Here is a 71,872-nt window from a genome sequence, read left to right as displayed (position 1 = left end):
TTTAAAGACCTGCAAGCGTGTTTACACTTGCCTCCTGTGTCTGCATGACAGACGTGGGGTTTACACGCGGTGCTACACGGGACATTTGCCTTTGCTCTCCCATCCTTTAGATGATCCATATGTGCTTGAGGACTCAAACCAAAGAGAACCTCGATGCTTTGTTTTTTTTCCCCAACTGTGCCTCCTTCAATGGCTTCGTTCTAATTTGCAATAATAGGGATGCAGATGATTTGGCACAGAAAAAAAGGACATTTACTACGGCCTCAAAGGAGACAGCAATCAACACTATAGTCTAAAAGCTAATGATGGTACCATTTGGGTCCACTGATGACCATAAAGACAAAGGGAAAGCTGACAGACAGATGTATTGAAGTGGCCTAATAAGATTAGCCATTTTTAATTTACATCAATCAAGACTTTTTTTTGCCACAAAGACTCGTACAAAAGCGCCGTGAGAATATCAAAAGGATGAGAGGGTGACATGCTGTTTGCCAGTGGCGCCTTATTTCGTCCAACAGCTGGGGTAAATGCTTAGAGCTGGTGCGGCCCCCTCTCAGGAAGACAAATGGCATCTGATCACACATGCTTTGGGGGGGGTTACATGAAAACAGACAAACCCGTTAATCAATCCTATGATTTAAGATACAAGTCTTGGCATTTGACACGAGGTGAAGAGGTGACACAAAACCCAAAAGTAGAACCAGGGTGGTTTTCTCAGGAAGGCGAAGGCCATTGAATTTTCTGTTGGCCTAAGCAAAATCAAAACTCTGCTCGTCAGTCTGTTCCAGTCGTGTACAATTCATCACACTTTGAAATGGCAGGACTTATTTGAACAGACTTTGCCCTCTCAGCAGAAGACATGCAAACTTAAATGCCAGGTCTGGCAAAGGAAATGCCTCTATGAATAATCAAGTTGTGAAATTAAGATTCAAGTTCAAAAATACAAGCAGCCATATATTGTTCTAAACTGTCACGAGAAGTCACTTAACTATTCATTCTAATGCCGTGAACATCAGTCACCACCGACTCCAATATTTTACCGTCGCAGATGCGCGAGTTGCTGAATCACAAGGGCAGAATACGGAAATCCCAGGGTGATAATCAATCTAACATGACCTCAGGCTGTGTCATAACATTGTCACAGTATCCATCCAACATAGAGGCCACTGTCTATGAGTAATAAAGCTGACACCATCTAAGTTTCTTCGATTACGTACGCACAGACACGCGGCACCTCTGGGCAGCGCGGTGGCAACATTAATACTACATTACAACTGCATTTGAAAGACATTATGAATAAGCAGTGATTCACAGCAGCTGCATTCATTACACAAACGTGATTAAAGTGGTAGACCCCTCAGGCGTCCGGGGGCCTAATGATCCCACTCTGCCTTTTGTTACCCCGCGTCAGCCGAGGGCATGCAACTAAGCAGAAGCCCTGGGTGTCTGCTTGTGTTGAACGAGGTCTCATTAATAACAGGCCATTCACAAACCTCACTTTCATATCCAGTGCCATGGTAAATAAAGGCGACGGGGGCCCCCCCCGGATGCGTGTGTCTACCCCTGGCGCAGATGGATCTACCTCCTGTCCTGCATGATGATGTTGATGTCCATTTGTCTGTGACAAGGCAACATGTGTCGCGGGGCATTCATCTCGAGCTGTTAAATTGCCCTCTTTGGTTGCTCTATTCAGCCCCACCAGTGCACTCTCCCTCCAGAGACTGACAATGTACATATTTGCATAATTTTCTAATGCAATACCGCAGATGAATACAGCACCTGTCTTTGTGCTGGGATAGAGGGCAAGGTCTGAGATAATAAACTCTGTAGCTGCATCTTAAAAAATAATGACATAAAGCATTGAAACTTTGACGATATTAAACAACAAACGAGTGTGCTTATTCAGTATTTATTCGTTTATACAATTTCATCATTCTGATGTAAGCCTCGTGCAATACGATAATCGATATTTTAATTAACAAATGAACTAAACTTAAACTAAATGTCTCCTCACGGTGGCGCTGCTCAAAAGAATGAGGGGAAACTTGGGGCGGAAGTTATCTGGACTGAAGAAGAGGGAGGAGGTTACAGCGGGATAATGGCGGAGAAAGCTACGTTCAGAGATGCCCCATCCATGTTCAATATATAGACTTAATGCACTTTGTTCTCTATGTTGTGAATAAACAGAGAAATCTTTTCATGGACATTTTGTTTTCTTCAGTTAGATAGATGCCGTATCGCATCGTGAGGTACCCTGTGATTCTCACCCCTAATCCTAAATCCCTGCTTGTGCCTTTAAACAGCTGAATCCTGTCAGACAAGACCATGAGGTTAACTGAATGTAGGTTTAAGTAGACTTAATCTACTGTACACATAATTCAACAATATACATTTTAATATCCATTCAAATCTCCTGAACTGGATATACCCCGTGTTCTCTGCACTCATCAGATGGATTCCGAGTCAACCCCTGCTGCTGACCATGCACTAAATTATTCAGCCGAAAATAAGTCCACATTAAAAATGCATCAACTTGCAAGAGTAAGACACTGTAGGACAAACTGCAGTGCTTGACATGTAGGGAGGGGATCAGTGCATTAGGAGTTTTTTTTTGTCATCTGCATTTCTAGTCCTCAGAACACAGGTTACGGTAACATTTTGAGAAATGTGCTCCTCTAGTATAGCCTCAGCAGTATAGCATTACACGGAACATATTTCAACCTTCTCTCTCGCCGCTTCCTGGCGTTCAAAGAGGTACTAAAGCTACACTGAAATACAAACTTTCCTGTCGGAAGATTGTATTTGATATAAATTCTGGTGGCTGGTTCACATAATCTGGTCCGTAAAGCTGTAGCTTGTGAAATGCTGCTAATCTGGCTGCAGCCCTTCAAAAACAAAAAGTAAGAGAATTTAGAAAAAAAAAAAGTAGACACCACAACCCACACACCTTCCACTCACCCCTTAACAAACATTAATGCAATAATGATACTGAACTCCGCTTTTAGTGATATACACAGTGTGATATCACTGCGTTTTATGGCCCTAAAAACTGAAAAGTGTACAAACACTGCCCACTCTCATTTTTGATTGAAAACTAAGAGGCTGAATTCTTTTATGGAGACCTTTTCATTTCCTGATTGGTTCTTATCCGTCACAACATCCATCCATCAATCCATTGTCTACCGATTTGTCCTCCACATGAGGGTGGGGGGGGGAGGCGCTTTGCCAATCTCAGCTGACATAGGGCAATCGGACAGGTCGCCAAGGATAGAGACAACCAACCATCCACTCTCACACCTATGGTCATTTTAGATTGTCCAATTTTACCTAATCCCCAAATCTGCATGTTTTTGGACTGTGGGAGGCCCCTGTCACAATGTCACTTTTGCTAATTCCTGGAAGAAACAACACGGCCCAAATCACCATGAGTCTGAGGATGTCGGTGTACTTGGACCGGCAGGACTTTGTGTCATGTTGAGGAACAGCTCAAACTTTGTTGTCAGTACAAACATGCAATTCTCCTCAGTTACGGCCATGTCACTACATGTGGACTAGGCTTAAAGGCCTAAAATAATCCCCAATGCAAAATATGCGACCAGCAGTGAGAACCAATGTGTCTTCAGAGAACCTAAAACTAAATAACACTTGCATGCTTGTGTTAGTGGTCCTTCTACAGAAAAATACATTTTTCTTACATAATACAACATTAAGGAGTCAGTGTGATTCATGCAGCACTTCCCTCAACTTCAGTGTAAAGTATCAACAGCTACAAAATAAAAAAGCCTGTGCATTATACAAAGGAAAAAAAAAAAAAATGTGCAAACTCTCGTCTCCAGCATACGTCCACGCCTTAATGAGGAGCAGCATGCGTCAGAAATGATAGTTCTTAACGAAGACGCAGACAATAAGAGACACGCTCGCACTTCAAACCATCTGTGAAGGCTGCTGACAGGACCAGACTCTGACTTTGCTGACACCGAACATTCAGACCTGAGGTGCAGCGTGAGCCTCAGCACAGCTTATTACGCCAAGTTTAATGACCCTGACCCTGGCCCTGAAGGAGAGTCGAGGAGGAAGGGAGGTCAAAGTTCATTTATCATTACAGTGCAAGAAGAACTCAGAGAAGCATAGCGTTTGGGAGGGTGCCTTTGTTCTGTCCAATATATACAAAACCCCCTGGAAGTTTGGAAAGCAAAACCTCAACATTCTCCCCTTAAAAATGAGCATTGAAAGAAAGCCACGTTCGAAAGCGCCGTCTCCTGTGACCTTAACCCAGAACAAAAGGCATTTGCAATTCTATGTTCTTTTTAAGGTTTGCAGTACAGCAACGGGGACAAAGGATTCAAAGCCACGACATGAGAATATGTAGAATATTATATGCATTCTTGACACCCAGGTGTTTAGTTGTAATTTAGTTAAGTACTCAATTTAGCACTGTGTTATATTTCAGCATTTGATATTCCAGAGGTGTGGGAGCCTTTTACATTTTAGTGACAGTAAATTGCTGGATATTATTCTGCATGGCATGCTGCTTTTGTCACTGGAAAATCTTAAGCAATTAATTTATGCTGGAAATCACGCCTACACGTAGCATCAAGTAGGTTCCTGGAGCAGAATTTAGTCTACACGACACCACAAAAACATTAGGATTCATACAGAGACAAAAACAAATAAACTGTCCTCCCCGGATTTTATCGTTTCCTTTACCGCCCCAACACTATCCTCTACTTTCTTTCATGCACAAGCCTCACCATGTCACCCCCTCTTCTCCAGTAAGTGTTATGGACGGCTGGAAGGCAGGCTACAGGAAAAGCAGTAAGGCCTGTTGTGAAATGTGCATGGGATCAATGGGGGTTTTAGGAAGGCAGAACACGTAGTCGCAGCTGGTCAATTAGAGAAAGGACAGCACAAGAACACACACACACACACACACACACACACAGAGAAAATGGCTGGCCTTTAAAAACAGAGTTTACTTTTTGCCTCTCGTCAGCTCCTTCTCTCCAGCTTTAAATGGATCAGCATCAAGGAAGCGTGGTTGAGATAATACCATTGGCCTGACTATAAGGACAAATGGCTTGGGAGATTGACTGTAAACTGTATTGTAACTTGTTATTCTTGTGTTAATTACGTGCGACTGGCGATCGGGTAAGATATAACAACCTATAGCTTCACTTTACATAGGAAAATAAGACAGTGTTTTAAATCAGTTTCCATTAATTAAGTAAAAAAAGATATGTGTGTGTGAGAACCTAATGAAGCTTATTACAGTTAAATTAAAAATATTTAAGAATTAAGAATGACACTGTAAGTCAGTGGTATCAAAACACTTCTTTCAAGCCTTTTAAGTGGTAATTGGAGACAAAAGGTAGATGAATCGAGATTTCTATTAAGATTCCTTTATGTGTTAGGACAGAGTTTGCAACTAGAAGCATTTCAAACATAGCGGTTAATGTGTAAAGGAAACTGAAGCCAAACCTTCCAGAAAGCTGCTATTTAAAGATTTTATTTAAGAAACTTAAGATTCTCTAACAAATACAAACTTTTTTGTTCATCCTCAGCCCAATAAAAATAACAAAGTGGAAGTATGATAATAATAACAATCCTTGTCATCATATCATAATAAGCAAACAGCACACGTAGATAATGAGCCGTCACCTCATGTTGCATACACTCTCCTTGCATTTTAAATGTTCATTTATTGTTCAATAATCATGTCTGCTTTGCTCACGCTGGTCGGTCTTGCAATAAAAAAAATCCTGAGCTTGCAAGACACTCGATAGCCTGGCTTTAAAATGGCAATATGTCCTTGTTTGGCAGGCATTTAAACAAGCATTCATGGCGTAACACAAGCCAACAGGGGCCCAATTACCTTGGTCACAACAATCAGCATGTGTGAACAAATATCAAAGTACAAATTCAGCATCACGTTTTATATCAAAGTATGCAAATTCATGGCCACAGTGTTTTCCCTTCTAAGAATCTCACTTGCCCTTCATGGATCCTTCCCCCTTTTTCCTTGTCCTGGACATCTGCACAACAATACCTTTTTTACGAAGGCTGAGTTTTGTAATAATAAATCTATAAACAGGTTCATTACCTACACTACATTTCCAATTAGGCAGGGGCACACATCATGAAGGAGGACAGAGAGATACTTCAGTGACACAGCTCACTGGCAGTTGCTGTTGTAATGATTTCCCTTTATTTTTTTTCTCCCTTGCTTTTCTCTTGGTCCTGTTTTTCTTGTCCTTTGTTATCACCTTCTCCACGCTGCCGTTTCTATTGACAACAGGCTGTGCTTGAAGAACAGCAAAGCCTTGACTTGATTATCTATAATGAATACACCACACTCCCTCCTCTCTTCTCAACTTATATATAGTAACAAGCTTGTTCCAACTCTGAATCTTGGATTTGGACTTTCCTGCTTTGAATAAACTATTATTTGTTCCAAAAAATGGGAAGAAAAAAAAAATAGACAGTGGACAGAGGGAGAACAGATGGCTAGCGTGAGACTGAAACATGAAGAAACATGTGTCTCGTAGAAGGTAAACAGAAAACTGGAGGCCAAATATGGAATCGATACAAAGTGACGTAAGCATGTGAGATTCTCCAAAATACTTTTTTACTGCGCCTTTTCACGTTCTCTTCCATCTAAATGGTAAGAGAAATAGCAGGTGCACTTTCAATTAAGTATCCTGTTTGGTTACAAAGAGCATTCATCACTGACAACATCCATCACCAAATCCCCCAGGGCCTCGGATCTACAGGGAGGAAAAGTGGAGCAGCCATCTCTAAACCAGCCAGTGACAAGAGAGCTGCAAAGGTTTGTGTGTGTGTGTGTGTGTGTGTGTGAGATCACCGGGAAACCTTCTATCATCTAGCATTTACATCTTGTCATCTTGTTACATGGAGTTCTTCTGTTCTTTACGTGTCCTTTTATTGATCGGAAGATGTTAGACAAGGAGAAGCGCTGCAATCTTAAAGCTGCAGTACGTAACCTTTGGTGATTTTTGTTGTTGCTGTTAGTCTGCCTATGTTTAGTCTCTTGTGATGAGAAATGACATGCAGATCTCTGAAAACTGGCTCTGTCAAGCAATACTATCAGACCTGACTGAGGGAGGCTGGGTTTACGAGGAGAAGAAGTCACTATTGAGACTTATGAAGGGCTCTTGTGTGTGTTTTCAGTCATAACACAATTCGTTTGCAGTTGTCTAGCTTTACTAGCGCAGCGTTTCTGTTGCCTCCACTGTGGGAATTTTGCTGCTCGACCCAAAAATCTAAGCACTGCTATTCTGAGAAACACAGAGAGTCATGTGGGCTTAATTCATGTGACAAATGAATCTGAATCTATCAGACATTTGTTTATATTTAAAAGTTTCGCACAACAGTTTTGGTGGTAGTGACAGTGATTTCTATTGACTACTTAAGGTATTATTGTTTCATCACCAAACAGTTCATGCAACCGCATAAGAAAACTGGTAAGGTACCTTTCACAGATAAACAACTCAAAATTCAACATTAATTGTGGTCTGTACTCCAACACACATTTTTTACAGATATTCTTATTTCTTTTTCATGTTGTTGTTAGCTCTAAAAAACAGAATCAGTCAAGCAGTAAAAATATTTGGAAGCATCACAAAAAAGAATCTTAAAACTGTGCTCAACAAGTAACCAAACACTGGACATAGTGAAAACTGTGCACCAAAAAACATGTTTACACAGTATAATGTACATAACAATAGTTTGTTCTTTCAAGGTTACACTACAAGATATATAGTTTATTGATTTGTTTTATTATTATTATTCCTCTGCTCTAAAATATGTATTTTTGTAACAGTAACAAGTAAATTCAGCTGCAAAATATATACTTAAATCCAATATAATTCTTGGAAAGATAACAGTTTAGATTATGGATTAATTTTGCTGCAAGGTACTAGATGGACATAATCTCTAAATGTTCTCATATTGAAATATGAATGGATGTGTCATATCATTCAGTGGGCATGACTCTGCAGAGCAGTCAAAAAAAAAAAGTTTCTACAGCAGTTGAGTTTTGGGTTAATGCATGGTGATGCAGTGCCCCCTGCTGACCATTGAGAGGACTCCACTTTTAACAAACTAACCATGTTCACAAACTAACCTGCTAACTGCAGTCTTTAGACCTCAGTCTCAGTTCTTAAAGAGCTGACATTAATTGGGCAAACTGTGAATAACTTGTACATTCAAATACACTCCCTGGCCACTTTATTAGGTATACCTGTTCAAATGTTCAGTAATGCTTCATCTAATCTGCCACAAATCCCATGGCAACACCTCAAAGCATTTAGGCATGTAGACATGGTCTGCAGTCAATGAGCGTCAGTTCTCGCATAGTTCCCAACCCCAGTTTGGGAAACCTGACATGTTGATGCCATAGGTCAGAGGAGAATGTCCAGACTAGTTTGAAACGTTAAAAAGGCAAAGGCATCTCAGAATAAACAACCAGTTGAACCTTGGAGTTACAGCACCAGGTGAAACTTTAATACTTTGTCACTTTATAAGGTGTTATGTGTGCACCTAATAAAGTGGCTGAACTAAGTCTATAAAACAAGCATATAATTTAATTACACACTACCAACTGCCTCAGTGTATTTATTTATTAAAGGTATCAAATATTTTTGCAGGTTTTTACAAGTGTGGGTGTTTTCTTCCTTGGTGACCATGAAGTTTGTAAACTTAAATAAGTATATTTAAAATAAGTATAAAAAGTTGTACTTTTGGCTCAATCTTGTGTTTTGCACATTTTAAACACAACAGCTAACACCGTGGAAGAGTTACCTACATGCTGTATATAAGACGACAGCACATAGAGCAAGCATTATTGTCTTCCCCATCCTCTCCACATCTACCTCTCTCCGGTGTCTTGACCCTGTCTCCAGTCCTCGCAAGGGTCCACACAATTACCTTCAATTATCCTCACTTCCACCTCACCAATTACATCCATTATTGATTCCAGACCCCCAAGGCTATAAGCCTTATCTATACCCAAGCACAACCCACACACGAGAAAGTATAAGAGGTGCTCGGTTCATTAATAGTCTCCAGCCTTTCTATCAATCCTCTCAACATTACCTATCCATAAACTGCTCCTAACTGCAGTGCCCATAAGAAATGAATTTAACCCAAGCTCAATCTCAGTCCTGAGTGTATCCCTAAGACAAGCAAGGTAAACTAACCTACAAGGAAGCTCTGAAGTGTGACTAATACCATCAACAGGTTCTAAGTGTGTAAAGTACACCCATTTGTTCTTGTCCACATTACACTGATAGTAATGCATCCTGTCTGCAGATATTGAAAACAAAGACAAGAGGCATGACAGCGAGACAGAGTAGAGGTATGAAGGTCAGCTACACAGTACAATGAAGGGCTGTAAAATGTGGAGCCGCACACTGCAGCTCCGGCAGATTTTTGAAAATGATACTTGCTGACATTTAGTGAAACACAAACATAAGTCGCTGTCACCACACACTAATGTAAAACATCCATCATCTTGAATACACGCCAGGGCAGCTGCGGACAGTCGCGTCACCGATGCCTCACTGCCATCTCCAGTTACAACACAGTGCCAAGACATTATTCATAATACAATGCTGCCCCCCTGAGGTAAATCATGGGATGTGTTACTGGAGCGTTGCAATTTGGCCTAAATTAATACTATTTTCCACTTTAAAAATCATCAGAATCTTACCTTATTACTCTTTCACATGGAAGCTGTCATCTAATCAGATCACCAGCAGGTGTGCACCACAGCCTGTGTCCTTTACACCTGTGTGAAATACAATCTGTGAGGTCTGTTCTCTTTAAATTTACAGTAATGTCAGTAACAAAGTATAAATACTTTGTTACTGTTCTTGAGCACAAAATTCACGTATATGTACTTTGTTATTTGTATTCCTAACAACTTTTACTACACACTACACAACTTTTACACACTACTCCACTAAATAGATTGTGTACTTTTACTCCACAACATTTCAATCTTTGTTACTCGTTACTACCAAATAATATCAGAAGAAGAAGAGTTGGTAATGGTCTGTATTTATATCGAGCTTTTTTAGTCTTGATGAGCTGCTATACTAAACACTATAGTTTTGCCATTCACCCCATTCACACGCTGCAACATTAAGGGTTAAGTGTCTTGCTCAAGGACACATATAAATGAGCAGAGCCAGGAATTGAACCCACAACCTTACCAAAAAATTACTTTTGATACTTAAGTACAGTAAATGTCATATACTTTAAGACCTTTACTTTATACATTATAAAATGTGACTTTGACTTGTTTTCTGGTCAAATAGAAACACTAAAGTATTAGTGAGTGGCAGATAAGAAAAGGACTCCTCTCCGAAATGCATCAGGGAACTACGGTGGCCTGCGCATAGAAAGAAAATGATGTAAAGATCTTTCCATTTTGCATAGTAAGGTAAACTAATCACAAACTGCACACTCTGGCCATTTGCGGTGCAAGATGGTGTATAAAGCAAGGCCCTTGCCTAAAGTACATATAATCTAAGGTTGTAAAAACCAAAACATTTTAAAGTAATTATACATTTATACAGTTATACAAAAAACACTTTTGGGAGTGCCAATAAACTCTGTTAATTATAATAAACACTGGACACCATTAACTTTGTATGTTGTTGTAAAGGATAAAAAAGTAAATTGACAGTATTCAAAGCCCTTATGGGTGTGAAGGTCTCACAATTAGCTGCAGGTGAAAGAAACTAGGGACAATTAAATACAGTACAAATAAACAATATACTTAAACAGCACAACCACAAGTTGTGCCTCCACAACTGTGACTTAACTCTACTAAATGTTCGCATAATATTTTAGACTAAAACTAAACAAATTTACAAAGATTTATTTGCAAAATAGTCTACTAACCTCAGTACAATTAACGTTGTGCCCGAGTTACACAGGTGCAGCTAATTGAAGAAACTTGAGACGCTTGTTTTGGTCTTCGTTTTTCTTCGTAGCCACGTTCTATAAAATGAAGACATTACTTAAAACTTCTTGTTACGTATCTACACATACACATTGTTTGTTTGTATTTGTTTGTTATTAACTTTGTGTTTGTTTACCGCATCACACGCTGCAGAATCTTCGGGTATCAAACAGCAGCAGCTGGAGCAGCAGCGGAGTGTCACCATAAAGGGGCGTGGCTACTCGAATCTGGTGTTGCGTTCAATGACTGTCGAAAATATTAGCACGAATGTACAGTGAATGAATGAACCGAATGAACCCGTCTTGTCTCGATTCAGTATAATTACACAGTCGCTGACCAACTTACCTTAGTGTGAAATGTGGAAAATTACAGAAAACATGGACACATTCTCAGCAAGTGTTTATGTATTTAAGTAATAAACAAATAATATGTCATCCTTATGATTATGTATTTATATTTCAATCAGCCTTAGAAAGTCAGGATTGTTTGTACTGTCTCTACTGTTGTGTGTACTGTTTGTACTTTGCTCTTTTTATTTATTTATTTCCAATGTATGCAATGTAAGTTATTTGTAATTAACTGCTACCTAGTCCCTTTTGAGTAAGGTTATTTTATGTCAAGGTAGGGTCAGGAGCAAATTATTTGTGAGTATGTTATTTGTGACTGTGTTTTGTGTAACCTAAAACATGAAAAATTAAATATATATGTCGTGTATGCATGTTGGGGCCACATTGTTGTTGTAGGGGTTAGCACTCTTGCCCTTGCAGCAAGAAGACCCAGGTTTGAGCCCCGGTTGGAACAAGGGCCTATCTGCATGGAGTTTGCATGTACTCACTATGTGTGCGTGGGTTTTCTCCGGGTGCTCCAGCTTCCTCCCACAGTCCAAAAACATGCAATATGGGGATTAGGTCAATTGGTCACTCTAAATTGACCATCGGTGTGAGAGTGAATGGTTGTCTGTCCGTATGTGTGGCCCTGTGATGGACTTGCGAACTGTCCAGGGTGTGACCCCGTCTATCACTCTATGTCAGCTGAGATTGGCACAGCACCCTCCGCGACCCCCCGGTGGAGGATAAAGCGGTAGATGATGGATGTATGCATATAGATTTTACATCAGGAATACTATAATGCAATTTGCAACATTTAAATTACTTTGTGGGGACAGTTTGACCTTATGGGGACATTTTCTATAGGCCCCACAACTTTAAAGCACTGTTTCTGGGTTAAGACCTTATTTAAGGGTTAGGGCTAAAATCAGATTTAGGTTAGGGTTATAGTAACGGTTAAGGTTCAGCATTTAGTTGTGATGGTTAAGGTTAAGGGAAGGGGTTAGGGAATGCATTATGTCATTAATATGTCCTCACTAAGATATAAAAACAGGTTTGTGTATGTGTGTGTGTGCTTGTATTTCTCTTTAGGACCCTTTCAAGCATAAACACTGATCTTATCAAGTGCAGTAGTCCATATGGAGACAAGGACCTGGTCCCAATGAGGTAAAACCTAATTCCTGAGCAACTGGTTATGATTAGGGCTAAGATTTGAATTGTTTAGGTTATGGTCAGGGTTAGGCATTAACATGTTATGCTTAAGGTTAGGGATAATGCTTTGCAGTCAGGGTTTTTTCTTTTAATTTAGATGTTGTATCGTATAGCAAACATATATCATTCAAATCCCCAGTGTATGCATCAAGGATGTTTTAATTGCTGCTCCAAGAGTGAAGAAATAATGAACCAGTTTCAAAAATATAGCTAAGATATTTATCAAATATAGAAAATACATCAGTAAAAATGTGTTGCTGTAGATTCATACTGATTCTTTGATTTAAACTAACACTCATTAAAGTATTCTGTGCCAGTCTGTGACTGTAGACTGGCCTACGAGCACGGGTTAGACTCAAATGGTGAGTGAGTGTGACACTGGGGAGGAGTCCGTGAAGGCATCACCGCTGCACATCACTGTTGTGTTGGTTGCTGCTGGCTCCCCTCTGTCTGTCCTCCATTACACTTCGGTTCCATCCCCGCTGTACGGCGCAGGCCCGAAGTAGCGCAGCCGCTCTGAGGTTAGTGCCCTACCGCGCAATCTCCATCTATTTCAGCCCCGGCGCAGCCGCATCATCGAACCCGGCAGCGTTGCAGTGAAAGATGCAGATTGTTTAGGTGTTGACTGGAGAAGGATGGTGGAACATACGTGGCCTTTTTGTTGTGTGTGATTAATCGAGAACAACCTCAGATAGAGTAGATTAGCCGTAGAAGAAACAGGCCGTTGGGCCCGGCGTAGCGCTGTGTTTTGTCTTATATTGCGCGGTTTTCGTGTGGATTGCTATGTTTAGAGCCCTTTGCTGTTCACTGCACACCGAATCAGCACCGGCTCGCTCGCCGGTTAGCTACAAGAACACGACTATTCCCTTTCACCACAACCATTTTTCATTCAAATAATCGGTTTATACTGCAGCGCCAAAATCTTAGCTAGTTCGTTAGCCAGGACATTGCTAGCCTAGCACACTGTGGTAGCCGTTGTCAGCGAACCGGCAAGTGTGCTAACATCACACAGCACTGTAACGCTTGAGTAATAGCCTTGTGTATTTAATATAGATAGCATTGGCTTTATTTCAGATCATATATAACAGTCGTACATATGCAGATTTGTCAATTGACCCCATTCGCAGCTATAGTTCTTGGCATTTGTGCAGCGGTTATAATGCAAATATACACCTAGTTATTGTTTTTTTTAATGGCAGAATTTTGTTTACTGCACTCAAACGTCCAAAGTCTCTTTATGTCGCCATGGAAGACACTTGCTCATACACACATTCTTTATCTGCTCACTGTGAAATAAATAAAAGTACATTTACCTCAGTGGTTCATTTTATTTTCATACTTTGTTTCCAGGAATCACATGTCACACTTGAGTCGTGCACAGTGTGTGTTTTTCACTAACAAATTATGCTATCATTTTCTTTAACAACAATATAGTATAAGTTACACACAAACTTTGACACTCAAGCACTTTGTTTTTGCCTCAAATATGTGAAATTGGATAAGCGTCAACTTTTATTGTTAGCAACTGGTATATACTGATAACATAATTGTGTGTGTTGTGTAAGTGATTTGCACAGATACACTATCATTTACCAGTAAGAATGCTACTCTCACACTGACAGCATTTACATTTGACATTTAGTACTGGATTTCCCCTCTTTCACTCACATAAAGCTATGGTTTGTATCTCAGGAGTGTTAGTCAGACATTACTGGTGTGTTGATTATAGGTCTTGAAAGACCTATCATGATTCAAAGGGTCAGGAAAACCTTTTCATATTAACTTCTCACTTTGGTCACAATAATATATCTGCTAGGAAAATAAACAATGAAGCCATCTTGTGGCAGAGCAGTAGTAATGCACTTGGTTCCTACATATAAGAGGCATGGCACAACCTTAAATAACATTATACTAATGCACCAGACCTTAGTGTGGAAATACAGGAAAAGAAGTTGGTAACATCTGTATGTGATGTCACACAGACTGCAGGTATTACCTTGTTAGTATTACGATTTTGTGTTGGGCGATTTGTGACACAAAACGCCTGCCTGTGTTGATAATAAGCCTTCACACATAGTCACTGTCATGATTTTTAAGGTCATAAATTGTAGACTTTGTGTGTGCAATATGTATCCTCTGAACTATATGTCAATACAGCACAGCCGAAATGAATCTCAGTCAGTTTTGTTTTATTATAATAAATAGAAGCCATCTAGTATTTATCAGTATGCTTATGTTTAATATGTCTTTTCCCTTTTCTCTCCTTAGTTATTTTACCATTGATCCCACGGTGCACACCTGGTGGCTGAAAATGGAGGACCACGCTGTTGACCAGTCTCAACACATGACCACCATTGAAGCCAGCGCGGTAAGCCAACAAATATAGCAGGTGTTAGCTCTTCATGGGATGTTTGAACTATTGTAACAGTTTAAATATAGTTGATCATTAACCTGAATCATAAACCATAACACTGCAGTCAGGGATGATATAAATCCTGTGTTATTTACTACAGAAATGTAAACCACATGTACACACTTAATCACTGTTCATAGGTTCACGTGACTACCTTCACTGAAACATCCATGATGAGCGGTGAAGAAGACTCAACGTCCTCGCCAGACGACGATCCTTACGACGACACAGATATCCTCAATTCGGCTGGCACCGACGAGGTCACCGCCCACCTGGCTGCTGCAGGTAAGTCTAGATTCTACCCAGTAGGGAAAAACTGAGTGGATGATTGTGTCACAAGAGTGAGAGTGGTGTGCGTTTGCTGAGTGTCGTCGCATGACCAGATACAGTCATGATGGTCTGATTTAGGTGTGATGTTTTAAACTCAACAACAGGTGGTGCCAGTGTACTTTTTTGTGGACACCGTGCCACTCTACAAAGGTGCAGCCTGATAAGCCCCACTGATGAGAGACAAAAATTAGTTTTAGGTGAAAGATCATAGTTGAAGTTAGAGTAGCCTTTTCACAATATTAACCACAGGTAAAGAATTTTCAGCCAAACTTCAAACTACACAAAACGTGTCACAATTGCTGCTCAATTGCAATCAAACAGAATCTATGGTATAGTACTCACTCTGATAAACTCCATCTGTACACAAGCTGTCTTTTTCTTCTTTTCTCAGGGCCAGTAGGCATGGCAGCCGCTGCTGCTGTGGCGACTGGAAAGAAAAGAAAGAGGCCTCACATCTTTGAATCAAATCCCTCCATCCGCAAGAGGCAGCAGACCCGTCTGCTTAGGTGAGTTTTAAACATCAAGAATGCAACACGTTTAAATTAATTTTAGTGGTTACAATGCCAAAAATGTCACTCTCGTGCATAGTTTGCATGAAGTAATGTGATTTTACGTTTACAGGAAATTGAGAGCCACACTAGATGAGTACACGACTAGAGTGGGCCAACAGGCCATAGTACTGTGTGTTTCTCCCTCCAAACCCAACCCAGTGTTCAAGGTGTTTGGTGCTGCTCCTCTTGAGAATGTGGTGAGTGTTACACTGAGCATGTAAAGCAGTTTGCTTCACATTACAAGACGATTGTATAGTTCCAGGACCAAATGCAAACACTTTGTCTCAATTACCTGTCTACCCTCCAGGTGAGGAAGTATAAGACCATGATGTTGGAGGATTTGGAGAACGCTCTGGCTGAACATGCTCCTCCAGGTGGAGACCTGGCCTCAGAACTACCTCCTCTCACTATTGATGGCATCCCCGTCTCTGTGGACAAGATGACCCAGGTCAGGCTCAGTACGCTCTCTGCTCAGTTATTAATGCTCAACCCTCTCAAGTGCAACAACCTCATATTGTTTATCAGCATTGTATAGCTCCTCATGGCAGAAAAAGCCTCACGTAAAGCTGTTTTCACTTATGGACTCGAGTAATTCGAGGAGATATGGTTCTGACATTGTCCATTTTTTTCACATTCACATATGAAGACATTGTCTGACAGCAGCAGTACAAGCGTTAGAGGATCCAGGCTGAGTTTCTGCATTCTGACATGAGCTCACTGGGACATTAAATAGAGATTACACCAGGGCTTAAGAATCTCTGTAGCAACTTAAAAGTATACAGCAACTGGATACTTTTGTGTTCACACATACAGCACATCGGTACAATCTCTAGAGAATCGTTTATCGCATGTCTGAAACCCACAGCAGAGGGCAGTACTTGGCAACAAGTCTTGTGTTTGTTTTCTTCACCAAGTTCAATCACTCATTTGAATTGTGTGTCCAGTATCACCAATTAGATTAATCCATGCATTGTATTTCAGCAGTATGCATGATCCCCCTAGGTAGTGATTGCAGCCATGCCAAGCCTCCTCTCTTTGTAGACAGGATGTGGTAGCAGCATTCAGTGAGCAGAGCTGCAGGGTACATTGCTCTTTGTAGACTTTTTACTGCAACATTAGCACCATTGGTAGCTCGAGTCCTCTCTTCACCCGAGGGATCCCAGCTTGTTTACTCTGCCGTCCCAGTGCTGCTGACGCATCCTCTGGATCATCATCAGAGTAGCCGGCATGAAACTGGCCCAGGGAGACTCTCCTCAACCCTGGGAGCACGGCAGCCAATCCCAGGGCCAGATGAGTCCTTGGAGTGCATGTGCTAGTTGATGCTTGTTTTTCTGGAGGTTGTAGGATGAGATTATCATGAGTAACCTGTTGCCTCACTTCAGCTTGACCAAGCCAGGTGGACTGGTGTGAGTGGATGTTTTCAGAGGTGCCACGTGTTGGAGACAGGATAGTGTTTCATCCCTCTGGAAAAGGTTGACAGACTTTGGAAACATGAAACTGAGAGCACTGCAATGAAAAGGGGTTGATTTAAACATAGTTCTCCTGATTCACAATGGGCAGGCTCTGTCTTCCATCTCAACATTTGCAGTAGGTTTTGTGCAGCTGAAGAAATCCCAAGGGAGGTTTAGTGACACAAGCAGATAGGGCTGCAACGATTACTTAATTAATCGACTACTTAATTAAAACTATTTTGAAAATCGGTTTGAGTGATTTTTTTCAATAATTAAAATGTAAATGTGAATATTGTCTGCTTAATCTTCCCATATAACAAAGAAATCATTAAAACGGAATCATTTTGGTTGGAGGACAAAACACATTAAAGAACATCATCATTTCCATCATCATCATCATTTCCAGGTTTGGTAGACATTTTAAGGACCATTCAAGTACTCGATTAATCAAGAAATATGAAAACAATTGTTAGTTGTAGTCCTACAAGTGGAGGCCCTGGCCAGTCCAGTATATGGAGCATCTGTAGCAGGTGATCCTGGGTCTAGCCTGAGCCCATAATTACCCCCTAGCCTTGTTAGGGCCAGGGACCTGGCAACATAACCATTTTCCTCAATACTGATTGGACCATTCTTGGAGGATTAGGACTTGGGGGGGATGGGGTGGTGGATGCCAGGACAACATGCCACTTAACAAACTAGCTACTGTAATTTGGCCATCTGGCCTTGCATCTTACACACACGCACCTACATACATCCACATTAGCAACAGGTGGAAATGCAAGCATCCGTTGCCTACAGAATAGTTTTCCCCTGTTGTCAGCCCAGGGTTGGCTGAAGAAAAGCCTCTTAATTGTAGCCACTGAAATCAGTCTTTGTTTTTCTGAAGGCCTCTCCAATCCCTTATCTATTGATTTCCATTTTTGATATCTCTTTGTGTATTGCATGGAGGAACTGTGTGCTAATGGTTTGCAGTTGTGAGTTAGAAAGGGGGTTCTAAGGGGGGTGGAGAGAGGGATTTATTTCCTCCTGAACCATATTTAGCCCGTAATGTCGAGGCAGGCAGACACTGCAGTGCCTCATTGTGCAATATAATCCCTTGGTGATGCTTGCATATTACCAGGACACTGAGGACATTGGCACTAAACCCCACCCCAGGCTGTCGGTGTGTGTGTGTGTGTGTGTGTGTGTGTGTGTGTGTGTGTGTATGCCTCATCTGTAAGTGTCGAGGTGATGGTGAGTGAGTATGTCTGCTACTCACTAGTGACTAGTGCATCTAAAGGGTGTACACATGCTGTGGTCGATCAGTTGAAAACAAAGATTGGATCAAAACCACGTGTGACACACATGGATGATTCAAAAGTGATGCAAAATAAATCAATACATGTTATACACTTGCCTTGCTTTAACTCATATGCCTAGTTGTAGTAGCTATTAAGTGAGTATGTTTATTCTGGTTTTATGTAATGATTTCAAATGTGATAAGTTAAAGTAAAAAATAGGAATTTTACTCAATTCTATTGTACAACTGTTTTCACCAGTTTTTAATAATGGAAATAGCCACTGATGGAGCCAAATACATTATTTGGTCTGTTTTAGCTTATATCCACTACAATCCATCGGTTTATTTATCAGGGTTATGAGTAACAATGAGCAACACTTGAAATATGATGTATAATATATAATACATTTCTTTTTAGTTTGTATAACCTGTAAAGATAGTTCATTTTTGCGATTGATACACTCAAATGTAGTGGACAAGCACTCACTGTTATAGTCAGATACAACCAGTAATGAAGTCCATAAGAGTCCGTGAAATAGTACGCATCGCGAGTAATCAAAGTTAATCCAATGTTTTTGTTAGGATATTGACCTTTATTAATACCTACACTGAGTGTAGTGAAGCATTTGCTGGTTCAAAATGGCTGCTGAACTGATGTTCTCGTGGTGTCTGTCTGACACATTAGGCCGGAGCCACATCCATAGATTGGTCTGTCATATAAACATGAGCACATTGTTCTGCTTTTAGAAAGGCTGTTTCTATTTGCAGGCCCCGACGACCTCAGCACCCGGCAGCAAGTACCCAATCAATACATGCCTCCTGCTGCCTGCCTAAGGGCATGTGTGTGTGTGTGGGAGAGAGACACCGTAGCCCTTCACTGTTGAGTCTCGGTGTCTGTATCATCTCTTTCCGTCATCCATCTGTCCTTCTCCACTTCAGGCCCAGCTGCGAGCATTCATCCCAGAGATGCTGAAGTACTCAACAGGCCGAGGGAAGCCTGGCTGGGGTAAGGAGAGCTGCAAGCCAGTGTGGTGGCCAGAGGACATTCCTTGGGCCAACGTCCGCAGCGATGTCCGCACAGAAGAACAGAAACAGAGGGTGAGGGAAAAAACTGATGTGAAGATGTGATACTTGACTGATGGGGTTTATGACTCTTTCATCCTCTTCTGTCGCCGCCTAACCTGTATTTTTAATTCTCCAGGTGTCTTGGACGCAGGCATTGCGGACCATTGTGAAGAACTGCTACAAGCAGCATGGCCGTGAGGATCTGTTGTATGCTTTTGAAGACCAGCAGATTACCACGGTATCCACGACCCAGCACCATCTGACCGCGGCGCAGAGCATCGCACACCTCGTGCCCTCACAAACTGTGGTACAGACCGTCAACAACCCAGATGGAACAGTCTCACTCATTCAGGTACATTTTCCGTTACAGTTTTCGTCATTGTAGTCACTCTTATAATCTTATTTATCTTAATGCACGTTCTGTGTTTGTTTCAGGTTGGCACAGGACACACAGTTGCCACTCTGGCAGATGCCTCAGAGCTGCCTGGTGTGACGGTGGCACAGGTTAACTACTCCACTGTGACTGATGGAGAGGTACATATCCACTCATACGCACCTCTTAATCACTTCTTTATGCTCTCTGCAACTACAGCACAAAGCATACCCACCTGGTTGCAATGATTAATTCTAAATCAACTCCTTCTGAGTTTCCTAAAAGCAATTAACTGAGGAAAGACTGCTGCAGCAAATTAGAGGGTTTTTTTTGTGTGCACTCTACGGGAATAGTCTGTTCAGGACCATTAAAATGTAAACACAAACATGAAGACCCAACAATGCAAGAACAACCGTTTTTACACAGTCTTCATGGCCCTCGTGCTGGTGCTTAGATGTTTCTTGCATGAAACTGTTTCATTTCTCCGCTTAGGTGGAGCAGAATTGGGCCACCCTCCAGAGCGGGGAGATGACCATCCAAACCACTCAAGCATCTGAGGCAACACAGGCTGTAGCATCCCTGGCAGAAGCCGCTGTCGCTGCCAGTCAAGAGATGCAGCATGGCACCACTGTCACGATGGCGCTCAACAGGTGACAAATGCACAGCATTTTTGATGCAAACACAATGCAGCACTTTACGGCTTTTGGCGCCAGTTACACAGAGGAAGGCAACAACAGAAATAAGGGGAAGAAACAAGGATGTAGGAGATGTGCTATAGAGGGGATTTGTTTAAATTTTGGGTAGCGTAACTACAATTACTGGTGTAATTCATAATTTGTTTATATTCAGGAACACTGTTGCGTCCCGTCATAGACCGTTTCATCAATGCGATCATGTCACTTTGGTTGTGTTTAGCTTTCACTGATGTAACCATCATAGTGTTCAATCAGTGGAGCTAGTGAACACTGCAGAGGATGAGAATAATCCATAATTGCACTAGCAGCTTTAACAAGTGGACGAGGAAGAGACAACCGTCAGATCAGGTCACTGTTTTCCCTGGAGACGAGAGTCAACTACCTCCTGAACCTGGTTCTGCATCTAATTAATTAGCCTGTCGCTTTCCTAGGGGCAGCAGTTAAGATGCACAGGCATTAAATTGGTTGTTAGCCACACATTTCCATGTGCTAATGACTCGTTATAATTTTGTTTATTGAGTAACACTCGTGCAGGTGATAAATGTTTATTTGCTTAGTTTGACAAAGTCACTTAAGGTTTTTAAAATAAAACAACCTGTGTGTTCCACATAGATTTTTCGCGTTTACTGTAGCAGCTGTTAAACTAGTGCATGCACAGTGGTTGTTGCTGGACTGTTGTCATGTTGGAAAATTAAGCACACACTAGTATTCAGATGGGGCCAACAACAGGATCTTAAACTATGTCCCATTAGTGTCTGCAGGATCCGATTACAGCACAATAATATAGCAGGTTGAAAATCTTTTCACAGTGTTAGTCATCAGCGGTTGTAAAGGATGTGTTGAAATCATCAGCTAATATAGCAAAACAATAAAGATAGGGGTTGTTTTTTTAGTCAAAATTGATTATCACAATAATGATAAGTAAATAATTTATTCCTGAACATTATCAACCTTATATTTTATTGCTGAACCCGATCAGCCAGACTCAACAAGTAACTGAGATGTTAGCTGATTTTTTTTTTTCTTTTTTCTTTAACCACAGCACTGTCAAGGCAATAATTTCACATGTATGTTGGTATGTCCCACTGGGGCTTGTTACATTCACCCACCTGAGTCCTCCTCCCTCTTCCCTCCCCTCCTGCTGTTTACCTGTGCTGAGGTACTTTGGGCTCTGTGCCCCACAGGCTCTGGAACATTATGTCTCTGTTTTCTAGCTGCAGGTGGGAAATATATCCTCTCTAACCCGCTGTGTTGACACTGGGACCAAAAAGAAATGACAACATATCAGACATGGCCAGCTTCAATAATTAAACTCGTGTCTCCTCTTGCAAGTTACAGTATGTTACTGGGGCCACGGTGTGAACGGACCATCTCTGTCTGCAAACTATCATCTCCTTATCTGTCCATCTGTATTTCTCGCTCTCAGATGTGATTATGAACCAAGCTGTGAACAGTTCCATTAGTTCATAACGAAGCTGGTGTGGTAATAGGCTCATGGTAAATCCACCAGAGAGATCTGGTTAATAAAACTGCTTTGTTAGACCTGCAGCACCTGGCGTTTAGGGAGATGTGACAGATTCTCCATAAGTCCAGACAAGAAAAGCCTCTTACATCTCATACACTCCTACCTCTTCACCCCACATCTCTCTAATAACCACAGCCTGTGTGTGTGTGTGTGTGTGTGTGTAAGGGAGCCTGTGTGTGCCTTTTTCCCCTGTTTTTACATATTTGTACACACACTATATCTGAGCTGCTGTATTTGTCTGTGTGTTGCAGTGAGGCAGCAGCTCACGCTGTGGCGACATTGGCAGAAGCCACACTACAAGGTGGAGGGCAGATCGTGCTGGCAGAGACAGCAGCTGCTGTCGGGGCTCTAGCAGGGGTCCAGGAGGCCACAGGTACATATTGACTCACAATATTGTCATTGCTCAAACAAGCACTGTGAAAACATGAAAAACAAACACCTCAACTAGCAGCGTTTCAACGCTGGAACACATGTACAGTACAATTAGGTTTATAAAAGTTTGAAGTTCATTTATTGCTCAATCAACTGAATTCATGGTTATATTTTAGCAGATTGAGGCTTTTTGAGTCTCAGGTATTTTTAACCATTTTAATGGTTCCATAAATGATATTAGTCAAAGGTACAACTACACACACACGTCAAGCTGTCAGTCTTGTGCTTAACCATGATTTCGTCTAATCAGTGCCGTCCTACAATGGGATAAACACACTCACACACACTCACACACACGCTTTACACTAGTGCAGGAGCATCAGCAGGCCCCCGAGGGCCCCTCCTAAAGAGCTTTGATCCACTCCATTATCAGTCCACAGTCTAATCACTTGGCCAGCTGTCGGCACCCAAGTTCCTGTCTATACACGATCGCATACATATTATATATCACTAAATACACAAATACTGGCCTCCTCTAAATTTAGACACAGAAAATAAGCTTTTTTTTGTTTTGTTTTGTTTTAATTGTTTACATGATGCCACATATCTGTATAGCAGTTTACAATTGAACTGCCTAAATTAGCATCCCGGTTATTAATATTCTATTTATATGTACTGTATATAGGCTGGCGTTCTGTGAAGCTGTACAAACAGGAGGGAAACGAAGGCTTTGTTCAAACTACAGGCAAGTTAGATTTGTTTCTCAAATCAGTGTCATTCATATTCGGTCCAGACAGCACCAACCTGTCTGCATGGGTTGCTGTAGTTACTATTTAACCCCAGGTTTGATATCGTCGTTTTAAGTCAATCTATAGTCAAAGTCAATGCTATAGCAGTATTGAGTAATTAAAAGGAGCGAAAACAGGAATATAAATGACCGGACATTGTTATTCCTACAGTGAGACCACGTTTCCTTTCAGAAAGCATCACAAAAAGCTTAATGAAGTAAATAAAATAACGTTAAACATTGTAAAAGTCTGCAAAATGTGCATTATGCCTGTCCACATTTTTCTTCAAATGTAAATCCCGGTTATTCAAATGTGACCTTTTGTCACCTTTTGTCGTTTGACATCTCGCTCTCTAAAAGTGATTTGGCTGCAACAGCTCACTTAAACATTTAATGGAGCTGCCAAAGTCAGTCCTCCTCACAACAACTGACCTTAGCTAATCAGGCGTAGTGCTACACAGGAGTGGAGAGCACTGTTTGAAGTGTACTAACCCAGACACTGCTGATTGGCTTGTGTAACAACCCTTCATTCACTCACACACACACACACACACACACACAAACTAATACGTACACATGCCCTCAGCGTCTTAGTGACCACGTTGGAGTGGCCAGCGGAGCCACTTGACTCACTAACTGTGCTGCGTCTGTACGTTTCTGTGCCAGGGCAAATACCCGGTTCCCTAAATCCTCCTCTGTAATTACTGCCAGCACAATTAACTACATCAGCACAACTTCACCCTGTCACAAATCACTAATGAGTGGGTTTATTAAGCGATGTGCCCACATTTGTTTGACAATCACCAACTAAAAGGCTAAAAAGGGGGACCATATTTTGTTTTTGAGACAAATTGACTAAATATTAAATGCTTATGTGATGGAAGAATAAAGTTATTATATAAGGGTCTGAATGAACACTGGAACAAGGACTATTATAAAGCACAGTTTTTTGTTTGTTTGTAGCATAATAACCATGTAAGAGTGAAATAATCATTTTCATTATCCATGTATTTATATAAATGTACCATATCAGGGTAGGGTGCTGGAAACGTGCTCGACTTTGACCTTGGAAAAGACGAGTGAACGCTGAATATATTTGTAATTTGTGTTTGGTGCCTTTTTTTTTTTTTTTTTTTATTATTATTCTTTTTGGTTTTATCTTTTTTTTTACGTCCGGCCTCTTAGTTGACACTCACAGGAGTGGGCACAAGCTACCGCCATCCCATACACTGACCTTCTTGCCTGTCCGTGACACCGTGACAGCTGGTAGGGAGGGGCAGAGGCCCATGTGACTACAGCTATAATCCCTACAGGCAAAGACACACACACACACACACATACACACAGCTGGGCATGGGGGAAGCAAGCTATGGATGTTCAGTGAGACCATTGTTCAGAAACATGGCTGCCTACCTCTGGCCAAAGACTGAAGGAGCAGTATTGTGATAGTCGTAGGTCTACAATTAATGCTAATTTTCATGATTGATTGACTATCTTTTAACACATATGAATTAATAAACTTCCTTTATCGATTCAGCACCATCAAATAGCCGAGGAGCCGCGACTATTTCCCAGAATCTAAAGTATTGTCTAAAGTGCTTCTTTGTCCACCATCCAACACAAAGCCTGGCATTTTTCCTCGACTTCTAGACTAAATAATTAACACATCATCAGACCTGCTGGGAAATGTGTGTTTTTATTAATGGAATCTGTTTTGCATTGTAATGATTGTGTAAACGATTTCAAGTTCAGCTAATAATCTGCTTTGAAAATGCCAGTCTTTCCGTCAGGCCTGGTCCAGATCCCGGTCAGCATGTATCAGACTGTGGTCACCAGTCTCGCACAGGGCAACCGGCCCGTCCAGGTCGCCATGGCACCGGTCACGACGCGCATCGATAACACCGTCACTCTGGACGGCCAGGCAGTGGAGGTCGTGACCCTGGAGCAGTGACACTTTGGACCTCGGGAGGAATAGACGGCGCTGACATCGGCCACTTCTGAGATTTGTTTGCCCTACTGTTTTCCACGACATCATGCTGTGTATAATGTCAAATATATTTTTTAAATTTACTTCCACAGGGGAGGTAAAAAAAAAAAAAGAAAAAAAGAAAAAGATCTATCAGTGCATTGTGTTAAATATGTAAAGGTTTTTTTGTTTTTGGGGGGGGTGTAAGTTTTTTTTCCTTCATTTCCTTCACGTTTTTTAGAGCCTGTGATGTTGAGTATTTAGTATTTATTTCCTTCCAAGTAAACCTTTTACTTTAAAGCAAAGACGAACCAAAAAGCCTGGGATGAAAGCCACCAGTCCTTCAATGTGTCACCCATCACTGTTCAGGATTATGTACATGATCCATGTGCGCGTACGTTCTGTTTTCATGACACATTCACAAGTCAGCGCTAAAGTTAAGTCACCCACACTTGTTTTCTCCTCACGGTCGATGATAAAGTATTATATTGAAGTACCATCCCATCTTGTCGTGTGCTTTTTTCCTTGTGCTGTGTCACATACGATTTTTGAAGACTCAGGATTTATGTCGATGTTTTTTTTTTCACTGCTGGATTTCTGAGCATTGATAGGAGCAGGTCCTTGGAATTGTTTTGGGTTGTTTTTTTTTTGTTGTTTTTTTTTTACATGAACTGGTTTATGGATTTGTGATCGTTATCACTTTGTACTTTATATCACAGGAAGTGGATCATGCTTGGTCAAGAACTGCAGTATTTATTATAAAACAAACACATCACAAAACAATGTTTTTAATCCTATGACGGAAATAATTGCTTGCAACAAATCAACTTAGTTTGAAACAGCTGTAAAAAAAAAGAAAAAAAAAGTGTGTTCCTCACTCACCAAACTTCTGTTTTTGAGAAAATAAAGTCTATCTATAGACGGGCTGCTGTTCACCACTCACACTGCTTCTGTCCTGGTTATTATCTACAAGCTCAAGCGTCACATGTGCGACAATTCTCAGTGTTTTAAGAAAATTGTTTCGTAAAATAAACATCACAGGTAAACGTGATTGTGTCGTCAGATTGTATTAGGTCACAGTTATAATTTCAGTAGGGCTTTGAATAAATATCTAATTATTAGCAATTATTGTGACAGGAAATGCGATTGCGATATGATTGGCTATATCACATGGAATTGTAATTTTTACATCATTATTCTCATTTTCATTCAAAAAAACATTAATTAATGTGTGATATTTGTGAAGATGTTCTCTTCAGTCTCTAGAATAAGATGTGTAATAATAATTAATCTAAAATAATACTTTGACACATTTTGGCTTGAACGAATATTGCGTCTCCTGCAATTTGAAAATTGCAGTAAGCTGTATTGTGATTTCGATGAATTGTTCAGTCCTAATTTTCATGAATGACTTCCTAAATAAACTGCAACAACAGTAACTGACTACATTGCAAAGTGATCCACACAGAATTAAGTATGTGATAATGTTTCTAAAGTTAGTGTTTGTACGTTTAACGTATGACTCCTAATTCTTTTTGACCCCTAAAGATAACAAAAATGGGAGAAAGGTGACAGATTAGTGTCACGAATGGTAGATGATGATAGAATGATGGACGATGGACAAAAACAAGGCGAAACGAGAAACACTTGCACCTGCACTTAAGCAATTTTGAAATGACTATATGTACTTTTAAATGTGAGCTATTGCTGGAAAGCGTTAAAACAATCCCATGTCTCCATTCCACCACGGCATAATCTGCAATTGCGTTGTAACTTTTAAGCGTACGATTATACCTGCATTTTAAAAAAAAACAATAAAGTCACCACGAAAGCCAATAAAGCCACGGTTCTCCTGTGCGGCTCCCACACGCTCCCCCCCGCTGTGACCAACAAGGCCACGATTACATCATAAGCTGCCCGAACCTCCTCTACTTTAAAGCCTGGGATTTGCCAGCAGGGCCCTTCTGTTGCAGAGTGGGACAGAGAGAGAAAAGCGTTGGAGCCTTAATCTATCAGGCGTCAGTGTATATCCCGCTCTTCCTCCTCCAGATTAAAGCTAAACCAGGTTGCATTTACCACAGATGGAGAATATTACATTTTATTTTCTTTCTCCCGGTTTGTGAGCAGCATGTGCACGAAAACAGTAGAACGTAAACAACTGTCACTGCAGTTTAAGGCCTTACTAACATGCTTTTCTTGGATGAAGACCTGCACGTCATGCTACTTAAGCCTCTCCTCTCCTCTCCTCTCCTCTCCTCTCCTGTCCTCTCCTCTCCTCTCCTCTCCTGTCCTCCAGACTCCCGAGAATCTTAAAAACGCTTCATTCCTTCAGTTGTCTTTCAAATTGAATTTGATGCCAAACATTCTTCTGCCACATTAGGTTTTGTTTGCAGTGAAATACAAAACTCTCTGGGGGAGGTCTGCGTCACAAAAGGAGCTTCAAATCAGCGAGTCATGTTTGACGTGGAAGCAATTTTCCAAAGCTACGATATTCTGTAGCAACATTTCAGCTGAATATCCTTCAGCACACTCTTCACCTTCAAGCGTGTTGGAGAACCGACAGCCAGGCTATTCAAATGGCGGCCCGTGGGCCACATGCGGCCCATAACCAACTTCCTAGTGGCCCAGCCTGTGAGTCCACCAGAGAAATAACTAGAGAAACACTTTTCACACGATTCCTACATAAATTCCTACAGTAGTGGGTCGTATAGGACATAATGTTTATCCAAACACATACATTTTTTCATTTAAAATATGATGCACTTTGAGGTGTGCGAAGGACATGTATGACCAAAATAATTGTAATTGCCAGTTCTTTTATGTTTTGAATGCACTTTTTAAATGTGTCCTCAACCACTGCAAAAAAATGCTTGATTTCTTGGTTTGAAAATGCAAACATGGTTAGTTTAGTTTGCCCATTGTGGACTATTGTAAATTTAAAAGGCTCATTCTGAAGGAATGAACAATTGTGACTGCACACAAACACACATAGTGTCCAGTTCACCTCTGCATGTTTTGGACTGGGTCTTTTTCTGCATGGAGTCTGCATGTTCTCCCCGTGTGTGTGTGTGGGTTTTCCCGGGTTGTCCAGTTTCCTCCCACAGTCCGAAAAACATGCAGATTTGGGGATTAGGCAAACTGGACACCGTGGGTGACCATAGCCGAGATTGGCACCAGCGCCACTCATGTGGAGGATGAAGCGGTAGAAGAAGAATGAATGGATGGATATTTTAGAGAAAACCCACACGCATAGAAAGGCCCCTGATCGAACAGGGGTCTTTTCACTGTGAGGCGGCAGTGCTAGCCACTTACTCCACCATGTGGCCGTCGTCGATGCCTGCCAAACGTCATCTAAAAGTAAGCCTTACTGAAAATTCACAACGTTCTTGTACAAATCCACAACCAACACCGCAATCGCTTCAACTTCCTCCCAAACCGTGAGTGATGGTGACACACTGGCTGCCATCTCACTGCAGGGAACTCCTCCAATCATCAGCTGACTTTGAACCTGACTGCACTCCATTAAAAGCATCCAATCAAGGCAGTGAGAGTGCAGAGAGTGTTCAATATGTTTAGTGGTGGAAGATCAGTAGGTAGAAAGAAGGGAGGCAGCGCTATTGATCCTCCTCAGCAGCCCGAGCTTCAGTGGCTCAGCTCTGTGGTGGTGGGGGGGTGGGGGGGTGGGGGGGGGTGGTCACTGCAGGGTAAGAAGGGAGGGGTTGGTTATTCTTGTTGCCTGCAGTCGTGTAGAACGACTCTAGGGCAGAGCTTTAATCTCCACTAATCGTTTCTTAATACGTGCATCCCAGGCCCTGCACCCCCGCATGCATTTACACACACACACACACACACACACACACGCACGCACCCACGCTGCCACATTGGCACGCACACATAGGCACAGACTGCTTGCTGTCCAAGCCCCCGCTAACACGAGATAATCTCCTGCCCCACATCCTGAGCACAGGGTTAGACCACAACTTGAGGAAACCATCCCTCACAAGGACGCTGTGACCTGCAAAGACAGACCTGTCCAGGGTTTGACACCAGCGACCCTCATGTGGAGGATAAAGAGGTAGAAGGTTACAAAAACCTGTGTATTTTTACCGTTATAGTCATAAAACAAGCTGCTTCTGAGTCACACGTGCCCCAAGATTCATCTGTGGACATAAATGTGATAAAATGACGAGAATAAGTCTCATTATAACATCTAAAGCCTCACGTGGGGGTGTTTGCTGATGCCATCATGTAGTCTGATACCAGTCTAATAATGGCATCCTCACCTTCCCGACTCACACCCCTGTCCACCTCCGGCCGAGACACTGCGTAAGAACGACCATAATCTCATTTCACTAATGCTCTGCAGCCTGCGCTCGAACACAGGCGAGGCACTGTCTCAGCCCGCCTCTGCCCACCCTGCAGCCGTCAGCACAGAGGGAGAGAGAGAGAGATGGAGAAAGGGGGCAGTGGTGGTGGTGGTGGTGGTGGGGGGGGCGGATGTGGAATAGAAGGGGGCACTGAAAAATGCAGTGTAACCTGAGCTGCACGGCCCATCTGGAGAAGGCCTCACAACTGACAAGGCTTTTCCCACAATGCACTTTTGCTGCAGAGAAGATGGTTAGAGGGAGTCTCTGACACAATGGATCAGTCTTTTTGGAGGTATTTATTTGCATCACAGATAAAAAAAAAAGACATTTGTGCAGGAAGAAAAGAAAAAAAACGACGGAGAGAAGCAGCGAGCCGGGTACGGCACTCGATCCAAGACCCAGACTGCACGGTTACACTTTTTATTCACGTACAAAGCACCTTTTACATGTCACATATTTTAATACCATATCATTCAGCCAGAACCCTCTTTTTCTTTTTTTTAAAATCTGTAAATATGTTTTTTTTTATCCCGCAAAACCAGATATGAAACTATTTTAAAAAACTACATTAGACAGTTCCTATCTTTAATAAAAAGCTACAAACCCTTTTAGACACACAAGCATTTGGGTGAAACATGATGATTTTGCTTTTCACAAACCTTTGACTTATTTATGCACAAAATGTGTATTATATTTGTTATGTTGCGCGTCGGGCACATGCTTTATACAACAAACGTCCATATGCTCGTCTGTAACATGACCCCGCCCCCCCCCCCCCATCGCAACTGCAGTTAACCTGGACCAGTTGTCCGGTGAATAACAGGTTGATTGTGTGACCACAGTCGCAGCACTTACCCTGTTTTCTCCTCGTGTTTTGAGTCGGCCGAGCGGCACAAAAGCAAAAAAAGGGCCTTCAGCAGAGCTCCGGCGGCGAGGTCGGCGGCCTGCAGGCAAACTGGTCACAATACAAATCATATTAGCTGAAGCTCAAGTGTGGGCCATAAAGCAGGATTCATACAAAAGGCAGATAAAGAGATTTTTAATCCTGAGATCCCCCTGTCACCTACATTCACAGACCCTGACCCAGATATGCCAAGCTCAGTCTGTGGCAGACACATTTCTGAGTGTGTTTTAGCAGCATCTCGTCATGTTCACGCATTATCATTTGGGACGGGAGGAGGAGGAGGAGGAGGAGGAGGAGGAGGGAGGGAGGCCCGAGGCGTGTAAGATGACACTGCACCGAGAGGAACGCTGAAGGCAGAATATCTTTAGAGTGTCTCTACATGAAGTCACTCATGATCTAACAGTGCAGGTCAAAGCAGAGGTCAACAATATGCAGCATGGAAGACGCTGCGAGCCACCAGCTAAAAACGACATGTGCCATTATTTATTTATTCTATATAAATATGTTTAAATTCCACTTTAAAATAACAGCAAGAAATCAATGAATTGGGTTCATCAACGCACTCTGCTGAGGAGAGTCACGTACATTGGAAACTGTGACATTGATTTTTGGATCCAAATTTCTTTCTGGACAAATAATGTTATATGATATATAATTGACGGCCTGCGTCTCCTGTTCATCAAAGTCACTGGAGCTCTGAAGCTGGGGTGCGCAGGGGAGGAACTGAGTCTCACCCCACCCTTCACCACCGTCAGCCACTCACTCACTCACTCACTCGCTCACTGACAGAAATTAACCCTGAGATGTTTCTCCTGCGTCGCTTCCTGCTGGTCGTCGCTCTCAGGCAGTAGTTGGCAAGTCTAGAACCACCGGATCCATCTACCTCACCAGTGTGAGTTCTACCATTGCCAAACACCACCAGAGAGCTACTGGGCCTCCACAGACTCACTGAGAGACATAAACCACGTTTTTTTTGCAGGAACGTGAAGTGATTTTGGTTGATTTTTGATTTCGGAAAAAAGAAAAGAAAACAGCAAAGAGGGGTTGCTTTTAATAAAAAGGAAGGAAAATATGTGTTTTAATGTGTTTTTACGCGAAGAGTAAAAAGAAAAAAGACCAAACTACGCACAAGGGCAAGCAGAAGAGGGCGGGGGGTGGGGGGAGTGGAAGTGTTTACCTCAGGGATCCCAAAACATGCACGAACACATACGACGACAGTCCACAGTGACTTCAAAAATGACGGAAGTCTGTCTTGTCCTATATTGGCACTACACATAATTGCTCAAAGTATATATACAGAAGCAAAAATGTGCTAGTGCCAAAATGGGCAAAGAAGAGGAGCGAGCGACCAGTGCGTCTAGTCCAGGTGCAAGCGCGCAGCGCGTTGTTATAAAGACCGACACCAGCACCCAACGCGGCTCATGCAACTGCACCACACTCATTACATCACATTCACTCCACCCACTAGCACAGCAGAGCAGAGGGGGAAAGCCGCTACGGACCGGGCCTCATCAAGTGGTTCTTTCTCTGCTCTGTTTATGGCCCTATGGTAATTCACTGATAGTGAGCTCTCACAGTGAATTCTACCAGTGCCATACACAGAACAGGAGTCATTATCATCCCAACACCCAGGCCCTGTGGAGGACAGTCACCCAAGAGAAGTCAAGCTATGCAAACTAGATCAGTGGCGCTGCTGCTGAGGTGAGGTGAGGTGAGCAGAAACAACAAGCCTGGAGAGAGAAAGAGAGAGAGAAGGTCAGAGAAATAAGAAGGAGAGGGAGACAAAGTGAGTCAATCATGTGAGACAGTAAGAGAAGCATCCACAGCCTTCCCACAGTGTGACGCAGCTTATTGAAAAAGGCACTGCAGTGGATTGAGCCGCGCGTTGAGTAACAGGTCAAAAGGCTACGGTGTCTCCTTAATGTGGACGACTAAAGATAGGTGCAGACAATCCACCCACTCTTACGGTTTACTGTTAATCAAAGGCTGGCGACACGTGGCACCGCTCTCTGCCACGCAAGTAGCTCGACTATATTGTTGTTTTGTAGGTGTTAAATCTTCGACGTTGTACAATAAAACCACTGAATGTACAGATTTTGCCGCATCATCTCCGTCTTGACCTTGAGATTACGGTCGTGTGTAAAAACTGTAGAAAAACTGAGCCTGTACTAATGACTAAAACTTGAAAAAGGTCAGTGAACAGAGAGATCATATGGTTTTAATCCCATTTCTTCCTGCCCGTGTTCTTCCCAGATTAGCGTTGTTTCATTGACTTCAGTGTGACGTCCATTTCGTGCTTGTGGATTTAAATAAAAGCTTTTAAAATGGACCGGGTTGAAGGTCGCAGCCACGGAATATATCATTCTAAACACGTGGCGTCTATATGGACTCGTCTCCTATTTCATTTTAATCCCATAAAACCGCCCAAATAACAGAAAATCCAGGCAGTGTGAGTCGGCAGAAGTCTTATAGGCCTTTAAATCTTAAATCTAAATGTTCCAAAATTGTGCGGCTGGGCGATGACCTTCAGCGCACTCGCCCCTGACCTTGAAAGTGTCGTCAAAAGCATCCTCGCGCTGCAGATAATCTCAGCGTCCTCAGCTCTGACGCCCCACCCTTGGCTCAGCCATTAGCTGGCTCCCTCGTTCCTGGGCCCTGCAGTGCATCCAGCTCCCTCCATTGATCCCCGCGATCAAACCATGTACTAAGTGATTCCTCAGACGCCCAAATGGCTCCCTGAGCAAGACTCCCATTGCCATTTCCTGGGGAAATCAATACCACTAAAACGCCAAGTTGAAAAGAACCTGTGTCCTTTTAAAGGCTCGCCCAGGTCTTGTTTTTGTTTTTTTACCAATATGGAGTAATTAGTTAAGAATGAGATTTCTCTCATCTGTGAGTCATGTGAGCACAGAGAGAGAGGGGGGGGGGGGGGGGGGGAAACTTAATCTGAGAATGGAAAATGTTTGCAAAGATTTGACTTAATTGATTTTAAATTATTGTTTCCAATTATGTTTATTTGTTAATATTTCCATCTTTTTGTTTTGATGCGTCATCGAGGCTGCTGTCACAATTTTAAAAGCACTTTATAATCTGGATTAGCCCTTTTTCCTGCTGATAATTCACAAACGGATTAAAATCATGTGAAAATATCATTTTATTCTCAGTGTGTATTTTCTACTTCTTCTTTCCTGATCATCATCATCATCTTTAAAGGGTTTTTTTGTACAAATATTCCCAATTAAATACAGATTATTGCAGATTTAAACATGTGGTTTAAGTCTGAAAAGGATATTTTCTTCATCCATGTAAATTATTGACATGCTTTATTCTACAGAAATGGTTTTAGAGTGCACGGTCCAGATTGCCTTTTGTCTCTGAGCAGCTTCATCGTCCCACTTAATCGCATTTGCCCTGAACCAGGACTCGACATGTTCACAGTTATTTCAGGATTGGAGGATTTACCACTGCACTAAGTCCTGCAGCAGCAGCAGCAGCAGATCCACACATTCACTATTTTCCCCTTTTTAAAACAACAGGCAAATTAAAAGAAATGTGAATTTAGAGCGAGATTAATTGTTACTTTAAATATGACAACATTCTTCGAGTTCAGATTATTCCTCTTTTGAAAAAAACTCTGCCCGGATTAAGCTGCTGCAGGCAGGTGCAACAAAACCTCCTCAGTCATTTTAAAGAGAAAATAATTCATTTAATCACGTGTGGATGATAGATTGATAATTTATGGATTAAAAAGCTATGAGGGAAAAAAATTCCCACTGCGTTCGATTTTGCGGATTTTTCTGATTTAATATCACAAAATCCGTAGATTGAGGCCTTTTTGTTCCTTCTTTATTTGTCATCTAACGCGGCCTCGGTTTTTTGGTGGTTGTAATCTAATCCTAACTTCCCCTGACCTCCGCACTGACAAACGACTTTTAAAAAGGGACATGAAATGAAAAGTGTGCATAAAGTCATACCTTCCTCCGGCTCCATCGCTGCGCGTCATGCGTGAAGCTTCAAAACTGCACAGAAAAGTCAGAGCCGCGCCGGACATTTTAAAACCTATCAATGCTACATTTAAAAAAAAGAAAAGAAAGAAAGAAAGAAAAGAAAAGAAAGAAAAGAAAAGGCTGTTCCGTGATTAAAGTGCTGAGGGAGGAACTCGCAGCTCCGGTCGCTGTTCGCCTGCAGCGGCAGAAGCTCTGCACATTTACAATGAAACAAAAGAAATCCAAGCGGCGTCCTGAACTTCCTGAGTATCAAATGTCAATGTGAGCTCTGCGCTCCTCTCCTCTCCTCTCCTCTCCTCTCTTCTCCTCTCTCTCTCTCTCTCTCTCCTCTCTTTTCCTCTCCGTCTCTCTCTCCAAACTCAACCTCCTCCCTTTTTTTTCTTACCTGCACACAGGCAGGGACAGAGGCGCACCTCTCTGTGCACCTTTTTAAAGGCGCAGACACACTAAACTGGAGCAGCAAAAACAAACTCATTTTAAAAAAGTATTATATCATCACATACCGCTGAGTCTGCACCTGCTGAGGATTTGTCCAGTTTCAAAAATAAAATGATAAAAAAGAAAGAAGAAGAAGACAATAATCCAGGGCTCCTGCTCTGCTGCGTTCACGGCCTCCTCTGAGACCGGCGCGTCTCGTCTCTTTAAAAGGTTGGAGCTCTATGATGATGACGATGACGATGATGATGATGAGGCCGTGAACGCAGCACAGGTTTATCTGCTGCACTGTGAGTGGATGAGGACTGGTTTTGTCTCTCTCTCTCTCTCTGTGTCTCCGGATTAAGCGATTTTCCTGACCAATAATTTGAAGCAAACCCCTTAAAGACTGTCTTCACCCGAGAGGAGACAGGGACAGGAGAACAAACCATTACAGAAAACCTTTTTAGTTTATTTTTTTGTTTTTAAAAACACTATTTTTCGATTTTCCTTTTCAATGAATGTATATAATTTGCATCTTTACATTTTTAAATTTTTAAGTCCATTGTTCTTTCAGTTCCTATTTAATTCTTGTGTTTGCTTTTATTATTTCATTACATATTGACTAGATTTTATATTGCCATAGTGCCTTCTTGACCAGATCCCTTTTCCCTGGTTAAATAAATGTGTTTAATGGGACATTTAATGTATTTTAGATATTTCTATTGTGCTCTATCTACATTTTAATCGTTTTAACATTCAACGTTCTGGAGTCTTTTTCCCACCCTAAAGGCCTGAGGCCTGTGGGCCTGTGTGTGTGTGTGTGTGTTTATATGTTTACTGTTTACCTGCAGACTACAATGCTTCCTCTACAGAGAAAGAGAAGACGTCCTCCATCTTCCTGTTTCACAGTTTTACTGTCGGAAAATGATGAGACTGCATCATGTGCATTAAACTATCAACACATAAACTGCAGGACTGAACAGGGAGATTGACCATTAATGTGCAGCAGGGTAAAATTCACTCATATTTTTTGGTGCATCCTCCCTCCCAACCCCCCTCGTCCATTCACCCAGGATTAGTTTGAGTCGGCCGATGCTGTTGAGGCTGCAGTTCTTGGGTCAAGATGTAGTTGCAGGATCAAATGACCACGTCCAGATGGCTAATGATTATCAAACATGTGAGTTTGAAAGCCTCGCACCGGTGGTTATACTCCGTTGTGCAGATTGCATAACATTTCCAGTGTGACGAGAGGTGAGGAGAGCAGAGAAATAAATACCTTTGCTGTAATAATGTCCACACGGCACGGCCGTGCACATACATGTCAGGGGCTCAAGGGGTGGGGTAAAAAGGGGGCACCACCCTCCCATTTAAAAAAAGCTAATCTTGTATGTACTGACTTAAAAAAATTAATCTCACAGATGTTAAAAATCAAGTGTCATTTTTGAGTATTGTTTTATATTATTGTCTTATATTATTCTACATTTTTGTTTTACTGTACATGTGATAGATACTCTTTTTGTTTCTGATAAGCCCCGCCGGGGACAAATTGCTATACTCTATATGTCCCTGATAAATAAAGATGAATTGAATCAAATTGAAATCTAAAATCAGGAAAAATAAACGAACAAACTGTGTCTTTAAAAAAAAGGAGGCCTTTAACTGGTCAAAGGGCAAAAGGTCAAAGGTGCTTGAGCTCCATCTTGAACATAAGCATTTTCTCATATTTTGTTACCACCCGCAGCCTATTTTATTTATACATTGTGATGTTTTTATATAATTTCCACGACCTCGATGAGCAGAAACAGCTTAAAGTCGCCAGTTTACCTCCGTTTTATCGTCAGTGTCGTCCGTAAAGTAATTTATTTTCTAAACTAAATTGTGTTTATTTTATGAGTAGAAGGAGCAGCTACACATGTAGTAGTTAGATTAAATAAAAAAGAAACCTTCTCTTGTACATGCTATATACCACTGTCCAATTCCACTGAGGTAAGAGATGCATCATTCAATTTTGGCGTAAGGAGGAAAATAAAACGCTATCCAACATCAAAATATCGCGATATTTCCTCTTTGAATAAGCGGAATAACCGAAAACCTTTACAGTCAGAATCATACAACCTGATGCAGTCCCGGTGTTGGCGTTCCCTCTCAGAAGCAGGTCCTTCTCGGTCTCCTCCAAAGCCCTTTTACGCACGGCTGTTGCGCACCAGCGGAGCCACAGCTGAGGGAAGGAAGAGGAAGGAAGAGCCTGCGCCTCTTTGTCCCTGCACTGCACTTCACTTCTGGGCGCCCTAAATATATGAGGGCGACTTCTCAGCCCTGCGCCTCTCCATTTACCTGCTGTTGATAATTAGGCTGATAACCGTAGGTGGACAAAACTCGTCTAATATTTAGAGCTGATGGAGACTGGGCTTCGGTTACACTCCTTTCAGAGTGAATAGCGACAGTGAAATCAATCCGAGGCGAGTCACCGTGGCTGCTGCTGCTGCTGCTCGCTGAGGATGAAGCGCTTCAGTCCACGGGCCTTTGACGTGGTTTCCACCTGGAAAAGCTGAAACTGGAGCCGGGGATCGTGTGTGTGTGTGTGTGTGTGTGTGACAGGCGGGCGGGTTTAGGAGACGAGGACGAGCCGCGATGAATATTTAAAATACTCATTTGGTTGGTGTGTTTGAGACAGGTGCCAGTGCAGGGATCAGATGGACGCCGGGCACGTTTGTGCCACGCCACCCGTGAAGGACGCACGAGCCATATGATACGATAAGGACGCTGGATGGAATAATAATAATAATAATAATAATAATAATAATAATTATAATATCCATGCGATTAGAAAGAAAAACTCTACAATACAATTCATGTTTTTTTTACTTTATTTGTATTTGTTTACTTATTTAATTTTACTACTGTACAGAAACAGTTTTATGTGCTTTATTAAAAAAATTGGATTGAGCATTTGCTCCAGAAAAATAATTTTTTTTTCAAGAATTAGAAGATTGACAATCTTCCTGGTGTCCACTCAAATAAAACCAAATTTACAAATGAAATGTTACCAATTGTTGCCTCTGATATCACAACACAACATCAACAAGCCTTTAAACCATATTTAACTGACAGTAATCATGGATCGACACAAGAAACAGAAACTGTGTTTTTTTATAACTCCTTTAAAGAGGTGCTGCAAAAAAATATATAAAATCCCATTTTCCACTTAAATGTATTACAGGCATTACAAATAAAATAATTAGTCCTGTTTGAATTCTACATTTTGTTACAGTAATAAATAAATAAAATTAAAGGGCGTTAAAATAAGACATTTTCAACAAACTGCATTTCTGTTCCTGATATGAAATAAAGCATTTTAGCTCCAAAGGGCCTGGTTTCTTTCAGGGATTACTGAACAGGGGATTATCATTATTATTATTATTATTATTATTATTGTTATTATTGTTATTATTATTGTTCACTGCCTCCAGCACATGCAGCATCATTACTCAGGAAAATAAAGACTGGGGGGGAAATAAGGTCACATGGTAAAACACATCTGTTTCAAAAGCACATGTGGTCCGAGAAACAAAAACAAAAGGATTGTGTTTTTTTTTAAATTGTTAATGATATCAAACGCTGCTTTCATTCATTTCTGATAACGAAGACTTAGGTGGAAAATTAGCAAGATGGCAAACTATCTCTGTGAGTTTTTATCTTCTATCCACGCTGCAGTGACCACGTCTCGTCTGCTGCTCTGTTACAGCAGAGAGGTGAGTGTGTTGGTGGGTCATGTTAATCAGTGGATCATCTATTAGTAAAGTCCTGGGGATCATTGTATTGCTGCTGTTGCTGCTGCTGCTGCTCCTCCTACACCCCCACTGTGCCACTGAAACAGAGCTGGTAACCGGAGAGAGCCACACAAGCCCGGCCTGAGAAACCCAGCACACAGCCTGCATGTTGGTGATGGCTCGCTCAGATCGCTTTACAGGCCGCCGTTATACAAATCATGATAAAAGAGGAGCCTCGGTTCGGTTTGATGTGACACAACATTCAAAAAGCCACATTTGAAACTGCTCATTGACTGACTGCAGCTCTGTCCTCCGCCCGTGCTGTGCGACAAGACGAAGGTCAGCAAACTCATAAGCACAGATGAGTGCGACCGCACGCTTCCACAGAGCCGTCATTAAAGAATATACACATGCGGCAGAATTGCAGCTAAAAGCTTTGCTACGGAAAAACACCGCAGCCAACGGTGATTGATCATAACTCGCAAAGCAGACAGTCCACGAGCCCTAATGTGGAGCCTCGGGGCATCATAATGCCTTAAAAGGCCTCAGTGGCGCAAGTCACCTGACCGCCCTGCTGCGCGTGCACCAATCAGGCGGCTCGACTGGTGTAAGGCTCGGGGGCATTACGTCATAGAGGCCTGCAGGGTTTTTTCTTGACCGGCGCACTGCGGATAAAACAGAGGCTTTAAATATTTCATTGAGGATCTCAGATTGCTGGACTCGTGGAGGTCAGGGCTGTGGAGAGACGGAGAGCCTCGCCCTTTCCTCCCTCCTTCTCACTCCCTCCCTCCATCCATCCATCCATCCATCCATCCTCCTGTGAGGCAGGGTTAGTCAGGTGAAGTCTGCTCAAAACAACAGATCAAAACTGGGAATTTTGTGCATCAGTTGTTGCTTTAACGTTTTTCCTACATGCTGCTGGCATTTTCTAAAATGTTATTAATTGAACTGAATACTCACAAGATGATATGACAGATTATAGAGTAAACATTTGTACTCCATTTGGTCAGTTTGTCATGTCGCAGCTACATAAGCTGCATAAATGAAGCTGTATTTGGTGTCATTTTTGCCAAAATTTGCTCTGCAGACTATTTTCTTGTTTTTTTTTTGTTTTTTTTTAGGCCTTGTGTTGGCACACAGACGACGACACGTATCGATCACATTCCCTGGCCCTGGGAACGACGGCCCTCTGGGGCTTTGATGGTGGACACACTGGATTTACAGTAGAGAGAATGAAGTACAGCTACAGTGATGGTACACTCTGTCACTTGAGGAGCAATCAAACCCAGAGAGTAATGTCGTGTCTCGGCTGCTGATGCACATGTAAAGACAATCGGAGACAGATTGCTGCATGACAGAATACATTTTTCTATTTTAGAGGACAGAGGATTAAACAGCCTTATGTCACAGCATTTATTCCCCCCCTCCCCCCCTTTGCTGAGATTATACAGATGAGAGGGTTTCAGCTGAGGCAGCACCCTCATCTGGCTGACACGGGGAACTGCATCTGTGCAGTCAGTGCATGTGGAAGGTTAAAGGAATACGTACCCGATTTGCATTTAGCTTTGTATCACTAGAATAGGGGAAGTGTTTTGGAAAAACGGTGCTTCCCAACCTCAGTGACACTTGGTCCGAGACTTGAAAGTGCAACGCTAATTCTGCACTTTTTAGACCCACTCATAGGGAGACGGGTAATCAACAGTGTCCTCCATCTTTGCTAAGAGACACACTAACAGGACCAAGTGTCACTGGTGGGCACGTAACAAAGAAAAGAATGAAGATCTTTTCTCAACTCAGGGGAAACTGAGGTTGGGAAGCACACTTTTAAAAAAAATACTACCCCTATTCTAGTAATACAAAGCTAAAGGCAAATTGGTGAAGTATTCCTTTAATCTCACAGTGTCAACAAATAAAACTCAGATATGCCACAGGAAGAAAAGCAGAAGAAAAGACTTTTTATCATATACTTGCAAATGTAACGAGGAGTTATCAAACTAGCAGATTCTCTTCCATAAACAGCATTTAGAAACACACTCCACAGGCAGATATACAGAAATACAGGAGCGAGTGTGTGTATGTGTGTGTGTGTGTGTGTGTGTGTGTCTCTGGACGTCTGCAGTTATTCATCACCACCGTTTTCAGCAGGAACACACTGGGGTTCCAGCCTCTTTCTCATGTTTCACAGCACTTCCACAGTGATCCTGCCACACAGTGGCCCATATTGTGCAAACCCTGACTTCAGAGCCCAGTGGTGGGGGGGAGAATGGCATAATGTGGTGTTACACTGACACCTTGTGGACACTTTTGTTATAGCAGGATTTCTTTTAAAGTTATTGCTGGTCTACTTCAATTAAATGTGGTGGTTTTCAGCACTTATACTGTTTTTATACACAGTCATTCATAGAGTTCTGATGAAGATAGAAGTCAGAGAGAGACCTCTGTTGAAGTAAACATTAAACATGCTGTAAATATAAATAAATATGGGCTCTGGCTGCTGGACAATAGAAATGAAGACAGTAATATGTCAGATATATGAAAAAAATACATCGTTTTTGTGGAGTTTTTCATTATATTTACTGATTATATAAATGTTAAATGTGTCTTAATTCTGTGTGTATGTAGACTCCAGAGTTTGTATTAAAAATTGACAATTTAAAAAGGTTATTAAAGACACAAGTTAATGTATTAATGACAGTTATCAGAGAGTTAAAGATTTACACACCATGGAAATTTCAGGACACATCAGAGAATCAGCATTAGACACCGTTTAAATACACATTGAATGTTTTATTAAAAAAGAAGTTATAACAGTTTATTTTATACACAACTATTTATGAGGTTATAAGCCTATTAATAGAGAGCATTGTTGTCTTTTTTGACAAGCATGCCCACTTCACAATGCAAAGAAACAAAAAAAAGAGAGAGAGGAGAAGGAGGGCAAAGACGGTAATGAAAAGAAGACCAATAAGGATGGACTTTAAAAAAACAAAACCAAAAAAAAACCTTTTTTAAACTTTTTAAATCCTCAAGTATCACACACTAGGTACCAAATACATCTTTTATAATCAATAATAACAATTTGCCTTTTTTTTCTCTTTTTTCTTTTCCATGCTGTGTGTGCCAGCCAAATCCCCCCCCCCCGATGGCAGCGAGAGGCCAGCGCGGGGCACAAATCCACACAAGCACAAGACAGAATTGGAGATGTGCACCAATCGAGCCTCGACTCCACACCAGAAGCATGCAAGTGCACGAGTAGACACAGTCAACACATGTGGGGGGAGGGCGGGGGAGGTAATATCACAGGATCAGGGTGCTGGCTTTCTGCAGCTGTGCTGATAAAAAAAATGGATAATGGGCCCTGGACGTCCTGTCTATGGATTAATGATAGTGCATTCATTTAGCTCAGGTCTTTCCTGGTAATTGTATGTGTGTGTGTGTGGGTGTGCAAACTGGAGGACTAAGGCCTTTTTTTTTTTCTGCAGGTCTTAGTTTTACAGAATTTTGAGTCTCCATCTGTGCCGTCACGTGACATCTAAGCTGAGTGGAGTATGTGTTTGAAAAGTGTAATCTGTACGCTCGTTTGTTTGTGCTACAGCAGAAGACGTGGAGAGGTAAAAATGAAAGATGTTGTTCAAAAATAATTGAGTGAACATTTCCCTTCGCTCTTGACGTAAGAAAGAAAACACAAAAGGCAGCGATCGTTCCTCTCGACGGTGAGTAAAAGTGAAGAGATTAAAAGAGGAGATCCGATCGGTGTCCTGTTCAACGAGAGCAACACCAGCCCGCGGCTGAGTCTGTCATCAGTTTATTGCCCAGCAGATGCAAATCAAATATTTTACCCCCCAAAAACAGGAATCTTGTTGTTTTCTTTGTTTGAAAAAGACAAAATATGATTAGTTCCCTGTTGCACCACTGCATAATAATGTGCTTTTCTTTTTTTATTATTCTCACCTCGGATAGAACCGGATTTTCAGCACTCAAAGTACAATACTGCACAAATGTAAAGTAAAACAAGGATTCCAAAGTGAATTCATAAAAACAAAAAAAAATTGGAAATGGTCATCAGTGTAAAGTCTAAGCTGAACCATAACTTCCATCAGTGGCACTTCATGATCGAGTCTAAAAACAAAAACAAAAAAAAGGAAGTTTCTTTAATGAATAAATACACATTTACAGGCAGCTTAGAGAGAGACAGAGAGAACACAAGCCAATTATTATGAAAGAGTGAATCTGCGCGCAGCTTTTAAAGGTTTGTTCGGTTTCGAGTGGACGTGGATCACCAATCTCACCACACTTTAAAAGACATGTCAAACATTCACATCGTTCTATAACATACTGCCGTGAACGTGTCGACTGTCTGCAAGAGGTAAAAAAAACAAAAAAAAAAACTTGCCAGGCTGAATGAGAACAATTATTAACCTACAATTTAAACCAGGCAAATTCATCCAATAATAAAACACTGAGAAAACACTTGAAGGAAGTGAAAATCTGTATTTGAATTGTGATTATTTGGGGCAGATTCTTTTTGGCTCTTCTGTGTTGACTAGTTTGAAATCCCTCACACTCATCTGTACAACTCTGAATCTGCAGGAAGAGGACAAGCAGGCACATCTATGGAGTATCTCACACATAACCAACCACACAACAGACACTAACTAAAGGTCTGATGAGCCATGAGCGCTTTATCAGGTTTAAGCATACCGAAGAACTAGCTACACTCTAATCTGTAATACAGCCATATAGCGTTATGTTGTTTTAGTTGAAGTCACCACCCAGAAAAAGACTAAACTATCCCGACACGTCAGAAACACGGTTTCAACGGAGATGAAGCATGAGTCACGTCCTTCCGGAGTGAAAAGGAAATTAAAAAAAGCCAAGATACAACCAAACTGTACGTATTTCAAACCTGAGCCATAACGTCTAACAATCCTACATCGGGTCAAAGACACCAGCGCCTCTCAGCCTTGGGTCATTTCCCCTAATCTGCAACAGAGTGAACATTAAGATGGGACAGGACAGATTACAGGTGGAGGAGTAAAGAGAGAAAGACTGGGATGAGTTAAAATAAAAACAAAAACAAAAAACCCAATGTGCTTTTTTTTCCTGAAACAGTTTTGGGCTCAGTTTGTGACGGTGACACTAACAAAAACAAACAAACTGAGATTTTCTTACCACTATTAAGTCAATACATGATACGGTTTTCTAGGTAGTACGACTGCCTCGTTAGCCTCCACAGGTAAAACACTCAAAAGAGAACAAGTGAAGTGTAATAGAAATCAAAGCGGGTGGGAAATAAATGTCAAAAACTCAAAATCGGCGCAATACCAATACGATCTCTTCACCCGCCACAATAAAACAAAACATGCATCAAATGAATGACACGTTTTTTTCTTTCTTTTTCAGCCCAATAATAAACCAAATCTGTACATATGAAATGAAATTAAACAACAGATCCGCTCCCTTAACGCAACGCTGCTCGAAGCCTAAAAAGGTCAAAAGGTCTGGCTCTTATTTTGAAAGCAGACACTGCTCGACGCAGTCGGGGGAACAGACCTCGGGTCTGACCGTGATGACGGGGTTAGCATGCACTGCAGCAGAGTGCAGGTAACAGTGGAATGTGAGGACTGACACTACACCAACCTGGATCTTCAATAAATCACACATTTTGTTTTTGTTTTTTGTTATTGTTGCTTTTTCTGCTTAAATTAAAACATTTTAATGCTGGTTTTCCTAAAATTCAACACAACTACATTATTTCTCTGCCTGGAAAAGTTGTTCTTGACCAATAATAAGAATATATAGAAGAAAATAAAAGCCAGAGTATACGTCGGTATAGGCGATTTGAGCTGCGTTGAACGTGAAACTGTGGCTCTGGTCTTCTTTCAGTTCCAGCAATGCTGAGTGAGTCTGACCAGAATCTCCTTTTTATGTTTTTTATTGCCTTTGTGCACATAAGAGTCCATAGTTTTTGCAGCTAGTGTGTGCGTGCGTGTGTTTCCATTCACCACACTGTCACACACACGCACACCATGTGGTTTAATTCACTTGTTTTCCCATGTCCTGACTTTGTGAAGCAGTTATTTTGTTCTGCACAGCGACGGCTGATAAACAATAAGCGTAACGAAAACTTCGGTAACAGCCAAGGTAGCGTCCAAGAAGCATTTAACGGTCTCGTGTCTGAATCAATACGCTAAAAAAAAAAAAAAAGAAAAGAAAGAAGAGATATGCTTAGGCAGCCTTTAGTACTGATGTATCAGTGTTTTTATAATATTGGCACTACACATTTTGAATCTTTACGGAAGGTGTGATTGTGCAACTTAAACAAAAACAAAAGAAATACTGTCTCGTCTACAGGTTGTCGTTGTAAAGCTGTAAACTCGGTGATGGTCAGAACCAGTTAGCATTGTTGGGGGAGGGGGGGGGGAGAAAAAAGAGAGGAAAACGGGATTCAGGTCAAACTATGTTTTAAAAAGTGAAATTTTGAGTACAGACATTATAGTTTTTTCCCCGCCTATGACGTCATATAACACACCTTAAAAATGCGGAGATAACGGGGAGAGAAATGTGAAAGCATTTGTAACGTCTTTGTCGGGGGAGGGGGCGGGGGCGGCTACAGAATGGGAGGGTGTCTGTCAAAACACACCAAAGGCTAGATATCCATAAAAATCCTTGTTTTTAGTAATAATAATAATAATAATAATAATAATAATAATAAAAAAAAATCAACTTGTTTAAATATGAATATTATAAGTCTGCTTTCTCATGGTTAGGAAATCAAATATAGTCTTTGTGGGGTTGGGGGGTGGTGGGCGGGGTTAAAGGAGGGGGTGGGAAGGTGGGGGAGCCCTCCTATCACTACAACTCCATGTCCTGGGCCTCGTCTTCTGAGAAATCAGACATGGAGCTTTCGGATGAAGAGTCGCCTGCCCCCTCTTCTTGCTCCTTCAGAGCCTCCTCTGTTGCATATTTCTGGATGTACTCTGCAGAGAGAGAGGGGACAGAAACAGAAACAGAAACAGAGGGGGGTCATTCAACAGAAACCGCATGGGAAATTAAAGTAGAGCTGTTGGATGTTGAACGTGATGTGTTTTTGTTGTTGTTATGGAAGTCTTGGGCCACACTGGACACACGGAATCATTTTCACTGTCTATTTAGCTGAGAAACTCTCATTTCTATTACTTAATTATCGGCTGTGTCAATCTGAATTTCCCCCTTAATAAAAGCCCATCTTATCTTATTCTCAAAAGAAACTCCCGCCAGATAACGTGCGACTGCTCACGCGTCCAAGTGTGGCCCCGGCCACAGAACACAGAGGGATGATATTGATCTTTTTTTGGACTGAACCTTTGATTTTCTGCTTGTACTCCTCTGGCCGGTGAAGGTACATGGCAGCTGCATCTCCATTTAAGGGGTCGATGGGGTTGGGGTAAGCCAGCAGCTGCGGCAGGAACGACTCAAAGATGTTGGTCAGGTCTGAAGAAACGGACGACATGATATCCAAAAAACATTAGAATCCATTCACACACATCAGTCCGTGATCATCCTGTGTCAAATGCTGGACCCGCACTAATCTCCTTTCCCCTTCTCTGAGCTTTCACTCAGAGATGCAGCCTGAGAGGAAATCTACCTGCAATTCTCGTTTCATCTCCTAGGTGTCAGTGTTGGGTCTGTTCAAGTTTTTCCTACAGTCCATTGTTCAGCATTATCACGTTTTAAGCCACTCAATCGGTTGCTTTTGTTCCCTCTCCTCATCGCACACAATGCTGGGTTTTAAACACAGAACAAAATCTGCAGCAAGTTCAAACTAAATATCACAAAAGTGAGTTTAGTCTTTTTTTTAAAAGCCACCTCACTTGGTTAGTAATTTAAAATATATCACAACATCTGAATATGACTTTATTCTACATTACCAGGTCATACATCTGCTGGGGATATTATCAGTGAAAAGCCATTTAGGACAATAGTAGAGAGAAGGGCACAAGGACATGGTGGGTAACACTCACACACACACACACACACAGAAAGAGAGAGACACTGTCACAGGAACAGTTAAGTATCGGGGGTTTGTGTTCATGTCTCTTACAGCTGACAGACAGTAAATCACTCCTGTCAAAGGTGACTGTTCTCTGACCTTGGTGGGCGAGGGTTTACCTCATTAGAGTTCACTTCTCCCCTCGCTAAGTAGATTAGGGCCAATTGTGCACCGATGTCTAATGCGCCCACTTCTCTGTAGCCATGGGGCCACAGCAGTCACCTTTGAGGCTTTCGGTGGCACTGGTTCAACCGTCCTCGCACATAATCAGATACGCCAGTGTGGAAACTTAATACAAACACATACACAGCGGTGTCACTTACCATAAAGGGCTGTCCATGTCTGGTTAATGACGTCTAAGCACACCGTCCCTGACCTGGGAGACCGAGAAGAAATGTTACGAGTAAAGACGGGTAAGGTCAACAGGGTCTGCTTACATCCATTTTTTCTGATCCGAATATATTTATTGTCTCATTTTGAATGCGGTTGCAGCACGTTGCAATAACATACAGGGTATTATGACTTGAAGAGGACCAACAAGAAGTTACGACACAGAATAAATAATAGAAACCTGACACATATTACACCAGGGGTCTCAAACTCAAATGACCTAAGGGCCAATGAGCATCTAGTCTGGTCAGTGGGGGCCAGTCAAGTGACAAAAAAAACACCAACTAACTGTGACTTCAGAGGGGAACGGGTCATACACACACACACACACGTTACATTTACACTGCACTTTACACAACATTGGAATACTTTAACTGTTAAGATTGGTATATGTTGTTCCTGGTGATAAGTACTATGCAATAATATCCACTGACACACAGTATTATTCTTGGCCTTTGTGAGGTCAGAGTCTCATTCAGGGAGGAGGCACAGGTTCAGCCTGTCCGCCCTGACAGACCGACACCCACCCACCTTTATGGACTGCCCAGAGCAACAAAAATGCTTTGGATATTTGGATATTTGTGTGACTGCACTAAAGTTGGTGGCTTATAATCAAGTAACAGCATAGAATTTCTTTTGTTTTCTAAAACTTCCAAATAGGAAAAAGTAACACAGGAAACATTAGGATAGACTGTATATTAAAATGACAGGATAACCACTTGGTTCAATACACAAAGTAATTCAACTTACGCTTCATCAATGTTGGGATGAAAAATCTTGTTCATGAATCCTGAAAGAAAAAAAGCAGGGATGAGAACTGCATAAAAAGGAGGTAAATAAGAAATAACAATGCTCAGTACTGATAATAATAATAATATAATAATGATATGACACTAGATTTCCTACCTATTGATGGTGATTTAAAAGGGTATTTGTCTGGAAGATCTACTCGCACCTTCCACACACCTCCCTCATATGGTGCTGCACATGACGAGGGGACACAGAGAAGAGAGAGAGAGAGAGAGAACATGACTTGACAATCCACTGAGCCTCATATTCCATCCTCCGCACACTGGAGCGGAGTTAAACCCATACTCTCTCACACTCTTTTCTCCTTTACTCAAAACACAACAGAGGGGGAGAGCTGCTTGAGAAATGAGCTATACATGCCTCCCCTCTCTCTCTCTCTCCCTCCCTCTGCCACTTCATTTCATTCCATGAATATATTTGCACCCGGGAGAAATCTTCACTTCCAAATCACTTCACAAAATGCACCGACATCAAAGAGAATGGAGAATTAGATTGTGTTCGAGTGTGCGGTGCTGTCCCAGAATAGCTGTGTGTAACAGGACCCTCATGTGCCCGACTGAAACTGAGCAGAGCATGTAGATGAAGTGCAAACACAGTGACTGAGGATAAATGGCAGTAATCCTGCGCATACTGACACCAGTATCATCTTATTCGGCATAGTTTTGAGGAATCATAGATCACCCACTTCCTCTATTTATTGGTGTAAAAGTGACAGTGGTTTTGAGTGGGACAGATGATGCCAAAAGCATACAAAGTAAGTAATTCCTGTTGGTGAGACCGCCCTTGTCATAATTCCCCCTCAAGCCTGTCTCCTCTCTGCTTCACACTTAGGGGCCCTCAGGCCTGGTTTCAGTCCTGGCTTGCTGGAAAGAACAGCTTTTCTAACCAGGAGAACAACAGACAATGTAACATGTCTGAGCAAAAAAAAAGGAGGGAGGGTTTATCAAAGAACAGTGAAGATTCTTAAGTGGAGTACACACATTTTTTTTTTCCTTGGATGAAAAACCAGCCAAGAACACAGACATCTGGGACTCATTTGAGTCCAAGGAGGATATACTGTAGCTTGTTTAATGTGTTGGTAAAAAAAACAAAAAACAACAACATTTAGCTGAAATCAGAATAGACAAACACTTACTTCCTTGTGGTCCGAAAAACTTGACTACAAATTCATTGAGTCCGCTGAGGATGGTGACTTCATGCTTGCTCTCGATGCTGTAAATGTCGTTAAGGAGGAGAAAGCTTCATGTGACCAAGTGCGTGCACATAAACGTAAAGTACTCAACCTGTGCCGCCACAATGATGAAGAGCGCTTGAATAGTATCCAGGGTCACTGGCTGACAATATGTCCTCTCTAGATTGTTAATTCAGCTGCAGCTTTTTTTTTTTTTTTTTCTCCCGGTGATGTTTTGTTACAGGAAAGACATTAGCTGTGTGACCTTTTCGCCTCTCCTCTACCCAAACATCATTCTTCCATACCGCACAGACTTACGAGGACTAATGAGTGAAACGACAGCTTCTGACAGTAAACACAAATCAATGCATGGTTTGTGTTCGGAATCGCAAGCACACAAACACACTTAAGTTGGCCAGTAGAGCATATTGAGCCATCTTTATGAAGCACACAGGCCTCCTCCCACCTGTCACTTTCTAACAGCACCACTGGACATAAAACACAAGTCCTGCTGGATAAAACCAAGCACAGAAGGGTTTACGTTGTAGCAGTTAACTGTTTCCACACATGCTGGTAACGAACTTGGCAAACAACAGCTCCCTGCCTTGACTTTGTTGCAGCATTCGAGTTAAACGACAGCTTTATAGGAATGATTCAATGAAACTTTTGAGACAAATATAAAATCATGATTATCTTCTGATACCAATATCAGTTCATTCTACAGTTTCCTTTTGCCAATATCTGATCAGGATCAGATGATACCAATCCTAAATATCGACTCAATTTACTAAGCACAATATCTACCTATAATGTCAGTGTGCAGTTACCGTTATTTATGGAAGTCAACAAGTCGGACCCCAATCAGACCTGGTATAAACATCCGTCCTCAGTGATCTGCTCACGGCCAGATTGTGCCAAGTACAGGTCTGAGCGGAAAAGGTCCTAATCCATGCTGAAAGCATCCTCAGATCTGATCACAGAAACCACATTGGGAGGTGGTTCGTGGACGCATTTATGCACATTCCTGAGCTGCATGAATGCAGCCTGTCCTCGGAATAGATTAGAGACCGCCTCCTCAGCTGATGTCGTAGATTCACGATTATGACACTAATCAGCCCGCATAAATTCATTTATCTGCAGCCACCACCGCAATATAAAATCTGCTCACCAGTGGCCAAAACTTTAAATTCAGCACAATGAGAGATTTGATCAAATCAAGCTCATTTCTCTCCCCTCTTCTACTACTCGTGCACACACACACAAATCAGCCTAGACAAACAGGCTGATCTGATCATGTGGTCACATTCAGGATGCATTTTAATTCCAGGTGTGAACTGTCCTAGTCAACATGACCTAGCCATGATAGGATCACTGAGCGTGGATGTTAATTCCAGGTTTGAACAGGGCCTAAGTGACTAAAACATAAACATCTAATGCACAAATTTAACGCCTGAGCTTTAGGAGAACTGCATTCATCCACAAGAGGGTTTATAGTTTACAGAGGAAGTAATCATCCACTGTTTTCCTCTATGGACGTAATTAAAATAATAACCAACCACGGTCCCCAGTCTGAACACAAATCGTTTACAGGAAAATAATTTCCCTTTCAAGAGAGCAGAGGGAAGTAGCACAGTGAATAAAGTTCATCTGAGGAGAAAATAAACTACAAACTATGTAAAAGAAAGAGGGGAAATGATCTCACAGAGAGGAAAGAGTTAAAGGCTGACAGAACACATCACATTAAAGACAGAGATAAGGGGGGGAGAAAAAAACACTTTTCTCTGCCACGCAGTAGCAGATGGCTTGACAATCCCGATTGAGTGTGTATCCCATTAGCTACAGCACTGACCCCCAAAGGGTTAAATCAAACTTGAGGTTATTTTAAGCTCTGGTCGAGTCTGCAAGAGACTGAATCCCTGGCTTCAGCAAGGAAATGTGTCATTGTCAGACAGAAGAGGAACCTGTCTGCACCGGCTTATGTTGGAGAAGCCTGACTGTGACTCTTTGATTCAATAAGTAAAGCAGCATGAACAACCACTACCACCACCAGTGCAATGTGGATCTGAAGCAACATCATTTCTTGTCGGACTATGTGCATTAGGTTTACTTTATGCAGCTCACACACATCTACAAGTGCACCAAACCACTAGTGAAACCACTGGTGTGGAGTTAATGCAAGTCTAACCAGCTATGCAGAGAGGGGGGATGGTATAGACCTGTGTGCATTATGTTATGGAAGACAGAGTAGCCGAGTGAATATTAACTATTAAAAAGGGTTGAGTAGAGGTATGCAGAACTTAACTTTTACCACAATAACAAGCAGGCTGAAATGACAGATCAGTGTCTTAAAGATCTGTAAATGAAATCTTGGTGAAACTACAGTGTGACATCGGGAGGAGTTAGGGAAAGGATGTAGCTCATATTGCAACAACCGACTTGTCACATACTGCAATACTTTGATAATGATGCAAATACAACCTACACACACACACACTCTGCTTTCATCCGACAACTCCACATCACACACACAGTCAAAGAACACTGGGCTTCCTCACAAAACCTGCAGTTCATTCATTGTGTCATCCGCTTCTGAACCAAAGTCGATTTCCAAAACCATGGATTTATTTCGACGGGAGCGTTGCCATTCTCTATGAGATCATGTCACAGTGTTTTCATACAGAGATACACCCAAGGCTCCCAGCAGCACTCCCTCTTAATCTCACCTAGTAAACAACTACAAGTCTCACTGGTTACCACTGGCGCTAAAGGAGTTTGGCAAGTCTATGAGAACAGCTCCCAAGGAGAGCTTGTAAATTCACACACGCAGAGTGAGCGATGACAAAAGATGACAGACAAAATGAACTGGATTGGCCGGACATACAGTGCATACTATATATACGCTATAAATCTCACTTATTTGTTTTTGGCTTTTTAAATGAATGTGACATGACACACACACACTCCATCAAGGAAGGGCAAACAGGTTTTAACTCAATGGCAGAAAGGAAGACAACAGGGACTTAACTCACACAACGTGTATGAAATGCTCAAGCAACAAATAAACTTTACAGCAGACCATTTTCGAAATGAAATAGTAGGACAAACATAGATTGACATAGAACATTGGCATTAATTAGGGATTCCACTCCAGCTCTAAAACATCCAGGGTCATGCTATTGTTCAACTGTCAGGGTAGGGTCACACTAAATACTTTACAGTTTTGAGACATAATTGCACTGTATGGTCATTATTGCAGTGCTAAAACAACAAATCTGTTGGTGCCCATGTCTTTCTGACAGGATTTGACTCACGACCCATATAACACACTAATTGTAACCCAGTGACGATTCAGTTTCACTACCAAATGACAAGCATTTAAATGTTCTGCATTCCCAACATAACTCTCTGTTCAGCACCCCCCCCCCCCCCCCAACCAACCTTGGATTAGTAAAGATAAGTCATAATCTGTAGATGGGTCAATATCCTTTTACACACACACACACACACACACATATATATATAATCTGATTCATAGAGACAAATCAATCCAGAACGTGGACAAACAATCGTTCACGATGTTGAAAACGTGACAAAGTGTATTCAAGGTCAATGCGATGCTGATTTTGAACTTTATAATGGATAATAAAATGGTCAAGTGTAAAAATATGCAGTAAATAGCATTTACAGTTGTGGTCTAGACATGTCTTGTTTTCGTTCTGGTCCGTTCAGGCCACTATCCCTGTGTGACCCACGATCAAAATATCCCACCCTAACCAAGTGTCTAAATATGGAAAACAAACATGATGGAGAATCATAAACAGCGCTCTGTCAGTCTGTCAGTGTCAGCGACACTTGGACATTTCTCTCATGGCACTGTTGGATTTGTTGAAAAGGACGCAGTGTCTAAAAGATCAGCGAGAGAAACATGAGGGAAACTATGTAGAATTTAAGAATGGACAGAAGAAGCAGTGTTTGTGTTTCAGACTAAGAAAACAAAGCTAAGATTTCTGCTTCAATGATGCCAATACCTCCCAAATGCCAGCAGGGTGACGCAATGTAAAAAAAAAGAAAAGAAAAGAGAGTAGCATAAGTTCAACCAACAATAAAAGGATGCAACAGGGGGAGAAAAGAGAGGAAGATAAGGAGATCGCTGTTGGGGAATTAAGTGAAAAAAAGAAATGTGACCCAGAGTGATGCCAGAGGAGAGGCAAAGAGAAAGTGATGCAGAGATAATAAACGAAAAGAGTAAATGTCAATCAAGCCTTGCAGGCAGATCTGTGAACGTGAATGACATCACTGCTGTGGACTGCAGACAAACGATGACAGTTTTGCCTGAGTGCACAGCACAGACACACAAACGGGCAAACCCAGGGTCTGGATTTGATTAGAATGGCTTAAGTCGATCCACATTTCCAGGTAATGTATGCTACATTCGTCAGATGTCGGTCTATCCCATCCATTTTATACATATAATATGTCACATTATAAATACCCCGCTGATATTTAACAGCTAATAATAGAGGTGAGGCGGATTTTTATGCCACATCCTGCCACTGGTAAGCACCATCTATAGTGTATAGTGTAGGTATGCAGCTTACTGCATACCTACACTATAGGCTGAACTTAATACTGACACCAATAGTCTTTGTTTTGGTTGTGTTGGCTTAAAGAAATGAAACGATAATTATAAGGATGTATTTCAGTGCACATGGACTGGATTATGCTCCTTTGTCAAAGGTGTTTTTTGTTTTTTTAAATGGCAACTAACGTGTATTTGGCCACAGCTTTGTTCAGATATGAGGTACTCAGGCAGCAATGTCTCTTTCATTTCACCTCTTTACAAAGAGATTGCAACGGCAAATGTACAATCAAAGGCCTTGCAGATGAAAGACAGGAAATATAGCAGCAGTCCTCGGGGGTGTAAACAATGGGGAGGCTTCCTCCAACAACAGACTACACACAATCATACTGTATCAAATAAAATGCAAAGGCTAATATTCATTATTACCCACATATGATTAAGAAAGAATGGTCACTTTTAAGTCAGCAAGCTACATTTTGCACTCGGAACAAAAGAAAAAAGCTTTGTAGAGCTTAAACACAACAACAACAACAACAAAGTTGATACCAACAAAACAACAAAGCAGTGCCTTCGTCTTCCTTCTAAAACAGGCTCTGTGCCCACTTGCTGATATGGGTACTTAATGAAAGACTGCCAGAGGAAGATTAATTTTCTTAGGCTTATTGTGTGTGTATGGTTTGTTTTTACTCATCTGCATTCTCTACCAGCACCTTTATCTTTAACTGCATTCTAGCCTTGTTTGAAAATGTATTTGTGTTTCTCAATTCAACTTTCTATGTATTAGTGCAAAGCACTGAGCCAAGCAGGATTATTGTATGACCTCAACAACACTCCGCAGCCTGAAAACAGAGGCAGCTCGTGTAGCACAGCAACCAGCCTGCCATAGCAGGCAGGGTGAGTGACAGGCAGGGGTGTTGTGGTGAGAGTGTGATTTAATCAGCTCACCACCAAACAAACACCGGTTCCTCTGCAGCCGTTACCAGTCAACCTCGCTGACCCTCTTCTTTGCTTTTTTCCTCTCACACTAAGGTCAACTCTCTCCCATCTGTTTTCTTCCTTTTATTCCCAATCAAGTCAAACTCTACTTAATGTTAATGAAGATGTGGTGCCTTACTGGATCATTTCAGCTCCTTGAAAACACCAACTCAATGACTCTGTAAACAGATAATCCTGTCATTATATTGTGGGCTTCAAGGGGGATGAAGACCAAAAAATGAAGAGACAAAAAAAACTAAATCTCCAGTTCAGCCAGCCTGCAGATGGCTCAATACAAATGTTCACACCCATGGGTGCTCGAATGCACACAAGTGAATTTCATTTGCTCCTTACAAAAAATAGAAACTGGACGGAAAAATGACAACACAATGAACTGCACTGTAAGAGTAGAGTAGGTGCCACTTTGCACATAGTACAAGATATGGTAAAGAATGGTAAATGGTCTGTATTTATCTAGCACTTCTCTCTTCTTGATGACCAATCAAAGCTGCTTTACACTACCGTTTGCCATTCACCTGCTCTCTTACACAGCATCTACACATATAGCACATCTACATGCAGCACGTTTTCTTGTACACATCAATCATACACTGCTGCCACAGTTGTTAGGTGCAACTAGGGGTTAAGGGTCTCCATTGGTAAGTAGATTAACGGAGCCGGGAATCAAACACATGACCTTCCAGTTGAAGAATGGCCCACTTTACCAGTGATGCTCAGCCCTTAGTGGGCTTTGTTCAATGACAGAACAGAGGTACTAGAGGTAATAATGTGTTAAATGCACATTTCTACCACTAAGGTCTCTCGTTAAAAACAATAACAAAAGGCCAAGTTTGATGACATCTCAAAGCAGCATGGAATCACAGGCACTGTTGTTTCATTTGGTTCCCCTATGCGTTTGCATATTTGGGGGGAGCACGGCAGAGCGTGCAGCAATGAGTAGGCTTGATTTATTAAATAAACAAATCTAATGAAAAACAAAAGACATCGCACTGGCTAAATAGTAGCACCGAACACTTCATTCCTCACCCTGATGTTTCATGGGAAGGGTTAAGCACATGATGTCATTACGAGGTGAATTAATAGTAATTATTTATATGGATTTAAAGAGCGTTGGAGAAATTTTGACTCATCTAAGTACAATATTCAAGAAAATATATAACATTAAAGCTCATTGTTCTTTACATATATTCATGCAGAAATGTTACATGTTATATCTTTATATGTGTTGATAGTACACAACTATGAAGTAGAGTCATGCTACAACTTGCAGGCTTTGATGAAAGAAAAGATGTAACACCTTTCATTACAGGTGCAATGATAGGAACAGCACTGGAGTCATTCCAGCTGCTCTAAGAGATCTAACTATGACAACCTGAGCAAGTCAACATAGCTAGAGGGGTCTTAACGGCTTGTACTACAACATACTGTACTTGTAAACAGATTTAACACGTGAGAGTTCTATGTGGAATCAAAGCAGAAGAATGAATGATTATTCCTTCAAAGAGTTGGCTCGAACAGTACTGATTTACAGAGAGATTTGGGCAGAACTATGTGGGGAGGAGACATTGTAAAGAAAAAAAACAATGTAGTTAGATGACTACAAGGTCCACAAGCACACTTTCAAAAATCAGGACGTTTTTGGACAGTAAGCTACTTTATAAAACAAGAAAGAAGAATATCCTTTACTGCACTACATCAGTTTAAAATGTTTAATACCCTTGCAACATCATGTCACTATAATGCAACGGCTGGTTTACACGGTCTGTTCTAGAAGCACTCAAGTGTTTGAATACTGATGGGCCACTTGGTGCCAGCATGTGCAGCCTGTGCAAAAGAAAAAAAAAATCCCAGCAGGTTTTACATATCAATAGACGTACGGCCCCAAATGGCTGACTCACTGAAATCCACATGTAAATTGTCTGGTAGCTGTTGAGTGAAGAAAATTATGACAAATGAATACCTGTTTAATTTCTGCTTTGAAAAAAACCCATCACTTTTTGTTTTATATTTATATTTTATATATTTAACCCTAACCAAAAAACAAATCTGCTAAATTGAATTGCAACAAGTGTATATATTTATAGTTTACCCCTGAGGCCAAAACACCTTTGGATGAACCTTTCTAACAAGCAATACAGCACACGTCTTGGAAATTCTAAAAGCAGTCTTTGACCATCATCATTTGCATAATGCAAATGCAGAGAAACACAATAAAGGCCAACTTTTTAAAAGCCCCCACAAAAAGAATGCAATAAAAATACCAAACAATGCTAAGCAGTTAATCCAAATACCATAATCAATGCAAATTTGGTTTCCATTAGATACAGGCCTCAAGACACTGTGCTTAGCTGACGGCTACCTCGCTGCATGAGAGCTGGGCCAGCACAGTACTGCTCAGGCGAAGTTCTTTGTCTTCACTGGTGAGGGATGAGAGCCCACCCACTGCAATCAAATGTGAATCCTTCAGCTGCGTCTGCTCTCAGCCCCTCACTAAATCAACAGCCCATTTGCAGCAGTGTCTGTGTGTATGCATGTGCTTGAGCCGTGCATGTATACACAAATGAAATGACCATTAATGATCAAAAAACTGAGCCAGGAGGAACAATGACCTGGATCTGAGGCATCTGTCTAATGATCTAAATCTAAAAGACAAGATCCACTGTGAGTTGTGAAGACAAAGAAAACACCGAATTTCAACAGTGCCATGCAGAGGAAACTGCACGCTTACCAGAATTTCAGCATCTGTGTGTAAGAAAGACACAAAGCTAATTTTATCAACTTGACACACATGAGAGAGAGAGGTGTAAAAACCAGATATAGTCAAGTAAAGGGCGTGGCTAGTGTAGTGCACACTTGATAAGGCTAATTTGTGTATGATATTTTAGCCTACAACTTTAAGTCAACATTTTTAGACAACTGGATTCAGTGTCACTGGCCCATAAGACCAAACGTGCTGTTGTCACTCGATTTTCCACATGAAAGCAGCAGTGGATGTCAGCAGCCAAAGCAGGCTGAACTCCCAAGTGCCAGAAAAAAATATCATGCAAAACAAAGAGAGGAACTTCAGTCCATCTGTTTTTGTAAGGGAACTCAGCCATGCATGCAGGAAGCCTCGCTATTTGTACTATGGGATTAACAGTAAGGGCCTCAAATCTCCTACCGTCAGAGATGCCTTGCTCCCGAACACCCAGAACAGGACTGCCAATCAAGGTGGGGTACCCCATGACTAGAGGGGGGCCTCATCTACCATTTACTAAGTTATATTATGCTCAGTCATGGAGAAATTAAAAGCAGGAGGCGCAAGACTTCCCTTGGGTCTAGATGAAGTAACACATTTTTAAGCATAAGCTTCAGACAAAGACAAGAAGAAACTGTGCCGTTTTAAACATTTAGTCTTAAGAAGACAACGTTTTGAAAAACGCATCTCACAACAGCAGCTTTGGACTCAACACTGGTAAGATATGAAGACGCACATAACATCTACATGAATCACTGTATGCCAAAGCTTTTTTTATATCACATAACTTGGTTGGAGAAGAAAAACATTTTTCCACTAATTACATTCTTTTCATGACTCTCCACAAGCACACAGCCCAAAAACCACAAAATATAAATCTTAAGGCATACACTGTATTTGACTGTATACAAAACAAAACCATTTGAATTTTGGCATTATATATTTAGCTTCCAGAGGACATGAAAATATCATAAATATCTCTGTTCAGACTTTGTAATTCCATACTATTACTGGTATATTGTGTACACTGGATAGGTTTTCCATACGTTGTCTATGTCAGCGTTTGAGCTTCTTACTATCGGTTAAATATTAACCCTGAGAAAAATGGCAGAGAAACCCTGCTGCTATCAATTCCTTATCTCTCGGACAGAAACAGGCAAAAAAAGGCCTAGTTCCTTCCCTATATTAAAGTGTATGTAATTGTTTTAGTCCTGCGTTATAGCGTCTGGTGCAGATTTGCTGCTTGCGACTGTATGACATGATCTGACAAAGCAGCAGGAGGTGGACGTCTGAGGGGCTCCTGTAAACGGCTAAAACACAAAAGACTTTGCTGCTTATGCTATCCGGATGTCATCTTACAACGGTACAATGGGGCTGAAACACCAAGCAGAGAGGAGAGATGGTTTGGTATTCCACTCAGGGAGGGGAGAGGGATGTGGTGATGAAGGGGGTGGGAATAGGTTTAAATGAAAAAAAAAGAAAGGAAAAAAAGGCAGTGATGTGGCAGATACTGCCCCAACAAGCTAACCCTGATCGTGGACAACTGAATGAATCGGGATTACTGAAAGCCAAGAGCTGTCTCAACAGTCAATTCATGATGAAAAGAAATCCTGGGGAATTAACAGCCTGAAAATGTAAACTCACCTTGAATTGTGAAAGACAGAAGCACAAACATGACACATGGCATGCTTAAATCATCTGATAATTCTGTTTTGGGTTAAAAGACAAAGACCATATATACACACACTGGTATAAATGCCGGGTATCGTAATGATACTGGGCCTGATGAAGCATGCAACACCCCTCGCAACAACTCGCCACAGTCTTGGATACAATTGACTGGAGGCCATGCTTCACAGAACTACGAGCCGCACTGTGAGAGACTTAAAGGACTATAAAGGAATACACAACTCTAATTTTCAAACCTAAGACGCTGTTCAGACACTAAGAAGTGCAGTTTTATAGGGCGCTTTACTTTTCCTTCATCTTATGTATGTACATGCATTAGCTTATTAAAATTCAATGACATAAAATAAACATCCCTCATGTTGATTATGTAAAATGTACAGATAACCCTATATATTGCATTTTTGTTCCACTCACTGTATTAGCATCCACAGGCCAGAGACCATAAGGGCTTGTGTTAGCATTCACAATAGGCTTAGTCCTTTGTAATCTACCTGTGCTCAAATTCCAGCAGCTTACAGCTTGAGAGAATTTGTAAAGAGAGTAGGCCAATGATGAATACATACAAATAATAGCACAACTACCTACACAGTTTGTGCAGTCAACCCCACACAATAGGCTGAATGTAAAGCTCTTTCGAATGACACCGTCTAATAAGACTCTTTTTCAAGAGCAGCACGTTCACAAAAGAAAGCATCGTGTCCAACAGTGAGAGTGAATTCAGAGAATATGCAGGTCACTAGAGAATAACTCTAATTTAAGGTTTTAGCCAGGAATACAGCCTGGCAAATATTGGACAAAAAATAAGTTGTCCCTAGCCATTCGAAGCTGTACGTTTGCAGGGGCAGAGAGGGGTGAAGGATTAAGGGAATTCTGAAAAAGCTGCATAAAGTTGGTGGAAACCAACTTTTTTTCCATTTCCACTGTCATTTTTTTTCAAAAAGAACAGAGTTCAGACTACAACAATCACCATAGTAATGCAAACACAGGACTTATATTTGTTCCTAAAGCAGGCTGCCATTCAAGTACATGCTGAGGTCATTCTGACATTCATTTTCATGAATCCCCTAATGGTCTCCGCTCCAGATTCTCAGCTCTCCAGTGGCCACGGCAAATTAATGCGTGAGGGCTCACAGTGTCAGCACATGAGAAAGAAGCTGCTCCTGTCTAAAAGGCAGTGTGAGTTTCAGGGTTTGGTTACAGCAGAGGGAGACACAGGCATATGGAGCACAGAGAGGAGGTTGTTACAGCTAGTTTTGCTCTGGGGACACAAACAGAAGGAAGGAACTGTTGCCCGAAGCAGTCCATACTTCAGCCCAACAAGCCAGCATAGTCAGCAGTGAACCAATGAGCCATATATAAGCAACTAAATCTCAACTTTGCATACCTACTTTTAAACACTACAGTGGGCAGGGTCTTTGACAGACTGTAGCTGTTCCCAACACTTGCTGACCACTGCTAACTCATAGTATCCTAAAACACACCCGTCATTGTATGGAATTGAGCAGGTGGCATGCAGCAAACCTGCTCTTGCCCGTCAGTCAAGCGGCTTAGGAAGGAGAGGGGGTTCAACTACTACAAGGCTCTGCGAGTGAATGAGTCTGCTACAGTTCTGAAAGGCTGTTGCTCTGTCTGTTTCAGCACCGGTGGTTCATATAGCCTACACATCAGCAAAGTTCAGTGCATGTGTGTGTGGGGGAGGGGGGGGACAGAAACTTGCTCAAACAAGCACTGTTGTTAGTTAGCATATGTACCAAATTGCCTCAGGCAGCAGGCCAAAACAACAAGGACATTTTTGCTTTAAAAGAACTAGCTGCAGCCTCTTTGTGTTGACGTGTATTCACATATTGAAGCCACATGCAGTTATATACCTCACTCTACTGTGGCGGTATGAGGCAGGATGTAGTATGAAATGCATAATGTGTTGCATAAGGCAGATAGGTTATGTCTCAGAGTTAAAATAACTTTGAATACAGTGACTTATGAAAAACCTAAAAGATAAAACTACTTGGTAGTCACATTTGGTTTGTTTTGACCTGCTCAGTTTGAGACCCATATTTGACTAAAAGCTTTACTGCCATCCCATCAGCTGTTCTTAGGCCCTCCCTCTAGTGGTTTCCGGCTAGTAACAGACTACCCAATCATTAAGCTGGCTTTCACTGTGCTGGGACAAAAACAAAAATACCTGTTCATACTGTTCCTTTAAAACACTGTGTGGAATGGAAATATGTCATTCTGGTTTATTTTTAGAGTCTCCTAGTCAGCCCTGGACAAATAATTTACAGTTTAAGCATAAAAGAGGTGACAACAAGAGCAGAGTAGATGTTGTCTAAAAGTTCAAGCATTTCACAGTGAAAATCGACTGCAGACTCATGACACCTGCTGTGCCACTTCACAAACTCATATCCACTTCCAATACTCATAACACAACAAATTATAACCACTGTAAACTGATGTAACTTGACCTTCCACATGTTTCCCTGCAGGCACTTTCGTACAGTGAGAAACACAGATCAGGTGGCCATTTTGATGTTGAAATTAACCAGCAGACCAACAAGCCAGTTCAGCAGCGTCACAAGGTAACATTTCAAGTGGCTGATAAAATAACAACATTGCCAAAAACCCCAAGTAAGGTTACAAACCAAAGCACACAGGGCCTAGATTTATACACGAGCTTCAAAAGGGCTGATATCTTTACTAAAGCAGAACAAAAGACAGCAGCATTTTCAGGTGACGTTAGCCTTACGTTATGTAAACAAGCTCCTGTATCAGCGTGTAAACGGACAGTTTGACTTGACTCCCTTGACAAACAACAGGCTGGATAAAGAAACTCAACTAACATAATGTCTTTTTCTAATCAAATCAACCGCTGCCAAATCTATAGGTGTTGGAGCAAGATAAGAGACATTGTGTGAAACTGGGTTTTTTCGGGTGTTGCAGTACATTTTCAAATAAAGACTACAAGCTAGTCAGCTAACGTCAACGTCACAAAAATACTGAGTTGGAAAACGGCTGAAAGGACACGGGACCGATGTGATTAGCTAATAGAGCTGTCCCGATGAGCAAAGGAAGGCTCGCAGGACAGGAATAGCTAGCACTTGGCTTTGCTAGCAAAATGTTGTTTACACAAAAACACCAATCATTCACAATGAGAGCTCTGTATCTAAAGGTTAGCATTACACACAAGATACATCAACAAACACGGTTTCCTCGTATTATACAAACATTTAACTGGACACACTTGAATATGCAGCGACTGAGATACTGTTGTTTATGTTCAGAAAGGATACAGTTTCACCACATCGGTATCCATTCGCCTTTTACCCGGACTTGGAGACGACATTTTTGGCTATTTCCACCGCAGAACACCAGTGAGTAAACTGAACGCTAGCCCCCGAAACGCTAGACAACCTAGCTAACGGCACTACCCCAAATTTAACATTTGCTTTCGGAAATGTTCCCAACAAAACGTCTATACAGTTCAATGTCTCTCTGTCCTACTGACTGGCTGAGCTTACGTTAGACCTACACTGTTCAGAGGCTTCCAGCGTTCTGACCATGTTTCTGACAAGCTGGGATCCCTCCGCGTGCGCCGTCATACCTGCGCGACAAAACGTCATCATCAAAGGCCATCGGTGTAGTTCTTTTTTCTTTGTCTTTCAAGTTGATGTGACAACAAAGTGCCTTTCAAACTGAACTTGATGCGTGTGGATTGTGTTTGGAAAGCCTTGAAAACACTCAACGTTTATTTTCTGTAATGCAGTTTTGGATCTGGCTGGACGTTGAAACAGATGCTCGTTTGCTCCTTTGACAGTTATCAGGTTTTTTTATTTTTTAATTGACTGTCTCTCAGATGCAATATCACATTTAGTAAATATTATTGGGTAAACATCACATTCATACACGCAAATCAAAGAAATGTTAAGCCTCGCTCCATTTTAAATACAGCTGAACACGTACCTGTCTTAGATTAGTACAATAACTTCCATATGAAGTCATGACCAAGTCTCTGTATATTTAAATATCCTTGCACTGTACTTGATTTAAATTAGTCAACCAAACCAATTATAAGAACGGAGTTGCCAGATTAAAGCAACTGTCTGAATGGGAAACTACGATCTGATGACCTTAACCTGACATGGCTTGATCCGATCATGATCTGGAGTGTTGTGATTCTAATCTCATTTTTTGCCTCTTACAGACACTGTTCAATAGACGATACAATCAAACTGTGAGATTGTCATCCATTCCTGTCAGTAACTTTTCACAAGCAATTCTTAGTCCCATGACCATGACCTCCATCACAGTACAAAAGTGCCTTTTAATATTGCATTAGATGACAATTCTTAATATCAATCTCATAATACAGTGGTGGAAACTCTGGTACAAAAACAATATCAGAAACCAAATAAAGATCATGCACTTCATTCAAAATTTTATTTGACAAAGTAGTTTTTTGATTTACTGTTGAACGTATTTAAAATGCAGTGACACACATTGTTTAATTGTCACACCATCAGGCAATTGGTTAAAATGTGTGCAGACTACAAAATGGCTGCCCTTTTGAAGTTGATGTCTGTTACTCCTGCTTTGCGTCAGAGCAACAACAAATGGCGTGTAAGCCTCCAGATGAGCATTTTTATTTAAACCTTAAAAGAAAATTCTACCAAGAGAAAAGAGTGAGGACTGGATTAGCATTGAGATGTCACAGGGAGGCAAAAAGAAAACACAGGATATCTGATTCTAATTTAAAACAGGTTTTAAGCTCATGATACATTTCTGCCTGCCTGCAATAATCAGTATTTTCTTTTTCTTTTTTAATAAAAAGAATGTTCGTTACAAAGACACCTCATATCCACACCAAAACAGTACAAATACAAAAAGGACTTTCTCACAGTTTGTTTTTTTTGCTAATCTGAGGTTAATGTTTCACTCCCATAAATGACTCAATATACAATGAAGGTAAACATTACCAATCCAGTGTTGAGCCATTTCTTTTCTTATGATCAAGGACTCCATGTCTCATACACTCCACAGAAACACAGAACATCAGGATGTCACGACTGAGTCACTACTGAGGCAGACTTTAAGTAAGTGCCTGGCTTGTGGCCAGTATCTATACCGAGTCATGTACTATTACTTAATGACTATACATGCACACACAGAATGCAAGGCCATATAGACTGCAAGCTTTTCACAAAATTCAAGTGTTTCAAAGCCATACAGGCATTCTTCACTTACTTAACTGTTCACAGAGAAGATACTTACTCACTTGTTTAAAAGCACAATAAACTTTCTATCCCTCCAGAAACACCTCGACAGTAAACATGACATTATGGGATGACACACTGACATGATAGGACACTGCTGTCATTGATGCTTCCGTTTCTGTACTGCAAAAACACGTCGATCCATCTATTCATTGCCGAGATGGCGTTTCGTTGGAAGCAATCTGCTGAGACGGAGTGCAGGATCCTTGCCACTGACGGAATATAGCAAACACTCTTTTAGACTTTTCACGAGCGTCCTGCAAAGAAAGAGGAAAAAGATGAAATGGGACATTCCACGTTTGATCACTCTATTATGAAATATAACCACCAGAAATTTTGATTTGCCTGTGCTGGACTGCCTCCTGGTGGGCCAGAGTTCTTCTTCATGGGCATGAGGAGATCAAGTGCAGCCTTCCAGCCCTGCTGATGAAGTTCTGAGTCTCCATCATCAAATGGAATAACCCCTTCATCCACATTCTCCTGTCCCACAGAGATCCATGGACACCAGTCTCTGTGCTGAGTGAGAGGGTCAAATGTGTTTTTGGGAAGGAGCTCATCCTGAAATGAAAGGATCAAATAAGCGGTTTGTGATAGCACATGGCTGAAAATACTCTCTTCTAAATCTAGAATATGCTTTTATACAAAATGGCAGTGCTTGTTGCCATGTATTAGTGTTGTTAGTCCCTCTAAGGAAAGTCCTAATTCTGCAGTCCATAGTGGTGGAGCACTATGGAGAGCAACAGTTGGAGTTAAAGCTTAATCACAGCCCTCAATAACAAACGGCAAAACCTTTCATATTTGACTATTTCAATATCACCATCAGTTACAGATCAAAGTCTGCCATGACTTCAAAACTTCAAACAAAAATGTTGGTTCTTACAGGACCACCAATGGAGGAAAAGCACAGGCGTTTAGAGGGGTGTTGTAGATTGTCTCCCTGTCCTCTGCTGCGAGTTGCAGGTCTCTTTCCCTTGGACAAAGGACTTGGCAGCTCCTCACTGGGGCTTGGTGAGTCCCTGCTTCGAGCCCGCAGGGGCACAGGAGAGTTTCCTTCACCCTAATATACATTACAACATTGTTTGAATGATTTCTTACTTAAATGAGTATGTGATTACAAGCCCAGCTTAGCTGGTTGACCTTCATTTGCATTAAACGTACCTGGTCAGTGCGCATGGTGTCCTGGCTCCTAAGTTTCATGCGACATGGAGTTGTGGCAGGTGTGGGTGAGGCAGATGAGGAACGGTCTCCTTGGGCCTCGTTCGTTGCTGCTGCGGCAGTACCTGTTGCTTGAGGAGACTGGCCAAGAGTGCTTGCTAGGGCCTCTCCATCACCACCTGCTCCCTCCATCTGATGGAAGTTCCACAAACCCACCTTTCGCATACAACAGGAGCAGGTGAGGATGGGCAGGTTCATGGCATACAGAGCTGGGCTGGGAATAAAAATTAAAAAATCCTTGGTTAAGACATCATCAGGTGGGGGAGTGGGGGCAGTTTTAAGAACACACTCACATATTCTTTAATTATACATTAGTCATAGACATCATTGTGTTGGAGCTCCTGTGAGTATCTTTACAGCAAAAATCAGTGTTTTATGGAAGGAAGTTTTTTTTGTCTTACCTTGCTGCCCAGCCACAGAGAGAAACGATGCATGCAGCCACCTGGACAGCCAGAGGTTCAGAGCATGGAGTTCCTCCCTTTCTTTTTTGTTCTTCCTCAACAAGCTGTAGTATAACACTGATAACGTCCTCAGTCAAAGACTACAAAAAAAGAGTGGAGAACACCTGTAAATAACTCAAAATCCTGTTACACTCATATTATTTCTGCAATAATCAGATCATCCTCTCTATAATCCCTATCCTCTATAAAGATAACCTTTTCCTGTAATATGAATAATGTTGAGTGTTTTGGAGGGTGTTTTTTTGTCACAATGTTAAGACTTCTCATAACTCACCATAGATTTCAGCTGCTCTGGCTTCATGGCTGGCAGCTGCTGTGCAAGGACACAGGCACCGTGGAAGCGTTCCAAGAAGGCTGCTAGGAGTGTTGATGGTTCACAGGCTGGAACGAGCCAGAGTCGCTCTAAAATAAAATCAACATTCACATTGGATGTGGACCTCGGGCTTAATTCAAATGAAATGAAATGACCATGTACACAGTGCTTGCAAAAAAAAGAAAAAAAGATCTTACCTGGACATGGAAAATCGGGCCAAGGACAGAACTTTTCATGCTGCGTCTGAAGCTGCCTTGATATCTCTGCAATGCGGGATTCATCTATTTAAAAGAAGAGAGTTTCTTAATACGTTACTCTAGCATAACCTTTCCAAAATAAAGTGTGCCCTTGTTATGTTATTGACATTCTCTGCCTTCTCTTAAAAATATGCTTACATTTTTCAATGTCAAGAGTTGGTTGTAGTGAAGTGCATAGAAAAGCCTGGCAGCTGGAGCACTTGAGCATATCGCAGCCAACGTTGACCCAGCCATATCTGGCGCACATCAGTGGGGACAATATGCGGGGTTTGCCTGTCCATTTCAAGCAGTGCTCCGCTAAGGAAAACTTTCACTCAGCCTCAAAACAAGTACTGTCACACTCATTATCACTCAAATTAAAATAGATAATTATGCATGTCCAAGGTGGATACTTTAAGTTGCATGATAAATCAAAAGCATATCAAAAAGACAGATTAAGAAGTGCTTTCATTATAAGTGATCGCATGCCTTAGACTGGGTCACAAGTTTAAAAAGGATATTGAATAGGATTCCACTCTTGAAAAAAATGCTTCTTTGTTCGTTGCGTCGCAAGGTGTGAGAGTGTTGTTCTTTGCTTCCAGAACTTTCAAATCTCCATGTTCACTGAAGACAGAGAGAGAGCGAGAGAGATGTTTTATTGTCATTCAAAATGATACATGTCAAGAACACATCTGCACAAATGAATGAAGAATGTATATATAATTTATAAAGTTTTTATTTGCTTCATGTAATATATTACATATTTTTAAAATGCTTTTGTGCAGACTCTAAAATTCTACTATGAGCTAGACTTTTTCCCCCCAGACTTCTTCAAGAGTCTAACACAAAATTACAGACTTTTCAAGGTCTGGAAAACAGCGTTTACAATACAATATCCATCCAACATAAATATAATGTACTCTACATTGTACATCTTGTTTCTTTAAATACATATGGACTGATGGACAGAAAGGCTTGGTGCAGGCAGGACAAAGTCTAGTTGGGCTGGTAAACAGTGAATGGGCTGTAAACTTCACTTCACTGAACCTTGTGAAGAGAAAACATGGAGCAAAGTTCAAATCCTCCCTTTTGTTTAACACCAACTGCCTGTTATACCGATGCAGAATAAAATCAAACATGCATTTGACCTGACAGGAAATTTAAACCAACACACAAGAGTTAAGTTTTAAGGTCCCCACCCCCTTTATCTGCTACCCTGCACAAACGCGATTAGACAACGACTGCAACAGAGCAAAACATTGTTGAGCAAAATTAATTAACGCAATACATTGTCGCCATACGTGAACTCCTAATTCTGACCAACATTCTCTTTTAAAAAACCCAAAAAACTTGTTTCTGCACAAATCGCGTGGATTGAAGGCGGCTAAAGTTGCAGCGCTGCCAGGCTACAGTGGCTAACCACACTAGCTAACGTGAAGCTATACTTTAAATCAGTCCCTTGTGCGTTTGTTCAGAAATTGCACCTGTTGGATCCGCCGTCTGTCGATGACACCCCTTCACGGAGGATTTCGCGGACTTTCTCCGGAGATACCACAGAAGATCTTTGAAGATTAGAGCTGCCCAGGCGATCCCCGCTGCTGCTGCTGAGCGTCGCCATGTTCGGTTCTGGTGTCCCCAGAAAATAGACCCAGCAAACAAACGTTCCGCTTTGTAAGAGGAGGGGTGAGGGTCCCCTGCCCTCTTCTCATCCAGCCTCAGTTTTACATGTGTTAAAATTGATAAATGCTCTCAGAAAACATTTATATGTATTTAAAACATTGTAGATGATAATCACCACTATAACCAACCAGGATCAAAGCATCTAACACAACCCATCATTGATCCTGATTTGGGATTTGAGTATAGCCACTAAAATGTAAGGAATTTATATAATTGAAAAATAAATTTATATTTGATTATGAAAATGTTATCTATGTTGTGCCTTTTTCAAGTTTTGTTTTATTTGATTTAAATCAGGACAAAAATTTAATACTCTTTCTTTCAAACTGCCTCACTTGACAAAGTGACTTATTTTATAAACACATTTTAGTAGTCTATTTTTTGATATTCAGTATGATTGGATACAATATTTAGTTTAAAGTGACTTTTATTTTATCAAGAGTGTCTGCATATGAAGTTGAGTTACTGTTCTGCTTATTACTGTATTACTTAAGTAAAAGTATCAAAAGTAATTTTCTGATATAAAATGTACTTAGATTTTAGAAGTAAAGGTATAAAAAAAGTGAGTGCTCAGTGATGAGTAGTCTTTCAACTGGAAGGTTGTGGGTTCAGTTCCTAGGCCCTGCTAGTCTATATTGTGAATGGCAAAACTGTAGTGTAAAGCAACTCAAGACTAAAAAAGCTCTATACAAATACAGACCATTACCAACTCTTCTTCCTCTTATTTTATTTGGTAGTAACGAGTAACAATTCGAGGAATTGTGGTGGTGTAAAATATACAATTTATTTAGCTAAATGCAGTGGAGTAAAGGTAAAAGTTGCTAGAAATATAAATAACAAAGTGAAGTACAGATATGGGAATTTTGTACTCAAGTACATTACAATACTGGGTTTAGTTACACTTACAATAAATATTAATTCATGTCAAACTGTGATAAATGACTTCAAACTGCAGAGGGCATTAGTCATTTATAAATACTGAGTACATTTTACACTTGTTTGGGTTGGGGTTTTTTGATGGGAAGGATTATTAATTTCAATTTCAGAATCTTTCTAAGGACTAGGTATGTAGTGTGTTGTGTTTACTGTATTTAGTGTAAAGTACATGTTAAACAATATTTTTTTTTACTGTTTGCTTTTATACTTTAGTAGCTTCCGGAACATGTTGTTTCTTTCTTCTTTTTTCAGAGCAAAGTTCAGTTCAGTTCAGTTCAATCCAATTCAATTCAATTCAATTCAAATAACTATTTTTCCATAAGGAACTTAATTTGTGAGAATACACAGTGTATCTGTACTTTTGCAATACATCATTTCCAACCAAAACAATCAAATTTTAGTCAAATTATTCCAACATGAGGTTTTTCATTTAAATGTAATTTCCATCTCACTGTATTGTATTTTTGAGGGCCCTTGGCAGATACAAATAACATAGAGAATCTCTGCTGTACAACTCTAGAAATTATAAGACTACAGTCTAGACTTGGTTCGTAGTTGTTTTGGAGACAGACCATGAGACAGACACGCGCGGCCCCGCCCATCACTGATGACGCACCGTCCCCAAGTAGCCCTCTGATTGGCTGATGGTCTGACGGCCGGAGGCTAAAATGTGTGGCATCAAAGGGACAAAAATGTGAAATGACTTAAAAGGTTTTACCAGCACTTTAGTAGATGTGGCTTTTAATTTTGATGTGACCTTCTCCAGGACTGGATAAACGATGTCGGACGCCGAAGGTGCTCGCAGTCCTGACCAGCTGAACAAATTCGAGAGACTGACAGGCAGGCCGCCGCACGGCGAGACGCTAGCAGGTTCGTTGACGGCACTGTTAGCAGAACATGCTAACCTCAGATTTGAATCTATGCCAGTTTAAATTTGACCATTTTGTCACGAAGCGCTTGACTACTTGCTATTACTAGTACCGCTGCCGCTTCATGTTTATTTGCTGCACGTAAAGAGAGTAAACGCTGCCTTAACTGTCGACATTGCTAGCCATGGCATTCGAGCTAGCAACATCAATCATGGTGCTTGTTTATTTATATTTTTTTATAGCTTTTTAAAAATCCCAGCTAAGCTAGAATCATTTCTGTCGTTATACAGTGAGTGAAATATTGTCTCGAAACTGTTGTCTTTTCAACTCTTTCACTTTGATGGCTTACAATGAATGCGTTTAGGTATCAGCTCCTACACTTTAGTTTCTCTTCACAGCAAACTACAATAATAATAATCATAAACGTAGTAAATAAACAAGTAAATGTACTGTGAGGACACTTACAGACCCCTAACCTTTACCATGTCCCCTAAATACCTAATCTTATTTCTGTCCTCAACGTGTTTGGAACAGTTTTATTATGAATTATTATTGTATATGTATAGTACTGTAGCTCCTCCTCTGCATTACTTGTTTCAGTGGCTCCTCCTTTAAAACTTTTAATTACCTTATTACCTCACGATACATGGTCCACGATTCAATGATTCTGTGATAATCACTGTATATTGCAAGACAATCATGTAGCGATACATCATGATATCTGTCTAACTGAAGAAAACCAAACGTCTGTGAGAAGTTAAAAGTGCAGGATTTCTCTATTTATTCACAACGTGAAGAACAAAGTGCATAAAGTCTATGCATTGAACGTGGATGGGGCATCTCTTTACGTAGCTTTCTCCACCATTGTCCCACTGTAAACTCTTTCTTCTTCAGCCAAGTAATTTCTGCCTAAGTTTCCCTCATTCATCCGAGTAGTGCTGCCACAAAGACACGTCAAGTAGCAACACCCGGTGTGTGAAACTGGCAGGGATGACGATATATTCCCAAATTGATATTTTGACCCATTCCTATTTTAGGGTGCTCCATTTTAACCCTCACATAACCCTAAAAACAAGTCTCACCCCTCTAAAAGCCCTTTGTCCTGAGAGCATGTCCTCACAAATAAAGTTTTTTTTAAACTAAAATCTCCCACAAGGAGAGTAAGAGCTGATCATTGATAAGTATTCTGTGCAGAACACAGAACTCAACCAAGTTCTTTCTGTGACGTTTCCCTGCTTTTGGTCACATCATGCCAGGACAGGCATCTTGTTGAATAAGAAAATAAGAGTATACTCTTATTTTCTTGGCTGTCCTGAACAGTATTATTATTGTTATCATTATCCTTTAAGGAGCTTTTTGGATTAACAAACAATTAATTTGGACATTAAGTAAGACCTGTATGGTAAATTGAATCGGATTATTTTGTTTTGACCTACTTGTATTTTAGGAAAGTCAGGAAAGCTTTTATTGTTGGTTTACTTGTAGATGTCTGCACATGTTTCTCTTTTTGTCTCCTATGAAAATTTGGATCCTCCATCTCCAGGTTATCGCACTCCTCCTGCCCGCAGTGGGCATCGTTGTGTTGCAGACAACACAAACCTGTACGTTTTTGGAGGCTACAACCCCGACTACGATGAGTCGGGAGGCTCAGACAATGAAGATTATCCACTGTTCAGGGAGCTGTGGAG

General features: G+C 41.3%; 4 protein-coding genes and 1 long non-coding RNA gene across 6 annotated transcripts in view; 2 read left to right on the top strand and 3 right to left on the bottom strand.

Moving 5' to 3' along the window:
- Positions 1–11,029, bottom strand: part of LOC131456212 (uncharacterized) — a 78,971-nt gene extending 67,942 nt beyond the window's left edge. The window contains exons 1-2 of the long non-coding RNA XR_009239894.1: positions 10,930–11,029; positions 9,731–9,808 (exon numbers count right to left, since the gene is read on the bottom strand). This is a non-coding gene — a long non-coding RNA (uncharacterized LOC131456212). The remainder of the gene's footprint in view (positions 1–9,730; positions 9,809–10,929) is intronic.
- Positions 11,030–12,911: 1,882 nt separating this feature from the next.
- On the top strand, positions 12,912–26,277 carry nrf1 (nuclear respiratory factor 1). 2 transcript variants are annotated; one of them, XM_058626036.1, is made up of 13 exons: positions 12,912–13,049; positions 14,797–14,896; positions 15,082–15,226; positions 15,663–15,777; positions 15,893–16,019; positions 16,130–16,270; positions 19,492–19,650; positions 19,754–19,969; positions 20,053–20,151; positions 20,483–20,640; positions 22,462–22,583; positions 23,268–23,327; positions 25,148–26,277. In XM_058626036.1, the coding sequence occupies exons 2-13, from the start codon at positions 14,840–14,842 to the stop codon at positions 25,318–25,320; spliced, it is 1,572 nt and encodes a 523-aa protein (XP_058482019.1). In that variant the 5' UTR covers positions 12,912–13,049; positions 14,797–14,839; the 3' UTR covers positions 25,321–26,277. The 2 variants fall into 2 exon arrangements, with proteins under 2 accessions (XP_058482019.1, XP_058482020.1); XM_058626037.1 differs by lacking the exon at positions 23,268–23,327.
- A 15,289-nt stretch (positions 26,278–41,566) lies between these two features.
- On the bottom strand, positions 41,567–62,771 carry ube2h (ubiquitin-conjugating enzyme E2H (UBC8 homolog, yeast)). The gene is made up of 7 exons (XM_058624860.1): positions 62,495–62,771; positions 49,168–49,244; positions 48,129–48,203; positions 47,973–48,012; positions 47,156–47,208; positions 46,145–46,273; positions 41,567–45,780 (listed from the first exon to the last, which is right to left on the bottom strand). The coding sequence occupies exons 1-7, from the start codon at positions 62,545–62,547 to the stop codon at positions 45,656–45,658; spliced, it is 552 nt and encodes a 183-aa protein (XP_058480843.1). The 5' UTR covers positions 62,548–62,771; the 3' UTR covers positions 41,567–45,655.
- Positions 62,772–63,627: 856 nt separating this feature from the next.
- zc3hc1 (zinc finger, C3HC-type containing 1) lies at positions 63,628–68,345 on the bottom strand. Its single transcript, XM_058626252.1, has 10 exons — positions 68,184–68,345; positions 67,221–67,323; positions 66,859–67,009; positions 66,661–66,744; positions 66,425–66,552; positions 66,091–66,230; positions 65,633–65,903; positions 65,355–65,531; positions 64,820–65,032; positions 63,628–64,731 (listed from the first exon to the last, which is right to left on the bottom strand). Exons 1-10 carry the CDS (start codon positions 68,315–68,317, stop codon positions 64,624–64,626), a joined length of 1,509 nt encoding a protein of 502 aa, XP_058482235.1. The 5' UTR covers positions 68,318–68,345; the 3' UTR covers positions 63,628–64,623.
- Positions 68,346–69,929: 1,584 nt separating this feature from the next.
- klhdc10 (kelch domain containing 10) overlaps positions 69,930–71,872 on the top strand; it is a 4,774-nt gene continuing 2,831 nt past the window's right edge. Inside the window, exons 1-2 of the mRNA XM_058626198.1 lie at positions 69,930–70,185; positions 71,728–71,872. The exon at positions 71,728–71,872 is cut by the window's right edge and continues 77 nt beyond it. Coding sequence (XP_058482181.1) covers positions 70,095–70,185; positions 71,728–71,872 — 236 coding nt within the window. The 5' untranslated portion in view covers positions 69,930–70,094. The remainder of the gene's footprint in view (positions 70,186–71,727) is intronic.

This window comes from Solea solea, chromosome 3 (genome assembly GCF_958295425.1).
Source record: "Solea solea chromosome 3, fSolSol10.1, whole genome shotgun sequence".
Classification (NCBI taxonomy): domain Eukaryota; kingdom Metazoa; phylum Chordata; class Actinopteri; order Pleuronectiformes; family Soleidae; genus Solea; species Solea solea.
This window is presented reverse-complemented; position numbering and strand designations above follow the sequence as displayed.

Excerpts from the sequence above, each read along its gene's own strand:
- ube2h (XM_058624860.1), bottom strand. The coding sequence starts at position 62,547 with ATGTCGTCTCCAAGTCCGGGTAAAAGGCGAATGGATACCGATGTGGTG. Across the intron at positions 48,204-49,167 it reads GTTTTTCGGACCACAAGGAA|CACCATATGAGGGAGGTGTG; the intron begins GTAAGTGTTTGT and ends CGTCATGTGCAG. Across the intron at positions 45,781-46,144 it reads GTACAAGCAGAAAATCAAAG|AGTACATCCAGAAATATGCA; the intron begins GTTCAGTCCAAA and ends CTCTCTCTGCAG.
- nrf1 (XM_058626036.1), top strand. The coding sequence starts at position 14,840 with ATGGAGGACCACGCTGTTGACCAGTCTCAACACATGACCACCATTGAA. Across the intron at positions 19,651-19,753 it reads CAGAAGAACAGAAACAGAGG|GTGTCTTGGACGCAGGCATT; the intron begins GTGAGGGAAAAA and ends TTAATTCTCCAG. Across the intron at positions 22,584-23,267 it reads AGGGGTCCAGGAGGCCACAG|GCTGGCGTTCTGTGAAGCTG; the intron begins GTACATATTGAC and ends TACTGTATATAG.
- zc3hc1 (XM_058626252.1), bottom strand. The coding sequence starts at position 68,317 with ATGGCGACGCTCAGCAGCAGCAGCGGGGATCGCCTGGGCAGCTCTAAT. Across the intron at positions 66,553-66,660 it reads GCCCGATTTTCCATGTCCAG|AGCGACTCTGGCTCGTTCCA; the intron begins GTAAGATCTTTT and ends ATTTTATTTTAG. Across the intron at positions 65,532-65,632 it reads ACACCATGCGCACTGACCAG|GGTGAAGGAAACTCTCCTGT; the intron begins GTACGTTTAATG and ends AATGTATATTAG.